Source organism: Arvicola amphibius, chromosome 1 (assembly GCF_903992535.2).
Source record: "Arvicola amphibius chromosome 1, mArvAmp1.2, whole genome shotgun sequence".
Classification (NCBI taxonomy): Eukaryota; Metazoa; Chordata; class Mammalia; order Rodentia; family Cricetidae; genus Arvicola; species Arvicola amphibius.
Genome location: NC_052047.1, coordinates 151,597,858 through 151,669,946, shown reverse-complemented (window position 1 = coordinate 151,669,946; position 72,089 = coordinate 151,597,858). Strand labels below are relative to the sequence as shown.

Below are 72,089 nucleotides of genomic sequence, written 5' to 3'. Positions count from 1 at the left end.
GAGGACACTTCATTTCAGATGAAGTGTTAGGGTTAGGTTGGGTGTGTGGGAGAAGTTGGAGATTATAGGAGAGAATCCTGTTTCAAGTGTCAGGTTCTCTCTTTCTCTCTGTTTTTATTTTGACTATATTCTCACCATGTCACCCGGGCTACCCTCAAACCAGAGATCTCCCACCCAGCCTGTCCAGTCCTAGGACTATTACATTTTAAGTTACTTTTTTGGAGACAGGGTTTTGGAACTTGCCATGTGGATGAGGCTGACCCCAGACTCCCAGAGATCTGCCTGCTTCTGCCTCTGTCTCTCCAGTGTGAGATGCTTTTAAACTGTTGAGAACGAACTCGGTGGGAGCTCCCTGGCAGCTCTGCTTGTGCATGTTTCCTGTAACACCCAGGAAAGATGCAGTGCTGACTTTTTCTGGAAGTCTTGTTGGTTTTCATGGGGTTGAGCCCAAGAAACTCTGTTGATCTGAGCATTTACTGCAGGCAGCGGATGAAAGGTTGGGGGGTCTGGTCAGAAGATGACTCCGAAGCAGGTCGGAAGCCGGCTCAGCCTGCTCTTGGAGACAATTTTCTCTTCATTAGGCAGTAATCAGTTTTAAGTTCCAAAATGTTGAGAAGCACACTGTTTTGGTCCTGTATGGAGAGACTAAGAAAATAACTGTCGATCCCTTGTGTATAGTAAAAGACATTGTTGTAGGGTAAAAGGGACGACTGGATCGGGAAACCAACCAATCACTGAGCACCCTGACTCTGAACCCAGAGCCAGTGAAAGAAACACATCCTAGCTTGAGACCTGAGACAGGGAAAGAAAGATCTTTATTCCTGAACCCAGGACCAAAGAAACATGCCCTGACTCTCAAACCAGTGCCCAAGAAACACACTTTGTCCCTAGAATCAGAGCCAGTGAAAGAAATGTGCCCTGGTCCTAAGATTAGAGCCAACAGGCTAAAAAGGACCAGTGAAAGAAACAAAGTTTGGCTCCAAAATCAGAGCCATCTCTGCCCCTGACCAACTAAACTAACCGATCCCTGAGCATGGAAAACTAACTAATCCCTTTTCTCCCTGGGAAAACTCTACCTCTAAGAAGCTCTATATAAGCCTGTCTGCCTGTTCAGTTAGAGGCAGCCATTTACCCATCCCTGGCAGAGGCAGCCACTCTCCTGGGCTCCTCCTTCCAATAAATCTTTCTCAAGAGTCTTGGGTGATGATCTTCATTCACTGGTGCAGAATAGAAGAAACTTGCTGGAATGTCCCTTAGGGGAAAGACCTGAAAAGCCTTGCTGAGACAATTTAGGGGGCTGAGCAAGGTGGAGCAGAACAGAAGAACAGAACCTTGCTGGCACGCTCCCTAAGGGGAACTGAGCAAGGCTGAACAGAAAAAGTAGCAGCTTTTTGCTGGAGTCAGAGGAGATTGCCACAATCCTGCAGAGTGTTAGCAAAAGAAGTAACATCTTGGGGCTGGAGAGAAGTAGAGAGCTCTGCCAGGACATTCCCTTAAGGGACCAGAGCAGAGCTCAGCTCTAGCGGCTCTCCAGGAGAGGAATAGGATTACTATATCCTGCTGGGAGACCATTCCCCACCGCAGCTCAGCTTCAGGTAGCCTGGCTTCTTGATAAGTCAGGCCACCTTTCCTCTAGGGCTGAGCTGTCCTGTTGTTGCTCCAGCCTCCAGAACTGTCCTATTGTGTAGATGGAGGCTGCTTGTTTATTTCCTGGCTGCCCAGGCCTGAAATAATCACACAGAAACTATATTAATTGCAATACTGTTTTGCTAATTGGCTTATGTATATTTCTAGCTAACTCTTACATCTTAAATGAACCCATTTCTATTATTTTATATTTTACCATGAGGCTCGTGGTTTGCCAGTATTCTCCTCTTTGCTACATGGCGTCTCTTTGACTCCGCCTACTCTCCTCTCCTCTTATCTGCTTGAAATTTCCACCTTGCCCTATTCAGTGCTGCAATAGGCCCAAGCAGCTTCTTTATTAATCAATGGTATTCACAGCATACAGAGGGGAATCCCATATCCCTATTGTGGCTCTATCCTCTAGGGCTGTGCTGTCCTATTGCGGCTCCAGCCTCCAGAGCTGTCCTATTGTGTCTAAGTATAGCCTGGTTTCCTGATAATTCAGGGTGTCTTTGCAGTGCCACAGCTGTAACACATTCCTCTAAAATTGTTGTGTGGCAAAACACAACCGCACAGCACAACAAAGCACAATTGCTTCCCTCAGCACTGGAAGCTGCGCACATCTGGCACCTGTTTATCAGTCAGCCTTCATGTTCTGATGTTTTGAGGTAATTATTCATTTCAAAAGTTAGTACTGAACTCTGGGCTTCATTATGGCATTCTCTCACACACATTACTTTATTCTTATTTGTCTCATTTTGGCTCTGTTCTACTCCATGTTTTGATATATTCCTTATTTGTTATTGCTATACCATCCCTTCATCTTGCTCTTCCTCCCTCATTATAACTATTCTTTTTGAGAGTAAAGACTTGGTCTGGATCTCAGTGTCAGATTCCTGGCTGGTGTCTGTGGATACATAGTCAAGAGATTTGCAATGCTGAGCTGGGGAGGTAGCTCAGAGGTAGGATGCTTGCCTAGCAAAAAACGAGGTTTTGGGTTTGAGCTGAGCACCACATGACCTGTGATCCCAGCATGTTGGGGGTGGAGTCAGAAGGATCAAGAGTTCAGGGCCAGCCTGGTAGCAAGTTGGAAGTCCCCCTGGGCCAACAAACATGTTTACAATACAAATTATGTATACAGAAATTTAGACAAGGAACTGGTGCCTTTCTGTACTCAGTTCTCTACTGACTTTCAGTTCTTTTTACTAAGGAATGGTGAGAGGCTCTAGCGGGGAGGAAAGACTGAGATTTTGCCTTTTTTAGGCTTCGCATTGTTGTTTCATGCTGACGCCCTCTGGTGGCCCTTTTCACACATGACTGTCTAGCTGATGATGTTCCCAATGAACAAACTGCAGATGATTCCACCAGAGGGCAGTAGAGCACAGTGTTCAGAGTTTGGGAACTCGGCCTGCAGCCGAGCTTTCTCTTGACCCCTTCAAGTTGTCTTCTGACCTCCACATGTGCTCCAAGATATGTATAGATATGTATGCATGTGTCGTGTGTGCGCGTACATGTACAACCAAGCAAATAAAAGTGTTTAGGGGCTGGAGACATGGCTCAGCTGTTAAGAGTACTTGTTGCTTTTCAGATCCCAGCCACACACATCTGGAAGCTCGCTACTGTCTGTAACTCCAGTTCCAGGGAACCTGGTGTCCTCTGCTGCACTCTGCAGGCATTGGACTCACATGCATACCCACACCCAAGTACATAAATAATTAAAAATAAAAACAATTAGATCTATGTAAGACTCTCTTAGGGTCCTCATTGTTGTCTAAGTTCTCTGGGATTGTGATTTGTGGGCTGATTTTTTTTTTTTTTTGCTTTATGTTTAAAAACCACTTATGACTGAGTACATGTGATAATTGTCTTTCTGTGTCTGGGTTACCTCACTCAAAATGATGTTTTCTAGCTCCATCCATTTTCCTACAAAATTCAAGATGTTGTTATTTTTTCTGCTGTGTAGTACTCCATTGTGTAAAGGTACCACATTTTCCTTATCCATTCTTTGGTCGAGGGGCATTTAGGTTGTTTCTGGGTTCTGCCTATGACAAACAAAGCTGCTATGAACATAGTTGAGCACATGTCCTTGTGGCATGATTGAGCATCCTTTGGATATATACCCAACAGTGGTATTTCTGGGTCTTGAGGAAGGTTGTTTTCTAATTTTCTGAGAGATTGCCACACTGACATCCAAAGGGGCAGAGGACTTAGACAACAATGAGGTCCCTAAGAGAGACATACACAGATCTAATCTACATGGGAAGTAGAAAAAGACAAGATCTCCTGAGTGAACTGGGAGCATGGGGACCTTGGAGGAGGGTTGAAGGGGAGGGGAGAGGCAGGGAAGGGAGCAGAGAAAAATGTAGAGCTTAATAAAAATCAATAAAAAACCCCAAAATCTTAAAAGTATGAGGAGCTGGAGAGATGACTCAGCAGTTAAGAGCATTGGCTACTCTTCCAGAGGACCTGGGTTCAATTCCCCATGGCAGCTCACAACTGTTTGTAACTCCAGGTCCAGGGGATCTGGACACCCTCACATGGACACCAATGCACATAAAATAAAAATAAAATCTGGGAGAAAAAGAGAGCAAAGTCTGGGATCTGAGCGTTTGCATCTTCTCTTTCAGGAGAGTGGAGTGGAGGCTGAAGGTGAATCATTTTGGACCACAATGAGAGACGACAGAACAAACTGAATCAATGTGCCTTGATGGTTAAGAACTTTCCACTGGGGCTCAAAAGGAGAAGGGCCAGGGTGCACACAATACCTATGCTAACCCTTCATTGTCCAGAAAACACTGGTGCCGAGAAACCTTAGGCCATGCTCTTCTGCAAGACAGGCTGAGAGCTGCACCATGCCCCAGTCCCCCTCACCCTACATGGCCAAAAATCTGCTACAGAAGATTGAAAACTGGATACTGGAAATTACTTGGCAGCTCCTGTCACAAATCATCAAAGCAGCTGGGGTTAAATAGTCTGACTTATAAATGGAATGATTTTTTTTTATTTAGTGAAGGCAAGAACTTCAAAGGCGATCCAGACTCAAGCCACTAGCCAGTACCCTTACATCCCTTGTCTATAATTAAACTTAATTGGTGACATCAATGTTTGGAGCTGGCAGCTCAATGTCTGCCCTGATGACATTATCTTAGCTTCGTCTCTGGCTGATGTCCTATCAGTAGGCTTATGCTGAATTTGTCTGTTGCGTTATTAGAAGTCTTTGTTTGCCTGATTATCATCTCATTATATTTAGCAGGGCCATCTGGAGGTGTCATCTGCTAGGAGATGAAGGATGAAGTCTGCGTGGTAGCTGTCTTCTTATTACATATGGCTGGTGAGTCACTCACTTGGAAGGCACTGCTGACTTCTACCCCTTCTCCTTGGTGGCTTTATGAAGCTACCATTGCCAGTTCACTGTCAGAGCTCTGTATTTTCTATTTCTCATATCCTCTCTGCTTTCCAGGCTAGGAAGCTCATGCTCCTTATATCCACACACGGAAGCAAACCTAGTACTTATGAACTGGTATGTCCTTAACAAATGGAACAAGAGCTTAAATACATATTTGTTTAAAATGAACTAAAATTGTCAGTCATGGTGGCACGCACTTTTAATCCCAGTGCTCAGAGGACAGAGGCAGGAGGATCTCTGTGAGTTTGATGACAGCCTGGTCTACATAGTGAGATCATACCTCAAAAACAAAAACAAAAAAACGAACAAAAGCCCCCAAATCAACTAAGATCAATCCTTCACATTTTTGTGTGTTTAATACTCATTTTTGCATACTTTGTTTTAACTTTTCGTTTGTGATTATGAATTATTGGAAGATTTTTATACTCAACTGTCTTGAAGGTTAAAAATTATTTATTTTGTGTGTGTGGGTATTTTGTCTACATGTATGTCTGTACATCATGTGCATGCCTGGTGCCCAGGGAGGCCAGACAAACAGGTCAGCTCTTGTGTGCTACCCACGTGCTGTAGCCGGTGTGGGGCAGAGCCTGTTCTCCTGTGTGCTGTAGCTGCTGTGGGGTAGGGCTAATCCTCTCTCTTGTGACTCTGGGGCCAGCTCTCTCACCTGCTGTAAGTAGCAAGGGGCAGAAGGGGAGGACATCTTTCCCTCACCCATGCCACCGCATGGCAGATGAGGCGTGCAGGGTCTGCTCTGTTGTTCTCATGCCCTCAGGGCTGGGTCACCCGCATCCCCGACCACAGGGTCAGCTCTAGTATGCTTCCCAGGTGAGGTGCACTCCTATGGTGTGTGGTGAGGCCATCTTTCCTGAGCGTAGGAGCAAGCTCTCCCCTGAGAGGTAGGACCAACTTGTCTGCTGTACTATCCAGTAAAGTGCAGGACCAGCAACCCCAGGGCCAGTGAAGGCAGGGCCAGCTCAGCACAGCATAGTTCCAATGACTCCCGTGTTAACACAGGCCATGGACTGCCGGTGACCAGCCTCAGCAGAGAAGTGGGTCTCAAGTATGGGGTGTCTGGAAGGTGAAGTGAGTACACACACACAGGGTTCTGATGCAAGATGACAGGCTGTCAGCTGCAGGGCAACTTCTTCTTCTTCTTCTTCTTCTTCTTCTTCTTCTTCTTCTTCTTCTTCTTCTTCCTCTTCCTCTTCCTCTTCCTCTTCCTCTTCCTCTCCCTCCTCCTCTTCCTCTCCCTCTTCCTCTTCCTCCTCCTCCTTCTACTCTGAGCTTCAAACCTCAGTCTTTTATTGTAAATTTTACACAAGGAAAATAATTATTTCTTCTTGCCACAGGTTAATCATTACATGGGCAAAGCAGTTCACAGGAAGTATAAAGATTCTTTTAAATCAGAGCATCATCATTCATTATGACATCTTCCCAGTTCCCAAGCCCCATGCCAGCCACTATATTCTTAATTCTTAGCTGAGTTAATCATAAAACAGCTTCTGAGGCTTTCACCTCAGAGGCTAACTATCTGTAAGATAAGTTTTACAGAAGCAGAGTTCAGTGGGTTTTACTCCAATGTTGGACCCTTCCCGTTGTTGTTCCTCAAATTCCAGTTTTGATTTATAAGGCCATAGGCAGGCAACCCTAAAGCCCTAGGTTCTTCAGAAACTTTATTCATCATAGCCAAGTTCTTTTCTGTTTCAGTATAATTCTTTTGCCATGTTTTATAATCAGGCAAAGAACAATTTCTGCATTTCCCCCAAATTTCTTCAATTCTTTCATCAGTCAGGTTTTTTTCTCATAACCTGCTTTACAACTTTAATGCCTGCCCATTCTATCAGACCAGGAAGACTCATATTATCATATAGCACATCCATATTTTCAGAAGCCACTGGTGTGGAAGGAGAAAAAGAACATGAAGGACAAGTACACTAGTAGAATTGCTATAACCAGAATCATCTGTAACATTGCCAAATGCGTATGCAGATGCCATAGAAATGGTCCTCGGGTCACATAGGAGTTTTCTGCTTGGCCCCGAAGTATCACACTCATTTAGCTGCCACTGGGTTGCCTGGAGGGGACTGCTTCCTGCATCTCAGGAACCGCACGTGTCTGGCAATGGACACCATCACAGACCCAGTTGTAGCAGGACCATGGGCCCCATCATTGCCCTCAGTAGCAACTCAGGACCAGATGCCACCATAGTCCCAGTGACAGCACAGGCCACTCAGATCAGCACAAAGGTATGTAATATTTTAACCTTCAGAGCAGATCCGAATGTTATATCCCCACCCATCCAGTCCAGAGGTAGAAGCTGTATTCTATTCTTTTAATTAGAAGGAAACAACTCTCCTTTACTGGGATTTAGTGAAATACAAGTTCATGTACCTCTTTATATACTAATTTAATTCCTAAAGAGGGGCGTTTTTTTTTTTTTTTTTTTTTTTATGTTATCAGGTAAACAGGAAATGAGGTCCAAAGTCAACCATGAAAGAGGGGGTCAATCCTCAGTGGCCACCGGGACTGGTAATTTTTGTATCTGAATGGGAAAGAATGAGGACATGACTGCTCCAAGGTAAGGTTGAGAAGGTTTATTGTAGACACGAGGGAAAAAACCACCCAGAGGCATCGGGAAGTGTCCAGACTGAACCAGGCCAGGAGACTAAACTAAGCTGTGAGAGGGCAGGGCAAGAGAGGAAGAGAGATACCAGGAGCAAGAGGCCAGGAGCAAGTCAGGAAACCAAGAGACCATGCAGCCAAAATGACTGAGGTTGTGTTATGGTCTGAGGCTCCAAATCAACCCAAGTGGACACAAGAGGTTTCTGCAAAGCAAGATTTAATACAGGGCAGCACACACACAAAATGATTGATCAGAGTGGCAGAACAGACTCAGGAGCTGACCTGAGGCCAGGAATGCCAATTGAAGCAAATATTTAAGCACAAAAATCGCAAACATCTGTGCCAAGCTACAGCTACAATTTTTTCACCAATCAGAATTCAAAGATTATGGACTTTTGAGTGTTCCATTAAAGTCAACATGTTCCAACATTGTCAACAATGAAAGATTTTTAGTCCAGCCAATCAGATTCTTCTGCTCTTCCTGTTCTTAGGAACAACCATACTGTTTCTAGAGGACTAAAGATGTAGTGACTTATGTTCCCATGGTTTAGGGAGGAGGTGCGCCACCTGCTGGACGGTTTCCAGCTCCCCTAGGGCTTGGGAACCTGAACTTTGTTTTACCATACAGGTAAAATGGAATCTGAAGTCAAAATGGCAACACTTAGGACAAGGTGCTTTTTGCCTGTTCCCAACAGAAGATTGGAGGCTGGGGGAAGGGAAGTGAAGCTCAGGGGTATCGGAGTCCAGAGCCAGTCCGGACCCTAGATTATTTCTACGGACCAGAGGGGAGGCATGGGAATAAAGACATAACTCACAGGGCTTTATTGGGAGGGAGATTCTCAGTGATCCCTCATGAAATCCAGACTTCACATCCTGAAAATTCCTCCGTTTATTCTCTAAACAGCCTTATATACCAAAACATAAACTGACGGGGAAATTCATTAGCATTCTGTGTCCTAGGTAACCAGGCGAATGTCTCTGGTCATGTCCACACCTTTCTATGCTCGTTTTGTCCTGTCTTCCTATCATCTTGCTCTGTATGCCAACTCTGTCACTTAGGCCGAATTAACATCTCTATCCCAGGCATCCTCCAAATTACAAAGAAGGAGCAGAACAACATCCTGACCCTTTGACCCGTGTGGCAGGTGCAAACTATGGCTTGGGATTCTGGTTGCCATACCATGTATGGGCCTACAATCCACTCTTTCTTATTAATTTTAATGAAACCTGTGCTTCTGCAGCAGGACAGATGATCACATCTACCTTAACCCAAACTTACCCATCCTTGGAATAAGCATCCCATTTTATGCAAGCTCCTGTCTTAGGCATCTGGGGAGAAGAAACTTTAAACCCATCACCAACTGCTGATCTCTGTGAAGAAAAGAGACCAATGGAGAGAGATGCCTTTGGGCTCTGTGTTGGAGCCATACTTTTTTTGTCAGTATAAATTATAATGCTTTATGTATAATCGTGTTCCTAAAGGCCATAGTCTCCCACTTAAAGGAGAAAGGATCCCCCAATTTGAAAATGTTTCTTCAGCTGGTCTAGAGCGAGAGCACATCTTAAATTTTTTACATTGTATCAAAATCTAAAATTCTTAACATATGCATTAAACCCAAACATTTACAGGGTGTGTCAAACTTTTCTCAACATCTTATAAGCAGTTATAAACATTATCAGGTAAATACCATAATTAACAATAAATCCACATTTAAACATGTCACAATTTTCTTAAATCCACATTAATCAAAAGACAAGAAAAGCTCTTCTGAGGGGCGAGAGTCCAATAACATTGCTGTATCGAATACCAGTTCCAGTCTCTGAGCAGCTGCTAAACCCCTAGGCTGCCCCCTTCTTGAGTGAAGAGGGACTTCAGTCGTTCCTTATTTTTGAGTCTTTCTTTCCCTAAGGGGAAAGCTTAGGTCTTAGTTCTCAGGTCCAATATTTTAATGAAAATGAGTTCTGTGTCTCAAAGATTAAAACAGTCAGATGTTCAGTCTGCATTTCAGCTCCAAAGCAAACAGGACTCAAACTGCAGAAAATTGTAGTCATCGTGGACAGGTCGTCTCAGCGGGGCTCTGGGTCTGTGTGTGTGTGTCTCAAGCTCAGAACCCTGTTCCTCAGTGCAGCATGGCCCCCTGCAGTGCAGAGCGGTGGTCCCACCATCAAGCGCTCCTCTCCAACCCCTCTATGGGGCGTTTGCAGCTATGATGTCATCAGGTCGGCCACTCCTTTACTGTATATGCAGTCATCTCATTCAGATTTATTTTTTAATGTGGAAAAAAAGCACAAACACATCCTTGACCCCGAATTAATATAGGTGGGGTCTTTTTTATAATTCATTGCAAGGGCTATTTTCACCTTGTCTTAGCAAAGGTCACCTTGGTGTCACCATGCCAGATCTGTCTGCAACTTTCATCCTCTTAAGTTGTTTTTAAGAAGCCTTATCATGCTCCACAATTCCTTTTCATTATTAACCATATATTCAATTCTTCCATTGGAAGAGCCATTTGTAAAATTCAGTGTAACATCCTTTAAGGGATCTTTAGCTATAACATTAGCAAAATATAGTTCTGTGAATTACAGCAACAATCATCTGGGAAAAGACCATTACTCTGGCCTTTGAATTGAGCAAACACAATTGTCCAATAATCACTATCTTAAAATTATCAATTAATCTATTGCTTAGTATAAGAAACATTGATCATAATCAATTCTCTGCTAAACTGTCTCCTAGATTTCATCCCGCTCTTTTGTATAGACAAGCTACTGCTTTAAATTAAGAGTTTAATATCCTAACTAGTAAAAATGGGAAGGTACAGCCATAAAAAGCATTCTGTTTTTTCATAAAACTGCTGTAGAATAAGTTTTGTATTTAATACACACGCTTGCCATAGCTAAATCATAGTTAACATGCTGTATTTGCTGGTTATTGTATTCTCTATACTCCACCTGCTTGAGTACCTGTCTGGCAGCTTCTATAAGCTCTCTATTGGAAATTGGCTCATTGTTCTCTTTAAGAATTTTACTTAGTGGCTGAAGATCTCCCAATAAGAATATTATAACTAAGGCTTTAACCATTGTATATCTAATTAAAAGTTTGTAAACTATCCTCCTCTTAAGTTGCAAGTCTGCCTAGGTGATAGGAAAATGAAAAAAGAAAGCATATTCAACCAATGGTGCTGGCCATGTAGACAATCAACATGTAGAAGAATAAAAACAGATCCATATTCATCTCTATGCACAAAACTCGTTTAAATGAATCAAAGACCTCAGCATAAAACCAACCATATTGAACCTCACAGAAAAAGTTAGAAGTGCACTTTGGCACATCTCAATTCCAGCCTCGGTGGCACAGACATTGAGAGAAACAACAAATGAGATCTCCTGAACTGAAAAGCTTCTGTATAGCAAAGAACATGGTCAACAAGACACAATATCAGCCTATAGAATGGGAAAAGATCTTTATTTATCACTAATCCACTCCACAAACATATGAAGAACTCAGGAAATTAGTAATCAAAAGAACAAATCATCTAATGAAAATATATAAACTCTCAACAGATGAACTTAAAATGACTGAAAGACACTTAAGAAAGCTCAAGCATAACACCCTTCACCATTAGAGAGATGCAAATCAAACTCTGAGATTCCATCTTATCCCTGTAAGAATGGCCAAGACTAAAAACACTTACGACAATTTATGCTGAAGAGAATGTGGGGTAAAGAAGAAACTCCTCCATTGCTGGTGGAAGTGCAAACTGGTACAGCCACTTTGGATGCTAGTACGGTGATTTCTCAGAAAATTAGGAAACAATCTACTTTAAAACTCAGCAATACCAGTTTTGGGCCTATATAAAAAAGATGTTCAACCATACCATAAGGACATGTGCTCAACTATGTTCACAGCAGAATTATTTTGTCATAGACAGAATCTGAAAACAACCCAAAAGGCAACTCTTCTACACATATGATAAATGAAAGACATCATCCTTTACAATAGCCATAAGTACCATGAAATATCTTGGTGTAACTTTAACCAATCAAGTAGAAAAACCTGTATGATAAGAACACTGAATCTTTGAAGAAAGAAATTGAAGACATCAGAAAATGGAAAGATCTTCTATTCTCTTGGGAAGATAGAATTAACATAGCAAAAATGACAATCTTACCGAAATCTACAGATTCAATGCAATGCTCCCTGAAATTATAGAAAATTCTTCACAGACCTCAAAAGAACAATTTTCAACTTTATAAGAAAAAAATAAAAATTCAGGATAGCTTAAACAATCTGAAAATCCTGTACAATCAAGGAACTTTTGAATGCCTCACAATCTCAGACTTTAAACTTCACTACAGAGCCACAGTACTGAAAACAGCTTGAAAACGGATATGAGGATCAAAGGAACTGATATCAATCCACACACCTACAAACTACAGATTTTTGACAAAGAAGCAAAATTGTGAAATGGAAAAAGAAGCGTATTTAACCTGCTTGTTTATTTTTAATTGTCCTGAAGCTGCAGCTCTCTGAGGCTTACCTTTTTGCAAACCTGCCTTTCAGCTCCCTGCTAGAGCCAGGCCCGGCAGTGGGGGAACAAGAAAAAAGGCTCCCTCCATCTGCCAGCCTGGCAAGTGTAGCCACACCGATTTTTAACTATCTTTTTTATTTTAACTTGTAATCATAAAATTATGAGAATTCCTGAATCCTGTCCTCTGGTCTATTGACTGACTCACGGCTGCTGACTGTGTGGTAAAATCTGCTCTCTAAACTTACTCTTGCTTTCCTTTCTGGATCCGTGCAGGCGGATTAGATTCAGCCGGCAACTGCTTGCCGCCTGTGCCTTGTGCCTCAATTTCAGCGGTAATTTAGGCGATTCTTGGGCCAAAAGCCGTATTCCCTTTACTTTTCCTACCCATTTAGCGAGCGATAAAAGTTGCATTTCTGCGACTATCACACTTACAGATTCTAAATATCTCTGCCTCTGTTTCTGCTCCATTTTAACTTCCTTCAGCTATCAACATACATATCGGAATACTGTTTCCTTATTCCATATATATAATTTATTATTTACAAATTTTTACTCCCGATTTAAATTTTCCGCTTCTCTACACTTCTTTCTATTCTCTGTTTCTGAGCGCTCATTAATCACTATCCACCCCTGGGCAGCTTTCTCTCTATCCACCCCTGGGGCAGCTTTCTCTCTGTCCACCCCGGGGCAGCTTTCTCTCATGGGTTTTCACTTTCTCCTCCACACTTCTGGTCACTTCTTCCATGTTTTTGGGGGTTTGTGGATCAGTCCCATGTCCGAGCACCATCACGTTGGGGTCCAGAGTCAGCCCGGACCCTAAATTATTTTTCTGGACCAGAGAGGAGGCGTTGGAATAAAGACATAACTCACAGGGCTTTATCTGGAGGGAGATTCTCAGTTAATTCCTCATGAAATCCAGACTTCACATCTGGAAAATTCCTCCGTTTGTTCTCCAAACAGCCTTATATACCAAAACATAATCTGAGGGGGAAATTCATTAGCATTCCGTTTCCTAGGTAACCAGGCGAATGTCTCTGGTCATGTCCACACCTTTCTAGGCCCATTTTGTCACGTCTCCCTATCTTCCTGCTCTGTATGCCAGCTCTGTCACATCAGTCGAATTAACATCTCTATCCTAGGCGTCCTCCGAATTACAAAGCAGGAGCAGAACAGCATCCTGACCCTTTGTTAGGGATCTGACCACCTCCTGTGTGGCAGGGTGCAAACTATGGTCTGGGATTCTGATAGCCATACCGTGTAGAATACCGGCCTACACGGGGGCTGGAGAGATACAGGGTGGGGACAGGGTCAGAAGTGTTGTGAGGAGTTATATATGGCAGAGTCAAGAGGCGCCATGTAGCTGCTGAAGGAGAAAGATGACAGAACATTACCAGTAAGCCACAGCTTCGTGGTGATACATGAATTAATAGAAATTGGTTAATGTAAGACTTAAGACATAGCTAGGAATATGCCTAAGCCATTGGCCAAGCAGCATTGCAACAAATACAGTTTCCATGTGATTATTTGGGTCTGGGCACCTGGGAAGTGAAAGCACAAACTCCTTTTATATAATGGCACCCAACGCTTGGCAATGTACATCCACATAAAACCTAAGAAGGCTTATTAAAAAAAGTTTTTAGACTCAAAAACAGAAGTCAATTAGAACTTCTTGGTTGCTGCATTTTTTTCAGATAGGTTCTGTTTGGGGGCACAAGCAGAGGCATGAGTTCTTTAAGCGATGGCTTCCTGGTCAGTACTGGTGGCATGAACAGATCATCCTTTCAGGAGGTACGGCTACCAAACACTTAGATGGTGTTTATGAGCTTCCAGCATCAAGCTTCTTGGTGATGGCATGGACCTAGAAACTCCACAGAGCTGTGACAATAAACGTGGCTCCCACCAGTACCTCCACCGTGACACTAGACTCTCAGGAAGCTAAGGAATAGGGCAGAAGCAGCCACCAAAGCCTCAGCTTTAATCCTAGCCATGCTGTTTAGCAGATTAAAGACTCATATGGTCAGAAAAAGAGATACACAGTAAAGACAGATTCAGATGGGAAAAAACTCCTCTAAATGGTTTGCAGTGTGCTTAAGATATACGTAGGCTTGGCAGAGGAAAGAAAAAGGATAAAGTCCTTAAAGAAAGGAAATAGAGTAGCCAGGTGTGATAGCACACACCTTTAATCTCAGCACTTGGGAGGCAGAAGCAGGTGGATCTCTGTGAGTTCAAGGCCAGCCTGGTCTACAGAGTGAGTTCCAGGACAACCAAAGACACACATAGAAACCCTGTCTCAAAAAACCAAAAATTAAAAATAAAATTAAATAAACAGAGTAAAAAAGCCACATAAATATGGAAAACATATGGACAGTTTGGTTTTCTCTGAATTTTTTGACTGTGAATGACTAACTACAGAGAGACATTTCATTGTACAAGCTGCTTAGATAAATCAACATATATATTTTAAAGGTATCTTGACTTTAAAATTTAAAGGACATGCTTGTTCCTTGCCAGTCCAGCTGGAGTTGGTGAGCTCCCATTAGCTCAGGTAAACTGTTTCAGTGGATGAACCCTTCATTGTCTTGATCTCTGCTCATATTCTCATTCCTTCTAATCTTCAACTGGACCTTGGGAGCTCCATCCAATGCTCCGATGTGGGTTTCTGCCTCTGTTTCCATCTGTTTGGACAAAGGTTCTATGGTGATATTTAGGATAATCATCAGTCTGACTACAGGGCAAGGCCAGTTCAGACACCCTCTCCTCTATTGCTTAGGGTCTTAGCTGGGGTCATCCTTCTGGATTCCTGGGCATTTCTCTAGTGCCAGGTTTCTTGCTAGCCCCATAATGGCTCCCTCAATCAAGATATCTCTTTCCTTGCTCTCATAACTGTCCTTCCTCCATCTCGACTATCTCATTCCCTCAAGTTCTCCACAGCCTTCCCCATCTCCTCTCCTCTTCACCTTCTCCCCTTCCTTTCCCCTCTGCCCCCATGCTCCCAATTTTGTCAGGCAATCTTGTCTGCTTCCAATTTCTAGGTGGGTTTATATATGTTTTTCTTTGGGTTCACCTTTTTACTTAGCTTTTCTAGGATCATGAACTATAGGCTCAATGCCCTTTGTTTATAGCTAGTATTCACTTATGAGTGAATAATACCATATTCATCTTCTTGGGTCTGGATTACCTCACTCAGGATAGTGTTTTCTAATTCCATCCATTTGCATGCAAAATTCAAGATGCCATTTTTTCCCCACTGAGTCGTATTCTAATGTGTAAATGAGCCACACTTTCTTTATCCATTCTTCCATTGAGGGGCATCTAGGTTGTTTCCAGGTTCTGGCTATTACAAATAATGCTGCTATGAACATAGTTGAACAAATGCTTTTGTAGTATGATTGAGCATCTTTTGGGTACATTCCCAAGAGTAGTATTGCTGGATCCTGAGGTAGGTTGATTCCCAATTTTCTGAGAAACCATCACACTGATTTCCAAAGTAGTTGTACAAGTTTGCATTCCCACCAGCAATGGATGAGTGTTCCCCCTACTCTACGTCCTCTCCAGCATAAGCTATCATTAGTGTTTTTTATCTTAGCCATTCTGACAGGTGTAAGATGGTATCTCAAAATTGTTTTTATTTGCATTTCCTTGATAGCTAAGGAAGATGAACATTTCCTTAAGTATCTTTTGACCATTTGAGATTCTTCTGTTGAGAATTCTCTGTTTAGTTCAGTACCCCATTTTTTTTATTAGAGTTATTTAGAATTTTACTGTCTAATTTCTTGAGTTCTTTATATATTTTGGAGATCAGTCTTTTATCTGATGTGGGGTTGGTGAAGATCTTCTCCCATTCAGTAGGCTGCCTTTTTGTCTTAATGACTGTGTCCTTTGCTTTATGGAAGCGTCTCAGCTTCAGGAGGTTCCACTTATTTATCGTTGCTCACAGTATCTGTGCTACTGGAGTTATATTTAGGAAGTTGTTTCCTGTGCCCATGCGTTGAAGACTACTTCCCACTTTCTCTACTGTCAGGTTCAGTGTGGTAAGATTTATATTGAAGTCTTTAATCCATTTGGACTTGAGTTTTGTGCATGGGGATAGATATGGATCTATTTTCATTCTTCTACATGTTGACATCTAGTTATGCCAGCACCATTTGTTGAAGATGCTTTCTCTTTTCCACTGTATAATTTTAGCTTCTTAGTAAAAAAAAAACAGGTGTTCATAGGTGTATGGATTAATATCTGGGTCTTTGATTCGATTCCATTGGTCAACTTCTCTGTTTTTATGCCAATACCAACCTGGTTTTCATTACTGTAGCTCTGTAATAGAGCTTGATGTCAGGGATGGTGATCCCTCTGGAAGTTCCTTTATTGTGCAAGATTGTTTTGGCTATCCTGGGTGTTTTGTTTTTTCAAATGAAGTTGATTATTGTTCTTTTAAGGTCTGTGAAGAATTGTGTTGGGATTTTGATGGGGATTGCATTGAATCTATAGATTGATTTTGGTAGAATTGCCATTTTTACTATGTTGATCCTACCTATCCAAGAGCATGGGAGATCTTTCCATTTTGTGATATCTTCTACAATTTCTTTCTTCAAAGACTTAAAGTTCTCATCAAATAGGTCTTTTGCTTCCTTGGTTAGTGTTACCTAAAGATATTTTATGTTATTTGTAGCTATTGTGAAAGGTGATGTTTTTCTGATTTCTCTCTCTGCTTCTTTATCATTTGTGTATAAGAGGGCTACTGATTTTTTTGTGTTGATCTTGTATCCTGCCACATCACTGAAGGTATTTATTATCTGTAGGAGTTCTCTGGTAGAGTTTTTAGGGTTACTTATGTACACTATCATATCATATGCAAATAATGAAATTTTGACTTCTTCCTTTCCAATTTGTATCCCCTTGATCTCTTTTTGTTGTTTTATTGCTATTGCTAAAACTTCAAGAACTATGTTGAAGAGATATGGAGAGAGCGGACAGCCTTGTCTTGTTCCCGATTTTAGTGGAATCTTTTTGAGATTCTCTCCATTTAATTTGATGTTAGCTTGCTGTATATTGATTTTATTATATTTAGATATGATCCTTGTATCCCTGATCTCTCCAAGACCTTTATCATGAAGGGGTGTTGAATTTTGTCAAATGCTTTTTCAGCATCTAATGATTTTTTTCTTTCAGTTTATTTATATGATGGATTATATTGATAGATTTTTATATGTTGGAACAGCCCTACATCTCTGGGATGAAGCCTACTTGACCATGATGGATGATTTTTTTGGATGTGTTCTTGGATTCGGTTTGCCAGTATTTTACTGAAAATTTTTGCATCTATGTTCATGAGTGAGATTGGTCTGTAATTCACTTTCTTGGTTGAGTCATTTTGTGTCATTTTGGTATCAGGGTAACTGTAGCCTCATAAAAAGAGTTTGGCAATGTCCCTTCTGTTTCTATTATGTGGAACACTTTGAAGAGCATAGGTATTAGTTCTTCTTGGAAGTTCTGGTGAATTCTGTACTAAAACCATCTGGCCCTGGACTTTTTTTGGTTTGGACATTTTTGATGACATCTTCTGTTTCCTCACAGCTTTTAGGTCTATTTAAATTGCTCACCTGGTCTTGATTTAATTTGGTATATAGTATCCATCTAAAAAATTGTTCATTTCTTTTACATTTTCCAATTTTGTGGAGTACAGGCTTTTGTAGTAAGACTAATGATTCTCTGAATTTCTTCAGTGTCTGTTGTTATGTCCCCCTTTTTATTTCTGATTTTGTTAATTTGGATATTCTCTCTCTACCTTTTAATTAATTTGGATAAGGGTTTGTCAATCTTGTTGATTTTCTCAAAGAACCAGCTCTTTTTTTAAAAACAATTTTATTTATTTATTTATTTATTTATTTATTTATTTATTTATTTATTTATTTATTATGTATACAATATTCTGTCTGTGTATGCCTGCAGGCCAGAAGAGAGCACCAGACCCCATTACAGATGGTTGTGAGCCACCATGTGGTTGCTGGGAATTGAACTCAGGACCTTTGGAAGAGCAGGCAATGCTCTTAACCTCTGAGCCATCTCTCCAGCCCCAAAGAACCAGCTCTTTATTTCATTGATTCTTTGTATTGTTTCTATTTTGTTGATTTCAGCCCTCAATTTGATTATTTTCTGTTTTCTACTCCTCTTGGCTGAGTCTGCTTCCTTTAGTTCTAGAGCTTTCAGGTGTGCTGTTAAAAGTCTCTAATGTAAGCTTTCTCTGTTTTCTTAATGTAGGCACTTAGTGCTATGAACTTTCCTCTCAGCACTGCTTTCATAGTGTCCCATAGGTTTGGAATGTTATGCCTTCATTTTCATTGAATTCAAGAAAGACTTTAATTTCTTTCTTTATTTCTTCCTGACCCAGGGATGGCTCAGTAGTTGACTGTTCAATTTCCATGAGTTTATAGGCTTTCTGAGAGTAGTATTGTTGTTAAATTCTAATTTTAAACCCTCTTAGGTCCCCGCAGTATTGGAGCAAGCTGTGTTTCAGAGATTTACCGAGATTGCAGAAAACCTTCCTTTTTCATTAGACAGAAAAGGGGAAAAGATGTGGGATGTTTTCTGTATATGTGTTGCTTTTCTTGGTTGGTGAATAAAGCTATTTTAGCTAATGACTTAGCAAAGTAAAGCCAGGAAGGAAATCAGAACAGAGATATACAGAGAGAGTAGGCAGAGACAAGGAGATGCCATGTAGCTGTTGAAGGAGAAAGATAAGAGAACATTACCAGTAAGCCACAGTCTCATGGCAATACATAGATGAATAGAAATGGGTTAATTTAAGATGTAACAGCTAGCTAAGAATATGCTTAAGCCATTGGTCAAACTGTTGTAATTACTATAGTTTCTGTGTGAATATTCAGGTCTGGGCAGCTGGAAACTAAAGTACAGATTCCTTTACAGGAGTCTCCTGGAGAAAACGGAAAGACCTAATGTAAATGGCAGTTTCTCTTCCACCTGCCAGTTTCCAAATAACCACTTTGAGACTTAAAATTAATTGCAAACTGTTTGGCCTATTAGCTCAAGCTTATTATTAACATCTTAATTAACCAATTTCTATTAATCTATGTATTTCCATGTGGTCATGGCATTTCTTCACATCTTGCTTTTCTAGTGACTGCTGGAATCTCCCAGACTCTGCCTTCCTTTTTCCTTTATCTTTGCTTGGATTTCCTGCCTGGCCCTATTCTGCCTGGCTATTGGCCAAATCAGCTTCTTTATTAACAAATGGTAATAAAACATATTCACAGTATACAGAAGGGCATCCCATATCAATCTAATTTTTTATAGCATTTCCCTAGGAGGTAGGTGATCTAACATAGTATATGATCTAGCTACCAACCATATCACTCAGGGGCTCTGGGAGATTGGCTGACACTCAGACAGGGACTCTGGACATGGGGGAAGTTGCTTTCTCTTCCCCTTTCATTCTTGTTGTCTGTTGGGGATTCGGGCAGTGGGAGGGGCTGAATTGTTCTTCCTGTGGAGGCCTGGATATGGCTTTATTCTTCCTGCAGGTGTAAGAGAGAGAGGGTCCTCCAATTCTCCAGGCTATGAGATCCAAACTCAAAGAGACAGGCCTAAGACCTGACAATAATTACACATATATTTTCTTCTAGTGATGAAGAGGACATCACCCCAATTACAGTCTATGGCAGAGTGGCACTGCTTTGATCCTACAGTACAGGGTAGATGTTCCTGACAGAGCTAGCTTTTTATGCTCAAAAATGGTACACACTGCAACTGATTGCATTTCTATCATTGCTTGTCATCTTCATGCCCTTGTTCTTGAAGACAGGTTCCATGCTCTCGACCTGCAATGCAAGCTATGGTGAAGATAAGGTGGCCAACCCTGACACTTGGGGTCTGTGCCATCCCTGGCCTTTCCTAAACCATAATATCCATTTAGCATCCATTATAAACTCCAATTTGCAAGGCTCAGACTTACAAGGGATAAAGCTGTAAACCCTAATCTTATAAAGGATACTAACTTTTTGTAAATTGATAAAGATAATTAAGACATGCAAGTTAATGCTCAGTTATCTTATAAAAAGTCTAATTCTTTAATGTACCAGAACTATGCTCACAGTTATGCCAAGTACAAATGTATATCATTTACAGTGACAAGCTCTATTTAGCTTTCTATACATATTTTCAAGGGTAAGCTTAAAGCAAGTAACTAAAAACAAGTAAAGTTTATTTAACTCAGGTATACTTAATAGTTTTCAAACTCCTCAGAGATCTGTTGCATATAGTATTTAAAGTTTATAATGAATAACCTTTCCATAATAGAAATACCAGCTGCTAGTGGTGATCTTAAGGTCTCCAAAGGAGATAATGGGACACAGATGACTTTACCTGAATTTTGGTAGTACTGACTACGGGGCAAAGAACTGCCCTGTGTTTTGTCTGTCACTAGTACTCTGCTCAAACTGTGGACACTGTTGGATTGACTTCTCTATTCTGCCTTATCAAAATCATGTCAGTTTTATCAAATTTCTTCTCCACAGGAAAATCTCTCAGACCTTCTGGATCTGGCAGCTGAAGGCCAATGCTGTCCCATGTGGCAGCCAAAGCTTTCTGCCCTCAGTGAAGCCATTAAGACCACAGGAGCCTAGCATAACTTTGCAGGTAGCACCTTATCTCTGTCATTTTAATTGATAATAAACAATTTGGATTATACTCTCTGCTATAATTTATCCTTCTCAGATCTCTGATGATATTGATGGCTAACTGTAACTTGATGTTAACAACAAGCTAACCAGCTCCTTTCCCAAGGCTTCAGCTGCCAAGTCAGTTCATTTCATATGGAAAAATAAGGCCTTGCCTTTCCTTTCCTAGAGCTACTACTAGGTCTCTCTTGCTAAGAAAATCAGACAGAGACACAGTTTACTTCATTGGCAGACTTCACACTCAAGGGAATAACAGATTTCAATGTAACTTCTTACTATTCCTTTATTTAAAGCTGTAAAAGCTGATTAGATGGAAAAATGTTTAAAGTTATGAGGGTCTATAAAAGTAAATGCAAGTTGTAAATGTCTAAGAAAGTGATTTCAGGTATGTAGAAATTGAAAAATGTTTCATATGCCTTTCCCTCTCTATGCTATTATTAGATTAAGACTTCTATAATTCACAGTTCTAATATTAATCAATGGAGTTCTGAGAATCTATTCTTCTAAGCCCTGGTAAAGCACAGAGAAATCAGAGATAAAAAATTCTGAAGTATGAAAGTAGAGACTTTTGGTGGAGTGGCATTTCACTTGTATTTTAATGACTGAAGCTTGCCTGGGGATTGGAAAAGTGAAACACCCACACTGGCCAGCCTTACAGACCAGCCAGCAATGACACACACCTCTAATCCCAGTAACCACAATGACACACACCTTTAATCTTAATGGACACACTTGCCATAGAAACCAGGCAATAGTGGCACACACCTTTAATCCCAGAACTAGAGAGAATTATAAAATGGGAGGCGACAGCTCTCAGACATAGTCTCATTCCGAGATTCCTGGAGGCAGGATGGCTATTTTCGAATTGAGGTTGAAGTAAGAGTCAGTGGCTGGCTGTTTTGCTTTCCAGATCTTCAGGCTGAACCCCAATTTCTCTCTCTGAGTTTTTATTAATTGTGCTTTATTTTGGAACCTGACTTTTGAGGCATAAATTTACTAAAAAATCATTTGCCTGAGACTTTTTAACTACCAACCCAGGCCAGAGCTGAGATTGGAATTCCAGCTCTAGGAGCTGGACCCAAACCTAGCCACCTGGGTTTGGGAGAAAATCTAGAGCTCCCAGCTCCCATCCGCCCCAGCTTAGCTTCCACATAAAGATGGAAAACACACAGAGAATCTGGGTACTGTATGTTATTGTGTTGCCTTTGAATTGTTTGATGGCTGAGGAAGGAGCAACAGCTGCTAAAAAACATTTGATTATAAGTGCTGCTGGATTAATTCAATTTATCTATTTTGAAAATGCTTTGACTTCAAAATTTAAATCGAAAGATATGTTACTCTGGAGAAGAGGTTTTGCTTTTGTTTCCACAGGAAATGAGAGTCTGTTGATTCATTCTTGCTTAAGAAAAATAATATTTGATTAGCTGTGGATTAATTAAGAAAAATAAGGTTTGATTGAAGAAGACCCCCTGAACAATCTCCAGTGGGAACAGATGGCCCAGATGATCCAACATCTCAGAGAACCTCTGTTGTCATTTTCTCTGAGCTCTATATCCAGAACAACTTCAAGACTGCTGGCTGAGATGATCCAGGCTCACAGAATACTCCAGTAAGGACTTGATCATAATCCTAAATTTTCTTTGGGTCCCCATAAGATTATCAGTGCCCCCTATCAGCAGGAAGTAGCCTAGAAAACTATGCCCACATTCCCAAAAAATGGATTATGGATGTTTGTCTTTATTTAATGTGTTGGTTACAAGTTGTTATGGACAATGGTCAGAAAAAAAGCTAACAAAGGAAATTAGATTTAAGGTTTTTTGTTTTAAAAAGAGAAAAAGAAGGCTATAGATAAATAGGATAGGATAAAAGGGTAGATTGTTGAATCTACTCTGAAAAGAAAAAAGTGAAGCTATAGATATAATCTTGATTTGAAAAGAAAAAAAAAGGCCAAGCGGTGGCAGCACACGCCTTTAATCCCAGTACTCAGGAGGCAGAGGCAGGTGGATCTCTGTGAGTTTGAGGTCTGGTCTACAGAGCAAATTCCAGTACTGACTCCATGGTTACTGAGAAACCCTGTGTCAAAAAACCAAAAAAATAAAAAATAAAGGAAAGAAAAAAAAGGGGGGCTAGAGATGTGATAGGATAAAAGGGTAGATTATTGAATCTACTCTGAAAAGAAAAAGGAAGAATAGATATGATAAGATAAAAAAGTAGATTATTGAACCTACTTTTAAAAAGCAACTATTTATTTTAAGTGTTTTACATTGGATTGGACTTTTATATATTGTATACAAATTTTGAGATTAATTTTGTTAAAAAAATGCTGTACATACATTTCTAATCTTATTCAAGGTATTGTACCTATACAGCTCATTTAACAATATAATGTAAATTTCTAGTTCTTGAAAACTATTATTACCAACTGTTTAGAATAAGGAACCATAGGTTAGTAGTTTATCACTTAGTATAAACAAACTTGTAGTCACATTAGGTATGTTTTCAAGGTCAAACAAAGATATATATTAGATAGGTCATCTTCAAACACTTCAGGAATCTACAGAATATGACATTTAAGATGTTTTAATAATCTAGGTTCTTCTTTATTTTTATGACAGTGAGACATGTCTGCTCCTGGCAGCACCAATCTACTTCAGAGAAATAATGGACATCAAAGAAAGACCACATGGAGTTTACTTTCTTTGTGGCAAAAGTAAGTCACTGTGCAAGAAAATGCCCCTGCCTCGACTACTGACAGTATGCTGTCCTAATTAGACAAGCAGGACACAAAATATTCTGCTTCACAGAAAAGTCTGTCAGATATGCTAGGCCTGTAGGCTGAAGATGGGTGCCCCATCATTGCATTGGGTGACTGTCCAGGCAGCCAGCTGTTTCTGTCATTACTCACATTTTTTGGAAGTCGCTTGCTTGTACTTCCTACTTACTCAGTTAATATTATTTACTTCTTGGGTCTCTGAGGGAGTTGAAGATTAGATAGTTATAGTTTATCAGGCACAGAAAAGCAAGTTATAATAGGAAGTAAATTAAGTACAAAGACTTTGGACTCAATAGGATAGACATGGAGTATTTTATCTGAATTTGTCAAATGCAAATGGACTAGACATTGTTGATGTATTTATTGCCTGTATATAGTGCATATAGTTATTGTATTTATTGTATATAGTTTTTCTCATATTAGTTATAGCCTTCTTTTTTATTTTAGACAAAAAGGGGAAATGTAGTGGCATTTCACTTGTATTTTAACAAATAAAACTTGCCTGGGAATCAGAGAACTAAACAAGTCACACTGTCCAGCCAGCAATGACATATGCCTTTAATTCCCATAGCCACAATGACATACACTTTTAATCCCAGTAGACACACTAGTTTGCCATAGAAACCAGGCGGTAGTGGTGCATGCCTTTAATTCCAGAACTAGAGAAGATTATAAAATGGGAGGAGACAGCTCTCAGGTTCAGTATCATTCTGAGATTTCTGGGGGCAGGATCACCATTTTCAGATTGAGGTTGAGGTAAGAGTCAGTGGCTGACTGCTTTGCTTTTTGGCTCTTTAGGCTGAACCCCAATTTCAGTCTCTGAGTTTTTATTAGTAGTGCTTCATTTTTTCGTAGAACAGAGAAAGTTTAGATACAAGAGAGTTTGTGCAAGGGCAGAAGTTGTACCATTGAGAGCGTTGGAAAATCAAGTGTGCCAACTTTTGGCCATTGATTGGACTGTTTTGAGGCCCAGCTATTTTCACTAAGACAGCGAGGCTTTGAGTCTGAGGAGAAAGAGTTGCAAAACAAACTCCACTGGAGGAAGGGTTTCTCTGAGCTCCGAGAGGGAGCTGAGAGACAGAACAGTGTAGCCGTAAGGGACAAGGGTTGAAAATAGGCTCTCCACCCAAGGGAGGATTCTCATATCGTAGGATTCCAGAAAGATTTAAGGAAGCTGTGGGACTACAGCTCCTGTGGGAGGCAAGGAAGTTCCAGGAAGGAGCGAGAACAAGGGGAGCAAAGGAGATAAGTGTTGTGGTAACAAGAGTTTCAATCCAGGGCATCCCCAAGTGGACGGAGAAACTCATGAGAGAGAAACGTCTCGAGTCACACAGAAGAGATGCCCCCTTCCACGTGACAGAGACTTAGTAGGGCAAGAGGAGTGTCCTGGCACATGAGTGTGACTTTTGTAGTAATAGTAGACAAGGTCGGCAGCTCCAGGGTGACACTTATCCAGCAGAGGAGAATTGGAGAAAGCAACTGTAAAGTAGACTTGGAGAAGCTTTGGGGGAAAGTGAGGGTGCTAATGAAGGGAGACGGGTAAGTGTCTTAGCTGGTTTCTCATGTGGCATAGCCCCAGAGAGCATAGAGGACTTGAGATGAATGTGTGGTAGGTGCTCCAGAGGGAGCCAGAGAGAGGATCTTTCCACAGTGGTTGAGGACAGGTGAATGGTTAAAGCAGGTGGTTGGAAGGAACAACTGAAGTGGGCTCTAGTGTTTGGAGCCAAATATGGTAGGTGGCAGAAGCCAGAAAAAAATGATTCATGCATACCTGTCTTAGTGTTTCTTTTGCTGGGAAGAGACACCATAACCATGGTAACTCTTAGAAAACATTTAATTGTGTGGCCTACAGTTCAGAGGTCCAGTCCATTATCATCAAGGTGGAACATGGTGGCGTGTAGGCAGACGTGGTGCTGGAGCAGGAGCTGAGTTTTATATCTTGATAGTGACACTTCCTTAGGGGACCATTTTCTTTCAATCCACCATAATACCTTAGGGGAATTAAACCAGCAGCTTGGTTCAGAGAGGCTGAGTTCCTTGAAAGGGAGTTCATTTATGCTACTCCTGTAGTTTGGGCATCAGATGAATGAAAAAATGAGGGAGGGCAGGACTGCTCCAAGGTATGGCAGAGGAGAAGGGTTGACTGTAGATGTGAGGGAGAGTGCAGCTGGAGGCACCTGCAAAGAGTTCAGACTGAACCAGGCCATGAGAGGAGAGAGGAGGACAGCAAAAGAGAAGAGAGCGGGGCAAAGAGAACACTTGGGAACCAAGAGACTGAGATGGCTGAGTTGTGTAGGTATCAAAAGCTGGGGGAAGGGAAGTGGAAGCCCAGCCCCTGCAAGGAAGAGGTTTAGGGTAGGGGCAGGGTGGTGAATGCTGGGAGGAGCCACATGTACTGAGGGAGATTTGTTCTAGGTTCCCTTGAGACCTAACACCTTGCCCTTGCTTACCCACCTACCATCTGAGCATATATTTACAGTGGGAATTCATGGGCATTGGACCTGACACAGGTCAGGTGGCAAAGGCCAAGAACTGTTTCGTACTTCCTTTGTTTGTATTAACTTAGCTTCCAAATATTTTCATTAATGATATTAGCCAAGCTGACTATTGAACAGGTCAGGAAAGTGACAAACACCTAACTTCAGAGTCTGGAAGATGCACATTCTGTAAAGGACTGCATGTTGTATAACAGGTTAGCTCTCATTTGTTTTCACAGCATTTGTAGATCAATGTCTACAGGCAATCATGGGGCAACACACAAAGTAAATCTTTAACAGATTCATTACAGAAAGCAACTTAGCAGAATGTTTCTCTTGGTGACTTTAGAGGAAGCAGCTCCCCACCTAACACCGAACTCATTAGGGGATAGCTGTCCTATGCCTCAGTGCAAAAGGGAAGAGGGGTATACTGAAAGAAGAGGTCGGGTTCTATTCTATAGCGAAACAGAACTCGTTAGAACCTTTGGATTCACCTAGGATCTGTTGTTTTGGCCTTCCCTTGAACATAGTCATTTGTCTTCGATGGCCTTTCAGGATCTCCTGGATCAAGTTGGCAGCCTGGGGAGATTCCAGATCCTTCAGATGATTTTCATTTTGATCGGCAATATCATGATTGCTCCCCATTCTGTACTGGAGAACTTCACGGCAGCTATACCCAGTCATCGATGCTGGGTCCCTATCCTTGACAATGACACTGTCTCTGATAATGAAAGTGGGATCCTGAGCAAAGAAGACCTCCTAAGGGTCTCCATTCCCCTGGACTCCAACCTGAGGCCAGACAAGTGTCATCGTTTTGTGCAACCACAGTGGCATCTCCTTTATTTGAATGGCACTGTCTCCAATGTGACAGAGACAGACATAGAGCCCTGTGTGGATGGCTGGGTGTATGACCAAAGCACCTCCCTCACCATTGTGACTGAGGTAAGTGACTTCATTTCCTGTCATAAGTTCATGATACATGTTTAGTAATAGTATGAATAGTGCACATGTTTTGAGCTTAGATTTCATCTTTTAGCCAATATGTGAAATACGTATTCAATAATCCTAATAACTTCAAAAAATGAAAAAGACTTATTCTCCTGGTTATTTCCCTAGACGGGATGACTACAGTTTAAGGAATAATTCTTATGTGCCAAATAAGTCTAAGCAAATAATTCATGTGTTCTTTTATAAATCTTACAAGTCAGTATTTATTTTTCAGCTTTGATTTCAAATAAGAAATATTTAGGATGTTGAACAAAACCATAATGGACTGTCTGGGAGTATGGCTCACTGGCAAAATGCTTGTGCGGCATGTATGAGCCCAAGTTTCAGTCCCTAGCACTCTAAATACTAAATACTCTAAACAGTCTCAATACTTTACCTTCTGTGATAGGGTAGAATGGGGGCTACGCACAAGGCTGTGTTCCAACTTTGGTACTGTCAATATATCTAATGCATATCTGTATCTATATATCATCTCTGTCCATCTGTTATCCATCTATCCATCCATCCATCCATCCATTCAGCCATCCATCTATTTTTCTATCTAATAGTCAGTGCCCAAGCTCTGCTCTCAGAGTGATGAGAAGCTGTGCTCAGGTATAGGATCCAGCACATTTTAAAGGCTCATTGCACTATATGACCAAGCTTGAAAATTTCTTAGCATGGGTTACAAGTCAGTAGTACAACCAACTAGGTCCTCGTTACTAGGTGAAGATTCCTGGAGCCAGGTGTGTTTGAGAGCAGGCTTGTAGAAGTCAGGTGGTATTAAAATGGGAGAGGAGTTTAGGGGGTGCTAGAATGAAACTTGAGGGTCATACTGAAGCATTTTGATATAGTCAGAGTGACAGGTTATAAATCTTACTTTGCTGGTTTCCATATCTTTCAGTGGAACCTGGTTTGTGAATCACAGTCACTGGACTCAGTAGCTAAATTTTCATTCTTGAGTGGTACGTTATTAGGAAATATCCTATGTGGCCACCTAACAGACAGGTGAGTGTCTCTGGTTTATGGCTTTCTCTGTGTATGAGTATTTTAGTCGCCTGTGAGTCATTCATGCATTATGAAGTAGCCATTGCACATTAAATTCTCCTAGCTGTACCCTTTATCCTAGAGAACCACAAACACAAATGGGAATTTCAGTCAGTGTGACGAGCGCTGTTTGAATAGAAGTCTATGTGTTGTGTGGATACAGGCATAGCCTCTCCATGAGATATGGAGATGTTTCAGGATGGGGGGTGGAGAGAAAGTGTCACAGCATGGTTGAGGGATATGAGAAAGGGTCAACTATGGGAACGAGGCAAAGATGTTCAACACATTGTTTTTGTCCTATCTGAATATTCAGATATGGAAAACAGTATTGGACAAAAATTTTCCTTGCCAGGGAACTGTGCTTTCTCCTTCCTGGACAGTGCATTGGACATCCATGGTTCACAGAGAAGGGACATTATATCTTCATTTCTCAAACGCAGTGGTGGAATGTCCTTTGATACCTGTAGTGCCATTGGTGTGTTGGAAAGCTACGTCTGTCACTTCTGTTTTTGCTTTTGCTAAAGATTATTTCTAATATTTCAGACATATGAAGTATGTCACACTTTCAGACATATGAAGTAAGTCATCTAATGACAACTATCATCACGGTTTATGGCATGACTTAGATCTGGTGCCTGAAAAACACTTCTTTTTAAACAGATGACCACTTCCGCCAAGCATGTTGCTGCCTTTTTCTGTGACAGAAATGTCATACACTGGGCCCTCAGTAGAGAAGGCACGTAGCTCCCTGTGCCTCTTTTAACTTGAAACGTTTTAGCATCACTGTGCTGCACATAGTATGTGTGTGCAAGCATGCACATAGTATGTGTGTGTAAGCATGCACATAGTATGTGTGTGTAAGCATGCCACTTGCAATGTGGAGATGAGAGGACAACCTTACGGAGTCAGTTTTCTCCTTCATCTTTGCATGGCAGCTGGAGAGCATACTGAGGTTCCAGGCATGGGCTGCGAGTGTCTTTAGCCACCAAACCCTCTCACTGGCTCTGCACCTCTTTTATGAGGTCACCAATCCCATTCATGAGGGCCCCATTCTCTTATTTTTTTAAAAAGAGTCTCTTTTAATTGTTCTTTGGCAGTTTCACAGTTGTCAGCTTTCTGCCTTTATACCCACCTCCACAAATCCTTCTCTCCCTTCATGTAATCTTCTTAAAAGGAATCATCATAGTGCTGGATACTATTAAGACATTTTTATATATGTGCGTGTTTTGCCTGTATGTATGTCTGTGCTCTGTGTGTGTGCCTGGTGCCATTGGAGGCCAGAAGATGGTGTCAGATGCCATCAAACTGGAGTTATAGATGGTTGTAAACTGCCATGTGGGTTGCTGGGGATATAACCTGAGTCCTCTGGAAGAACAGCTAATGCTCTTACCCATGAGTCATCTACTCAGTTCCACATCATATTTCAAACAACATGTGTTTGTGTGGTTCTTCTCCTCTCCCTCCCCCCTCAGTCTCAATCTCCCCCCTTGCTGCTCCCTAGATTCTTTTCCTTTTTGTGTTCCATTGTCTTTTTCCTACTCTCATACTTCCCCATCACCAAGTATTTGACCTCTTTTTTTCTGTTTTTTTTTTTTTCCAGGCTTTACCCACACTTACACCTGTTTACATATATGCATTATAGGCTATGATCCTTATATATGGGAGAAGGTACAGTTTGTTCTTTCTGGGACTGGGTGACCTCACTTAATATTATACTTTTTAAATCTACCCTTTTCCTGCAAATCTCATGATTTCTTTACAGCTGAAGAATATTCATTGTGTGCATGTATCACGTCTCATTATTGATTCATCTGTTGATGGACAACTAGGCTGGTTCTTTGTCCTTGCTATCACAAATATTGCAACAATAAAATGAAGAGCAGTGTCTCTTTGGCACAGCACAGAGTCCTTTGGGTATATGCCCGGGAGTTATATGATTGGGTCATAGGGTACTTTTAATTTTTTGAAGAGCCTTGCCACCAATTTTCATATTGGTGGTACTAATGTGTACCCTTCCCAGCAGTGGATAAATGTTCCTCCCTCCCCGCATCATCTTCAACACTTATTTTCATGTTTCCTGAGGATAACCATTCTGCCTAGGGCATCCCTGCTCACAGTGAACAAAATCTGAAAGGTCCCTCTTAGTACTCCCAGACCAGATAGTAATTTCCCAAGCAGGAATGCTGGAGGCACAGAACTCTGGAGCAGGTTTGTTTGCTGCTCTTCATGGAACAGTGCTGTGTAAATGCCAAACAAGTAATTTTGGTTGGAAGCAATACTCACTCATATGTCTCAGGTCTTGTGGTATATTCCTTGCTTTTTTTGTTAATTATTGAGAGTAATATTAAAATCTCTCACTCCACTGAACTATTTTTCCCTTTAACTTTGTCTTTTTGAAAATAATATTTACATAAATGTAAATTTGAGATTCAGCATTATAATTTGTACTTTTATTTATTTATATATTTATTTCCATTAAAAAATTTACACTTCCTCCCCTCCTCCCATTTCCCTCCCGCTCCTCCCACTCACCCTTCTTCCTCCCCCTCCCTCCTTAAGAGAGGGCAGGAAATGCTGCCCTGTGGGAAGTCCAAGGCCCTCCCTGCTATATCCAGGCCTAGGAAGCTGTGCATCCAAATAGACTAGGATCCCAAAAAGCCAGTACTTGCAGTAGAAACAAGTCCCTGTGCCTTTATCAATGGCTTCTTAGTCAGTCCCCATTGTTAGCCACATTCAGAGAGTCTGGTTTGATCACATGCTTTCTTTTCTCAATGAAGACTCATTAAAATATTCACCTTATTATTTGTGGACTGTTTTATTTTATTTATTTTTAAAGAAGGTGTCTCACTGTGTAGCACATGCTGGCCACAAACTGTGTATTCCAGGGTGGCCTTGAAATCACATCCTCATGCTTCAGGTTTCCCAACCTAAAATTATTAGGACTAAAACAAATTTTGGGGTTAATACACTGTTCCCAACACCAGGAACTCTGAGGAGATTAGTGAGAAGACTGGCATGTGGGTATGAGGTAATCAGACAAGAGGGAGAAGAGGGATCAAGGAAAAAAACAAAGTTGGTTTCAGCAGGTTCTAGCTGGCTCCCACAGCGCTTCTCCCTGAGGAACATTCAAGAGTCACCTTTGCCTTTCCTTAGTCAACTTTGTGAGTCCTTACACCTTTATACATATTTGTGCGTTTAACTGTAAAAGATTGAATTGTGGGTCAAGACAGCTTCCAAAAAAACATCTTGCCAGGAAGGAAGACACCCAAAGACCACCCTAGGGGAGAGAGAAGGAACGTGGTAATTAAGACTACTAAGTTCAGATAGCAGAGGTAAACTTTCACACTTCTGCTCTTTTGAACTATGCTCCAGAGAATCTTTGACTTCTGAACACAGTGTGAATTAGTCTTTCTTAGAAAACAACAGCCAAGATTGTTGGCAGTGGAGGGAACTTGGGAGGATAGATGTCCTCACAGTCTCTCACTACATAGCCCACTTTAGCAAACTCTCTGTGTGTTCCAAAAAATAGTCTTCAAATAATAATAATGCTAGTGCCTCAAGACTCGTCGTGTCTATGTACTACCACACCCGGACAAACATCTGTTCTAAAATCTATTTTTGTCTACTATTAACACAGCCTCTCCTGCCATCATAGTCTTGTAGGAATATATTTTTTACTAGTTTTTGGGAATTTCACATATGCATATGACGTATTTTTACCATATCCATGTCACCTCCCCAACTCCTTCCAAATGCAGTCTCCAGCCCACACTCCTAACATTTTGTTCTCCCCATCCCCTTTGTAAAACAAGATGTTGGTTCCAATTTGTGCTGCCCTAGGTGTGGGGCCATTCACTGTGGAATGGTCCTCCTGCTGGATGGAGTCCCTACCATAAAGAAAATCGAGTCTCCTTTCTTTAGAAGTCACCAGTTGCTAATAGCTTCTCAGTTAGGGGTAGGGACTTATGAGCTCGTGCTGACTTGATTCGTGCAGGTCTTTTGTAGTCAGTCGCAGCTGCTGAGAGCTGATGAGTGCCTTGTCCTGTCAAGTCTAGAAGACTCTGTTTGGCTCCAATCTTTCTCCTGTCAAGTCTAGAAGACTCTGTTTGGCTCCAATCTTTCTCCTGTCAAGTCTAGAAGACTCTGTTTGGCTCCAATCTTTCTCCTGTCAAGTCTAGAAGACTCTGTTTGGCTCCAATCTTTCTCCTGTCAAGTCTAGAAGACTCTGTTTGGCTCCAATCTTTCTCCTGTCAAGTCTAGAAGACTGTTTGGCTCCAATCTTTCTCCTGTCAAGTCTAGAAGACTGTTTGGCTCCAATCTTTCTGACCTTTGGCTCTTAGCAGTCTCTTTGCTCTGTCTTCCTCAATGGTCCCTGAGCCTTTTGGGTAGCTGTTTTATTTTCACAGTTCACATGGAATATGTTAATTGATCATTTTTCTTCTGTTTAGCCAAAGAACTAATTAAATTTAGATCTTTGTTTTAAATCGATTCTCATTATCTTGGCCTTTTTTTCATTAGAATTGTTAGTCTTTGATTAGAGTTATTTACTAGTCAAATGTCACAGTGTAAAGCCAATCTTCAAAACAAAGAAGGGGGGAAGAGATACCCTGACATTTCAGGGTTACACAAAGAAGCCCTGTCTTGAAACACCAAAAAAAAAAAAAAAAAAAACCTCAAAAATTCCCCAAACCAAAACCCTAACCAACCAACCAAACACATAAACAAACAAATAGAAAAAAAATCAACCAAAAACCCCAAACCAAAACAAACAGACAAGCGCCCCACCCCCAAACAAAAACAAAAATAAAGAGAATCTGAAATGAGGGAAGAAGTGCTTTTATATATATAATGATCCTTTTAAATATCGAACATCTAATATCTCCCTATTAATAAGAGATCAATCAGGTGTGTTCCATATTAGTGGTTTTCCTAATCTCTGTTAACAAACTCCTGACAAGAGAAGATTAAGAAAAGATTTTTTTCAATTTAAAAGTTTTTCTCTCTTTGAGAGTTTTATTTGTGAGTACTGTATTTATGTCACTTCTTTACTTCCTCCTCTAGCTTCTCCTGTGTTCCTCAAACTATTTCTCAAATTCATGACCTCTTTTATTATTTTACATATGTATATACCCACATATAAATATAACCTATTGAGTCCTTTTAATTTTGCTTGTTGTGTGTATTTAGGGCTGATCACTTGGTATTGGATAATCTATCAGGGGGCTCATCCCTGAGGAAGGCGGATTCTCCCCTCTCTCAGCAGCCATTAATTGGTTATAGATCTTCAGCTGGGGTGGGGTCTTATGAGATTTCCTGTGTTGGCATGTCAACTGGTGCTGTCATTGTGCTAGTCTTATTTAGATGACCATATTCTTCAGATTTTATGGGTACAGCTCCTGTTGTCTATAGAAGATACTCTCTCAGAGAAAACATTCTGGTCCTCTGGCTTTTTTTTTTTCGAGACAGGGTTTCCCTGTAGTTTCTAGAGCCTGTCCTGGAACTAGCTCTTATAGACCAGGCTGGCCTCGAACTCCGCCTGCCTCTGCCTCCCGAGTGCTGGGATTAAAGGCGTGCGCCACCACCGCCTGGCTTCCTCTGGCTTTTATAATCATTCTGTTCCCTCTTCTGTGGTGGTTTCTGAGCCTTAAGTATAGTGGTTGCATTGTAGATGCATTGGTTGGGGTTGAGCCCCCCACAGCCAGTTGTTCTCTGAAGAAGGACGCTAAGAAGAAATCCCACAGTAGCTCAGAATTGAGTATAATAAAGGGTTATTTATTTAGGGGTAGACTCACAGACCACAATCCTCTGCAGGAATGGGGAACAGGAACTGAATCACGCCTCCCGAAGAGAGGCTGGATATGTACTTTACATCAGCATATATAGTATAAGAGGCCACACCCAAGTGGGCGAGTAACTTAAAGGATACTGGTTATAGGAATTCCTACAACAGTTCTCTGCAGTTTGCTTTTGCACATGCTTGAGGGTACAACCATCATGATGGAAAGACATGATGGAATGAAGGGTTGGGATACTGTGACAAGGGATGGAGGCTACCAGCAAATCACTGGTGTCAGGCTCTCTACTTAGTCTTCAGACAAGCACTTCCTCCAATGAAGCCCCGTGTTCCAATGAGGTTCTAGAACAGTGTCACCAGCTAGGGACCATGTGCTTCAACACTCTTTTTCTGTTTGTTGGGAAACCTCTATATCTCTGTTTGTACTTTCAGTTCAGTTTTCTAATTGCTACCTGGTGTTTCACAGTGGGAATGCATGAAGACTGTCTTCTGGGAATGGACAACCAGGTTACCACCAAAGACTTGCCATTGAAGAAATAGAACATTTACCAGTTTTATAGATGACTCTTTCCTATGAGAATACATATGATTTACATGATATACCTATGTATTGTTTGACTGACCAAGTTTTACCAAAACTGTCATTTTATCTAACACATTTTTTATTCATTCCTTGCTCTAAAGTGAAGTACAAACTTAAGAATTATGAATATGATGTATAAATATGTTTATAATAGAATGTAAAGCTAATATCACAATGTAAATATGCCGTTGAGAAGAGCAGATATAACAGAGAGGTTCAGCAGTTACTACACTTATGTGAAATCAGCACACATGCTTTTGTTCAACTGGTCAGAAAGGATTCCTCTTTTAGGTGACAATAAAACTCTGAATTTTGACTTTTTGAATCTTTCTGTTTTGTACTTATTTGTTTTTCATCTGGCTTAATTATTTCTTTAGACCTTTGTACTAGTTCTTATGCCTGCCTTGTGACTTTTAAATAATCTGCACAAGAAAGTGCAATGTTGTTCCAGGTCATTAAACCCAAACTCAGCAGAGAGGAGCTTTGATGCAGTCCACCATCAAATAGTCACCGATGCCCAGCACAGGAGCCCTGAATCCCAAAGTGCCGACTTTGATGGCAACTATGGAATACTATGTGCAATCTATACTTCTCTGGTCTGAATGTGAAGTATCACCCACAGAATTCTTTACCCCCTAAATGATGGAAGTGTTTGGGGAAGTTATGGAACCTTTGGTTGTGGGGCTGACTGGTAGAGTTAATTTTTCCCCAGTAGATCCTGATAGAGATACCTAAACTTCAGGGTCAAGTCTGAACTCTGCTGCCTCAATCAGTCACCCTGTGAGTAACTCTTTACATTCTCCTGCCACCATGGAACCAGCACACCATGCCTTCTCTGCCAAATGTGTGCTATGTGGAACTCTGCCAAACCCAAACCCCTTTTTCCATGATTTTACCAAGTATTTTGTCATAGTAGTGGAACAAGTTACTAATACATGCTAAACGAATAATTTAGTAATAGGTATTTATATTATGTTAAACTCCAATGTTCTACTCTCTCTCATGGCTTGAATTAGTAGGAAAAATACTGGTAACAAAGTGGAGACGAAGCTTTGGTTCATGCTGTTCACAAGCACAGAAAGTAGCTTTGTAGGATATTAAAGGGTATTCAATTTGTATGTCACCGGCATCGTTCCCATAATCTAATCCTTCCTTTCCCTCAGGTTTGGGAGGAGGTTAGTCTTCATATGTGTTATACTGCAAATGGCCGTCTCTGAAACCTGTGCAGCGTTTGCTCCCACCTTCCTCATCTACTGCTCACTGCGTTTCCTGGCAGGGATTTCCTCCTCAGGTTTTATGACAAATAGTGCCTTGCTCAGTAAGTCAAAGCTTTTGATGGACAGTTTCCAAGCTTTGGTTTTGACCTGGATGTCCTTCCCAGCTTATTGGAAGTCAAGATTCATTTTCTTTTCTTCCAGTGATTGAATGGACAAAACCTGAATTCCAAGCCATGACGACAACACTGTTAGTATGTGCTGCAGGGATTGGACAGATGACATTATCAGGCCTGGCTTTTACTGTTCAAAACTGGCACCACCTCCAACTGATGATGTCTCTACCAATATTTTTTTTACTTGTGCCCACAAGGTAAGAATTCCTTTTCTCTTCTGTCCTATGGAATTCTGGGATGACGATGCACAAGGAGTCACAAGGAATCAGGACAAAGAAATGCAGTTGCCCTTGGTCTGCACCTGACAGTGTGCGCTCCTCTTTGTATTGTGTGCCCTGAGGACAGCAGGACTCTCAGATGAACCAAGAAGACTCGATTAATCTTTAATTCAAGGTCACAAGTATTTTATAAAATTTTATACATGTATGACAAGAGATGTAGTTATACTTAGGAGGACTCATTATTTATATGAAGATTCTAATGGTGGCTTTTGACTTTTTATTGATAGCTGGATAAAGTATATCACCTCATATTTGTACTATGGATAAATAACAAGTAACTTCTGAGAAAGTATACTCAATATATATATACATCTAATCACTCTAAGATATGGTATACTTAATAAAAATGTCTACTATTTGATATTTAAATTTTATTATACATAGGTTAATTTTATTTATTAGGAAAAAACTACCGTAAAAAAGAGAGAGTAGCAATGCATCCTTACTAAAATATTCTTGATCTTTCTGTGTGTCTTTGCTATCAAGCCTTATTTACTCAGGTTATAATAGAGTTTTTGCAAAAATATTTCATATGCATACAGGAAAATCTTTAAAGATTAGATTGCGCCTACTGTAGTTTGTATTTGTATGAGTGACTTTATTTTTTTTTCTTTTTTTTTAAAATTTATTTATTTATTATGTATACAACATTCTGCCTCTGTGTATGCCCGCACGCCAGAGGAGGGCACCAAATCTCAGTACAGATGGTTGTGAGCCACCATGTGGTTGCTGGGAATTGAACTCAGGACCTCTGGAAGAGCAGCCAGTGCTCTTAACCTCTGAGCCATCTTTCCAGCCCTGTATGAGTGACTTTAAAGAGAAAAACATTTTGGAAACTTTTGTGATATTTATCTTTGCAGGTGATATGGATAAAAGACAGGAAATAAATTTATCCCAGTGTTTAATGAAGGAAGAACAAACATGGTTTCTTTAGTTTAAAACTGTAGGCAGGGACCTGGAGAAATGGCTCAGCAGTTAAGAGTTCTGGATACTCTTCCAGAGGACCCAGGTTTGATTCTTAGCACCTACATAGTGCCTCAAAACCACTTACTAACTCCAGTTCTAGGGAATCCGATTCCCTCTTCTGGCCCTCAAGGGCACCAGGCATGCATGTGGTACCCAGAAATACATTCAGACAGGACACCCTTTCACACTGAAGTAAAACAAATAAAAATAAAATCTTAAAAACAACTGTAGGCAGAATGACCCACTCATCTCATTTGTTCTTTTTTTTTTTTTTTTTTTTTTTTTTTTTTTCCTCATGGTTTATTTTTTTTTATATTTAAAAATTTCCATCTCCTTCCCTCCTCCTCCCCCCTCCCTCCCCTCCTTCTCCCCTTTCTCTCCCCTCCTTCTCCCCCTTCCCTCCCCTCCCCTCCACCCATACCTCCCCTCCCTCCCTCTCAAGGCCAAGGAGCCATCAGGGTTCCCCACTCTATGCTAAGACCAAGGTCCTCCCAACTCCCCTTATGTCCCCTTTCTTTCTTTTTCATGTTCTTACTTTTAAATTTTAATTTAATTAAAAAAATTTCAGACAGAGTCTCAGTGAACAGCCTCAACTGTTCTAGGACTTGCTTTGCAAATCAGCCTGGCCTTGAACTAATAGAGTGTGCTACCACTGTGTGCTACCAAATCTCTTTCATTTTTTTTTTTGGTTTGAAAGTTTAAAATTTTATTAGACATCAAAATAGAATGTATGTATCTCATTTTCAAAAAGTTTATTCTTTGAAGTTTTCATATATACATTGTGTACATGAATAGAATAGTTTGATCACATCCATCCTCACTATCTCCTTCCCACTCCCACCAGGACACCAATCATATCTTCACAACTTTATGTACTATTTATTTACTTACATATTTATTCTTCCGAGTCCAGTTAGAACTGCCCGTGTGCTCATGGGTATAGAGTCTTTCACTGGGTTCTGGGGATCCTAACAGTATCTACACTCCTAAAGTGACTTTCTCTTTTCCAATAGCCATCAACTGCCAATAAATCCTTAGCTAGCTGTGGAACCTGGGGTGCCCATTCCCTTTCCTGCTAGAATTTTTAACTGGCTCGATCGTGTGTGCTGTAAGTGTGTATAAGGGAGAGAGAGCAAAGCATTTCGTAGCCTCCCTTTCCACTCTCCATTCTCTCCGTGTCCTCTTTCACCACCTTCCCTGAACCTTGGATGGGGGAGGTGTGCTGATAGAGATGTCCCCTCTATGGCTGAGAAATCAGTTACTTATTCTCAGCATTCAGAACAGTTATGATGTTCTATATTAACCACTGCCCTCTGTAATAAGAAGCTTGTCTAACTAAGGTTGAGATCAGCACAAAAGTATGGATAGCAACGTGAGTTTGACAGTCTGAGCGCACAGCAAACTAACATCAATACTGCTTCATAAGAAGAGTCTGGAAGTGCTCCTTCCATAACTATTCTATCAAATAATTTGAGAAGTATTGGTGTTATTTCTTTGAGATTCTGGTAGAATTGTGCACTGAATGCATCTGGCCATAGAGTTCTTTAGGTCAGAATAATTTTTATTTATTCTTTAATTTCATTGCTGACTATGGATCTGTTTAAATTATTTATTTCATCTTGGTTTGTTTTGTTATGTTTCATGCATATAGATACTAGTCCATTTCTTTAGATTTTCCCATTCAATGGACAAGAGATTTAAAAATATTTTCTTATGATTTTTGAACATCATTTGTATTTTTTTTTTTTTTTTGGTTTTTCGAGACAGGGTTTCCCTGTAGTTTCTAGAGCCTTTCCTGGAACTAGCGCTTGTAGACCAGGCTGGCCTCGAACTCAGAGATCTGCCTGCCTCTGCCTCCCGAGTGCTGGGATTAAAGGCGTGTGCCACTGCTGCCCGGCTCATTGGTATTTTTTATAATGTTTCTCCTTTTATTTCTAATTTTCCTTATTTGGGTCCCTTCTCTCTTTTGGTTAATTCAGCCAAGAGTTTGTCAACCTTGTTTGTCTTTCAAAGTTTTTTGTTTCATTTTCTTAATTTTGGTCCTGATTTTGGCTGTCTATTTGGGATTGGTCTGTTCTTGTTTTTCCAAGGCCTTAAGATATACCATTAAGTTATTAACTTGAAATCTTTCAAATGTTTTGATACAGGTACTTAGTACTATAAAGTCTCCTCTTAGGACTGCCTCTATTGAGTCCCATAGATTTTGATATGCTGTGCTTTTATTTTCATGCAATCTTAGGAATTACAAAATTTCCTTCTTAATTTCTTCCCAGTCATCATTTAAGTTCCATGAGTTTGTGTACTCTTTGATACCCAGCATTTCTTTGTGTTCAGATAGAATAAAGGATGCTTATTAAAGTTTTCCTATACTTGTTGAGGTTTGCTTTGTGTCCTAATAGGAAGTTGATTTTGGAGAAAGTTCCATGGGCTGCCATTACAAAGAATATATCTGTTTATTGTTGGAGTGGAATGTTCTATAGGTGTTTATTATGCTCATTCAATTTTACAGTATTTAATGCTATTTTTATTTAGGTTTTTACATATAAGTAAAACATTTAAAAACATTGGAGGTGCAACATATATATTAGCACTTAACATTTATAACATGCTTCTATTTTAAAGAGTGCATGAATATATTAAACATAAAAGAAAAAACTTAGTTCATTAGCAACAATTATCTTAGTGAAATTAAGAACAATTTTAATGTATTTTTCCTAAAAATAAAATAAAAATTAAGAGATTCTTTTGTCTACCTTTGGTATTCTGCTGGTGATGCTTGTGTCTGTAACTCTTGTTTGCTTACCTAGGTTTTTTATTTCTAGAATCCCTCAGTTTGTGTTTTCTTTATTGTTTATATTTTCATTTTGAGGTCTTGAACAGTTTTGTTTCTTTCAACTGTTTGGTCTTTTTTTCTTGTGGTTTACTAACATCCTCCAAGTTTTTAATTGTCTTTACCTTGATTTTCTTAAGGGATTTATTCACTTCTCTTTTAAATGACCTATATCATCTTCATAAAGTTGGTTTTAAGGTCTTTTTCTTGTGCTTCAGTTGTGTTAGAATATTCAGGGCTTACTGGTGGTGACATATTGCCTTGGCTGTTGTTGATTGTGTTCTTATGATAATGCCCAGGAGTCTGGGTTTGGAGTGACTGTAGGTCTAGGTGCCTATTTCTGGGTTTGTGTCTTTTGGATTGGTGTGCTGTTCCTTGGTTTCTGTTTCCTCTCTGGTTCTCTGGCCTGTATGGCCTGTGGTCGAGTGGGGAGGAGTGGGGAGGGGAGGTCTCGGCTAGAGTTGGGGGCTGGATTTCTGGTGGCCCTCTGGTCAGGTAGGGGTTCTCTACTTGATTTGGGGTCTGGAACATGGTGACAAGGCAGAGATGGAGAATTGTGGAGAGAGTAGGAGGGCATTGAGAGAGTGGGAGAGGTCTGCAGGTGGGTGATTGGGGTGGCCTCTTATTCTTTTACTTTTTTTTTTTTTTTAAGAATCATTTTATTTTTTGCCTTGATCTATCTACTGGTGTGAGTGGGATACTCACTATCACTTTGGGATTTTAGATTTAATAGTGTTTCTTCTATAAAATTGAGTGCATCTGTTTTTGGTACATGTATGTTTAGAATTGTAATAGCCTGTGGTAGATTGCTATCTTTTTTATTATTATTATTATTGATTTTTATTGAGCTCTACATTTTTCTCTGCTCCCCTCCTTGTCTCTCCCCTCCTCACTTCAAAGTGTCTTCTGTAGAGCTGGTTTGGTGGCCAGATATTCCTTAGATCTGTTTTTATCATGAAAAGTTTTAATTTTTAAAAATTTTTAGTAGCTAGTTTTGCTGGTTATAATATTCTTGGTAAATAATAATTGTCTTTCAGAAGTTGGAAGACATCTTTCCAGTCTCCTTTGGGTCAAAAAGTTTCTGTGAGATAATCAGGAATTATTCTGATGGACTTGCTTTATAAGTTACATGATTTCTCTCTTGTAGCTTTTAATATTCTTTAGTCTATGTTTTAACTACAATGTGTTGCGAGGCCTTCCTCTTCCTGATCCTGTTTATTTGGAGTTCCATAGGCCTCTTGTACCTGGATGACCATTTTTTTCTCTAGGTTTAAGAAATTTCTGATATGATCTTTATTGAAAATATTCTTCATGCCTTTACTGTTATTCTTCTTCTGTGCCCATAATCTGAAGATTAGGTCTTTTCATGGTCTTGCAGAACCTTTCCACTTTCTGTTCTTTCTTCTTTTTAAATTTATTTACTATTGACCTTTACTGAGCGATTCCATTCCTCCCACTGTCTTCCATTTCTGACAGTGTTTGTCACATGCTCATTTGACCAACGAGCACTGCCACTGGGTTTTTATTTGGCTTATTGAGTTTTCAGACCTAGCCTTATTTCAACTTTGGTTTCCTTCAGTAATCCCTATCTCTATTTTCATTCCTCGGATTGATTTCTGTAGTAGCTCCTTTTCTGCTGCTGTGATAAACACCATGACCCATGACAGAAGGAAGGGTTTATGGTTCTAGAAGGATAAGTCCATCATAGCTGCAGGTGCCAGGCATGGGGGCTTCTAGCAAAAAAATTGAAGGCTCACATCTTAAATTACAAACAGGAAGCCAAGCGAGTGAACTAGAAATGATCCGAATCTTTAAACTGTCAGTCCACCCCCAACGACATACTTCCTTCTTTTTTTCTTTTCTTTTTTTGATTAATTAAATTTATTTTTTAAACAATCTTTTCTCATTTTATATACCCATCCCAGTTCCCACTCCCTCCCCTCCCCCCACTCCCCCACCTTCCCCCCACCCCAGCTCCCATCCATTCCTCATAGAGGGTAAGGCCTCCCAAGTAGAGTCAACAAAATCTGACACATCACTTTGAAGCCTACATCTAGGCTGAGCAAAGTATCCCTCTGAAAAGAATGAGCTCCAAAACACCAGTTCAAGCTCCAAAACACCAGTTCTCCTGCTATCAGTTCAGAGTCAGTGAGCTCTCACTAGCTCAGGTCATCCACTGTCCTCCATTTCATATCAGAAAAGAACAGGCCTCTCAGTGATATCAACTGAACATGGCATAATAAGATGCAGTAAGACTAGGTATAAGTCCTCATATCAAGGCTGGATGAGACAACCTAGTAGGAGAAAAAAGGTCCCACATGCAGGCAAAAGAATTAGAGGCACCCCCACCACTCCCATTGTTAGGAGTCCAACTAAAAATTTAAGCTGGACAGCCTCTTGTGGTGGCACACGCCAATGGGATTTGCTGAAGGAGGCAGAGGCAGGAGGATCATGAGTTTGATGCCAGCCTGGACTCCACTGAGGTTTCTCTTTGAATTAATTAATGAGTTTTTCATTTTCAACATCATTTCAGCTTGTTTTTTTCCCAGTAATCTTACCTCTTCACTGAATTCTGTTACTCCTTATTTTATTTCTCTCTTTGTTTTTGTTCTCTTGGAGTATATTCACATATTATTTGAAGTGCTAAATATGGTTATAAGCATGTTGAATTATTTGTCTGGGATTTTTTTCTGGTCATTTTATTCTGGTCATTATTATGGGATTAGCAGTTTTTGGAAGAATCATGTTTTGGATTATCCTGTTGTTTCTGAGTGGGGACTGAAGCAACTGGAGAACTTGGTTGGTTGAGTGTTTCTTTATTTCTTCCTTTTTTTGTTCATATTGCCTTTTTTCTTTTACTAGAGTCACAATGTTCAGGAGAGGTTTAAGTCTTAGTATGGTCGAGATGTAATTTTCTTCTCCAGATTAGTGCAGTGAGCTTCTTGGGCTGCCAGAATGGGCCTGAGCAGGGGAAGCTGGGGTCCCCTACTTAGTGCAAGAGGCTATGTGGGCTTAGCTCCCAAAGCAAAACCATACCCTTTCCTCCTTTAAAATTACTTAAAAAGTGCTACAATATTGGATCAGCAGAGACGGCATACTTGGTTAGAAATGACTCTAAGAGGTGCTGACAGGTTTGATACAGTGAGAGGAGTTCATACAGACAAAGGAGAAAATCTCTGTCAGACCCATTCATACAACTTAAATCTTCACAACACATCAATCACCACCACGACACTGATTCTCCCAGTATATAAATGAGAAACTGAATCAGATTCACCTGTAATGAGTGGTTAGATGCCATCAGGTGCTTGGTGTAGGAATGAACACACTTCAAATGGTATAATTACTGTGTACAATTTTTCCAGAGGTCCTTAATTTAGGAAAACATATTATGAATAAATGCTCCCTACCTTCTAACAGGGAATCTGGCAAAATACTATATAGGCGTCCCTTATGTTCCATTTCGGTGAACCGCATGTAAATTTGCATCCAGGTCATGGTAGGGAGACCAACATGACTCCAGTTCTGCAGTCCAGAAGTACAGGTGTGCTACACGGGTAAATTGTTTTCTAGTTCCAGACAACATAGGATTATATTTACTTCTATAACCATTATATTTATTATATAACCATTATATTTACTGCTATAACTGTTAAGCTAATAATAAAACTATCCAGGGACAAATGTGGTACAAAAAATGACCACATGAAAATTAATTTTACTTTCAACATCATCATGTGTAGGTGGATGTCAGAGTCAGCTCGGTGGCTGATTGCGACCAACAAACTTCAAAGGAGCTTAAAGGAACTTAGAAAAGTTGCACACATAAATGGAATGAAGAGTTCTGGAGACATCTTAACCATTGAGGTGAGCATAATGGTAGCTTGTTATGACACAAAGAAAACATGAGCCTGATACATATATGTCTAGGTGTCAAGATGCAATATGCCACTATTAAATACATTGCATACATATATTTCATTCAAAAGGGACTTTTGCTTATTGAATTTAACTTGTAAAAACTTATCCACAGGATTTTATTCATTTTAAAACTTTTCTTAGCTTATATTAATTATACATAATGATGAGCATTATAACATTTTTATATGTGTGTTACATATTTTATCATATTTATTACTAATTGTTCTTATTCTTCTCTCATCCCTACTCATCCCATTCCTCTTCTTACACAATCCGTTTATACTTTCATGTGTTTTTTTGTGTGGGCGTGAACCAAGAAGTTAAATTAGGGTTAGCTATCGAAGCAGGGATGATATATTATTTACAGGACAGTGAGCGACTTCTAGTGGCTATTCCATTGAAGAAAATGTCTTTTCTCTCCCAGACATCATTAACTTGACTATCAGTCTTGAGGATGAGTAGGCCTTAATGATCCCTTTCATCTAGCAATGGCCAATGAGTCCTGAAAAAGGAGAATAGCCTTACAAGCCTCTCTACTGTCTACGATAGAAGGTTGCCTGAACCGTCTGGGTTGAGCAAGGTATTCCTCCACAGGGCATGGGCTCCAAAGAGACAGTTACCGAGATTTGGGCAAGGGGCAGGAGGTTAAAATACACAAAGACTCACACACAGAGAGACAACGACACGGGTCATCCTTGAATTTCCCCAAGAATGCCCCCTTTATTGTGTTCAGGGGCAGATTATATAGAGATAGCCACGCCCCAGCCAAACCCACCAGAAACCACTCTGCCATCAGGAACTCCTGAAGGTCTCGTGCTCAGAGCAGCTGTAGGCACTCAGATCAGGGGATTACAAGAAATTCAGGATCTGGGGTCTCACTGCTCCCAACATCTCCCCCCTAAATTTTTTTATAAAACAGAAGACCCTCCTGACCACACAGCCTTTTGGTCACTTTGATTGAACCTGTAACTCAGGAGAGAGTGACAGCATCTCCTCAGGAGAATACTGACTTTTAGGGAACACAAGAGCAATTTCACTGCCTTCTCCTTGTCCCGCTGCTGCATTCTCGGGCAGCCCAGTGGGGTCTGTGCTCCAGTTTGTCTCAGCTCCAGCACTTGTTGTGCGCTGCTGTGGCATCCACCAGGCTAGGCACCAACTGGGCTGAGGCAATGTGCATTCCACCAGAGCCACCTAGCAAAGCTCTGCTCCAGCTGCCTTCTAGCCCCAGCTGCATTTGTTCTGGGTCCAAACTGGTGCATGAAGTTGAGCAGAACTCAGGGAAGCAGGCTTGCTGCTCTGCAACCACTGAAGGGGCCCCACTTAGGGAATTTGGGCATTGTCAATCTGTCTGGCTACTTCCAGCTGAGCGGGGACGCTGCATTTTTAGGGGTATTTACTGCAATTCACTGCCATTTTCCAGTTGAGCTCAGACACCCGCCACACTGTGCTTCTGCGCCCTGAGGCCCACGCTGGAAGTGGGCCTAACATTCTTGCCTTGTTGGCCCTAGAGGCAGGTCCCGGGGTTTGGCGTTGCAGCCCCTCAGCCCTTGGCCTTGGCCTTGGAGCCACCTTTGCAGCCCCTCAGCGCTTGGCCTTGGAGCCACCACTGCTCACACTCCACTGCAACATTTCAGGAGGTCTCGGGGATTCAAACCACATGAATATCGAATAAATCCTTAGGCTCTCATTGTCTGTGGAGACAAAAACAGAACCTCCTTTCCAAAACATCAAATTCTTAAGCCCATATTTTAAAGTCAAGATACCTTTCTTAGCAGTTCCTAGAATCAAATGTCTTTCTCCAGTCCAGAACACAAAAGACAACACAATCAACATATCATACATCTGTACACATTTATCTTTTTTTTTTAAAGCTATATACATTCTATCTTTTCCCAATATATGCATTCCCTCTGGCCAGGGACAACCCTGTTCGTTTACCCCTCTTTCTCGGTTGGAGTTCCACTTGCTGCCAAACCAAGCGAAGTCAGGATTAACACATATACCCCAATCCACCCTCACTTTCTGAGGGTGACCTCTCAGCATTCCCTAGTTCCCGATATCTCGGCTGGGACCTCCAATTGCCGTGCACCGCGCCCAAGTCTGTGTTCAGTGTGCTGGCACCCAGTTTGCGAGATTCAGGCAAGGGGCAGGAGGTTAAAATACACAAACACAGACAGAAAGACAGTGACACGGGTCATCCTTGAATTCCCCAATTATGCCCCCTTTATTGTGTTCAGGGGCAGATTATATAGAGATAGCCACGCCCCAGCCAAACCCACCAGAAACCACTCTGCCATCAGGAACTCCTGAAGGTCTCGTGCTCAGAGCAGCTGTAGGCACTCAGATCAGGGGATTACAAGAAATTCAGGATCTGGGGTCTCACTGCTCCCAACACCTTTCATCTAGCAATGGCCAATGAGTCCTGAAAAAGGAGAATGGCCTTACAAGCCTCTCTACTGTCTATGATAGAAGGTTGCCTGGGCCGTCTGGGCTGAGCAAGGTATTCCTCCACAGAGAATGGGCTCCAAAGAGACAGTCCATGCACTAGGGATAAATGTTGGTTTCATGGCTAGTGGCCCCATAAACAGCCCAGGTCACACAACTGTCACCTACATTCAAAGGGTCTAGTATGGTCTTATGCAGCTTCCCCTGCTCTCAGTTCCATTACCTTGGGTCAGCCATTTCTGTGGGTTTCCTCATCATGATCTTGGGCCCTTTGCTAGCAATATCACTCCTCTGTCTCTATGGCTGAACTCCAGGAGTTCAGCCCAATGCTTAGCTGTGGATCTCTGCATCTGCTTCCATCAGTTACTGGATGAAGCCTCTGTGATGACATTTAAGGTAGTCATTAATCTGCTTACAGGGAAAGGGCATTTTAGGTACCCTCTCCACTACTGCTTAGATTCTTAGCTGGGGTCATTCTTGTGGATTCCTGGGAATTTCCTTAGTGCTTGGTTTCTCGCTAACCCCACAAGGGTGCCGATATCTCGGTGGGAACCTCCAATGGCCGATATCTTGGTGGAACCACCAATTGCCGAAACCTCGGTGGAGACCTCCAATTGCAGCGCACTGCGCCCCGGTGTCTACATTCGGTGCGCTGGCACCCAGTTCGTGAGATTCAGGCAAGGGGCAGGAGGTTAAAATAGACACACACACACAGACAGTGAGACAGAGACACGGGTCATCCTTGAATTCCCCAAGAATGCCCCCTTTATTGTGTTCAGGGCTCTTTCTTTCAAGGTATCTCTTTCCTTGCTCTCCCTCTCTGTCCTTCACCCAGCTCGATTTTCCTGATTCTTCATATTCCCTTCCCCGTTCCTTTACCACTCTCTCTTGTTGCCCCACACTGTCGCATTACTAAGGAGATCTTGTGTTACTTCCCCTTCCCAGGAGATCCATGTCTCTCTTAGGGTTCTCGTTTTCTGTCTTCTTGGGGGTTGTGAACTGTAGGCTGGTTATCCTTTGCTTTATGTCTAATATCCACTTATGGTGAGTGAGTAAATACTGTGTTTTTCTTTCTGGGTCTGGGTTACCTCACTGAGAATATTTTTTTCTAGTTCCATCCATTTGCATGCAAATTTCAAGAATGTCATATTTTTTTTTAACCACTGAGTAGTACTCCATTGTGTAAATGTACCACATTTTCTTTATCCATTCTTCAGCTGAGGGGCATCTAAGTTGTTTCCAGGTTCTGGCTATTATGAATAATGCTGCTATGAAAATAGCCGAGCAAATGTCCTTGTGGTATGAATCTTCATCCTTTGGCTATATCCCCAAGAGTGGTATTGCTGGGTCTTTAAGTGGATTGATTCCTAATTTTCTGAGAAACCACCATGTTGATTTCCAAGGTGGCTGTACAAGTCTGCTCTCCCACCAGCTGTGGAGGAGTCTTCCCGTAACTCTACATTCCTCCAGCATAAGCTATTATTGGTGTTTTTGATCTTAGCCAATGTGACTGGTGTAAGATAGTATCTCAGAGTTGTTGATATTTTTTGATGTGTTCTTGGATTTGGTTTGCCAGTAGTTTATTGAGTATTTTTGTATCAATGTTTATGAGGGAGATTGGTCTGTAATTCTCTTTCTTAGTTACATCTTTCTGTGGTTTGGGTACCAAGACAACTGTTGCTTTGTAAAAAGAATTTGGCAATGTCTCTTCTGATTCTATTGTGTGGAACAATTTGAAGAGTATCAGCATTAGCTCTTCTTTCAAATTCTGGTAGAATCCTGTGTTGGAATCATCTGGCCATGGACGTTTGTTGGTTGGGAGACTTTCGATGACTTTCTATTTCCTTAGGGGCTATAGGCCTATTGAAACTGTTTATCTGTTTTTTATTTAATTTTGGTATGTGGTGTGGTACCTATCCAGAAAATTGTCCATTTCCCTTTCATTTTCTTATTTTGTGGAGTACAGGGTTTTGAAGTATGACCTAATGATCCTCTGTCTCTCCTCCATGTCTGTTGTTATGTCCCTTTTTTCATTTCTGATTTTGTTAATTTGGATATTCTCTCTCTCTCTCTCTCTCTCTCTCTCTCTCTCTCTCTCTCTCTCTCTCTGCCTTTTGGTTAGTTTTGATAAAGGTTTGTCTATTTTGTTGATTTTCTCAAAGAACCAACTCTTTGTCTCATTGATTCTTTGTATTGTTTTCTTTGTTTCTATTTTGTTGATTTCAACCCTTAATTTGATTATTTTTTGTCTTCTACTCCTCCTGTGTGAGTTTGCTTCTTGTTCTAGAACTTTCAGGTGTGCTGTTAAATCGCTAGTATGAGATTTCTGCAGGTTCTTTATGTAGGCACTTAGTGTTGTGAACTTCTTTTTTAGGACTTCCTTGAAAAGGTTCCATAAGTTTGGGTATGTTGTGCCTTCATTTTTATTGAATTCTAGGAAGTCTTTAACTTCTTTCTTTTTTTTCTTTTTTGACCAAGAGGTGATTCAGTTGAGCACTGTTCAATTTTCACTCTTTTGTGTGCTTTCTGCAATTAGTCTTGTTGAATTCTAACTTTAAATCATGGTGATCTGGTAAGACAGAGGGTGTTACTCAATTTTTCTGTATCTGTTTAGGTTTGCTTTGTTACCAACTGTGTGGTATATGTGGGGAGATTGCTCTCAGGTCTCTGTTGTAACACTGGGTAGGGTGGGTCGTGGGATGTCCTCTGGACACTATGGCCTAGAGAGTTGGGCTCTCTAGGTGGGGACAGGGCCAAGGTTCCCATGGTTGAAGATACCCCGTAGTGTGGTTGGGAGTGTGGGGAGGCTGTTCTCAGGTCTCTGGGGCTCTTGTGGGTGGGGGTGGGGCAAAGGATATGCCTCTGGGGACTATGGCATACAGAATAGGGCTCTCCAGCAAGGGAACCAGATACTCCCTGTTTCTCTTAGACAGATTCAATCTTGTGTAGCCCTGGGTGGCCTTGAGGTAACAGAGATGCCTCTGCCTCTGCCTCCTGAGTCCTGGGATTAAAGGTGTGTGCCACCAGTCCCTGGCCTCTGTGGCTTAGCTCTGCACTCTGATCTTTAAACAAACTTCATTTATTAAAATATAAACAAAATATCACCGCAGAAACCTCAAAGCCCACCCTTAGTGACAACATCTTCTCCAACAAGACCATGCCTCCTAATCCTTCCCAAATAGTTCCACCAAGTGAGGACCAAGCATTCAAATACATGCGTCTATGGAGGCCATTCTTAATGGGGTTCTCAAGAGTCCAGCTTTTAAGAATCCCTCGCAGGGTTCAATTAAAGACATCACAATAAGTAAAGGGACCTAAAATCTGAGGGTTATGAAATTTACTCACAACACAGGATCTGTCTGTTCCCCCCTCTTCTTCTCCTCCTCCTCCTTAGAAATATTCCCAGTGATATATACCTTTATTACCAACAATTCCCCAGCCCTAGCAGTTTCCAGGGCTGGAATTCTTTGGCCCCATAAAAATCAGATAAGAGTTTTCATACACACACACACACACACACACACACACACACACACACACAGAGAGAGAGAGAGAGAGAGAGAGAGAGAGAGAGAGAGAGAGAGAGAGAGAGAGAGAGAGGGAGAGAGAGATAGATCCGTGGCTGTCAGCTCAAAGGTGAAAGGGGCTTAGTACATGATCAGTGAACTCTTTAGTGGAGAAAGTTAGTTAAGAAAAAAATTAAATCATCAGGGAATTCTAGAGGGGAAGGTTAGTGTACTACACTACATTTTTAGTGGTTAAATAAAGAGCTAAAATATTTATTTTCAGTAAAATTATGAATAGGTCATGGATTTTTTAAAAAAATTATTTTATTTTTTAAAAAGAACACAAACTATCTTTTTCTTTTTAATTTTACAAAACCAATTGCAGTTCCCACTCCCTCTTCTCCTCCCATTTCTTCCACCTTCCTTCCCACCCCCCTAGTCATTCCTCAGATAGGGCAAAGCACATGGCTCCAAGGAAGGACCAAGGCTCTCCCCACTTTCTCCAGGCTGAGTAAGGTTTCCAACCAAAGAGAATGGGTTTCAGAAAGCCAGTACAAGCAGCAGGCACAAATCCTGGTGCCACTGCCAGTGGCCTCACAGTCGTACAACTGTCAGCCCCATTCAGGGGGTCTAGTTTGGTCTTCTGCTGGTTCCTTCCCTGTCCATGCGGAGTTGATGAGTTCCCATTAGCTCAGCTGTTTCAATGAGTGTCTCCATCATGGTCTTGACCCCTTCACTCACCTTCTCTTTCTTCTCACTCTTCAGCTGGACTTCGGGGGCTCAGCCCAGTGCTCCTCTGTGGGTCTCTGCCTCTCTTTCCATCAGTTGCTGGATGAAGGTTCTATGGTGACATTTAAGATAGTTGTCAATCTGACTACAGGACAAGGCCAGTTTGGGGACCCTCTCCACTGTTCCTTAGGTTCTTAGTTGGGGTCATCCATGTGTATCCCTGGGAATTTCTCTAGTGCCAGGTTTCTTGCTAGCCCCATAATGTCTCCCTCAATTAAAATATCTCTTTTCTTGCTTTCTGTCTCTGTCCTTTCCCCATCTCGACTATCCCATTCCCTCAAGTTCTCTTCCCCTTCCCTTTCTCTCCTCCTCCTCTCCTTCTGCCCTCCTTTCTTCCTTCACACACATGGTCCCAATTTTGTCAGGAGACCTCATCTATTTCCCCTTCCCAAGGGATCTATATATGTTCCCCTTGTTACTTAGCTTCTCTAGGGTTGTGGACAATAGGCTCAATATCCTTTGCTTTATAGCTACTAACCACTTATAAGTGAGTACATACCATGTTCATCTTTCTGGGTCTGGGTTACCTCACTCCGGATGGTTTTTTCTAGTTCCATCCATTTGCATGCAAATTTCAAGAATGTCATTGTTTTTTACTGCTGAGTAGTACTCCATTGTGTAAATGTACCACATTTTCTTTATCCATTCTTCAGGTGAGGGACAATTTAGGTTGTTTCCAGGTTCTGGCTATTATAAATAATGCTATGAACATAGTGAAACAAATGTCTTTGTAGTATGATTGAGCATCCTTTGGGTACAGGCCCAAGAATAGTATTACAGGGTCTTGAGGTAGGTTGATTCCACTGATTTCCAGAGTGATTGTACAAGTTTGATTTCCCACCAGCAATGAAGGAGTGTTTACCTTACTACTCATCCTCTCCAGCATAAGCTGTCATTGGTGTTTTTGATCTTAGTCATTCTGACTGGTGTAAGATGGCATCTCAGAGTTGTTTTGATTTGCATTTCTCTAATGGCTAAGGATGTTGAACATTTCCATAAGTGTCTTTTGGTCATTTGTGATTTTTCTATTGAGAATTCTCTGTTTAGATCTGTATCCCATTTTTAAAAAAGATTTATTTATTTATTTATTGTATATACAGTATTCTGCCTACATGCATGCCTGCAAGCCAGAAGAGGGCACCAGACCTCATTACAGATGGTTGTAAGCCACCATGTGGTTGCTGGGAATTGAACTCAGGACCTTTAGACGAACAGGTGGTGCTCTTAACCACTGAGCCACCTCTCCAGCCCCTGTATCCCATTTTTAATTGGATTATTTGATATTTTTATGTCTAATTTCTTGAGTTCTTTATATATTCTGGATATCAGTCCTTTGTCTGATGTAGGGTTGGTGAAGATCTCTTCCCATTCAGTAGGCTGCCTTTTTGTCCTTTTGACTGTGTCCTTTGCTTTACAGAAATTCCTCAGTTTTAGGAGGTTCCACTTATTTATTGTTGCTCTCAGTGTCTGTGCTACTGGGGTTATATTTAGGAAGTGGTCTCCTGTGCCCATACATTAAAGGCTGCTTACCACTTTCTATTCTGCCAGGTTCAATGTGGTCAGATTTATATTAAGGTCTTTAATGTATTTAGACTTGAGTTTTGTGCATGGGGATAGATATGGACCTATTTTCATTCTTCTACATGTTGAAGTTATGCCAGCATTATTTGTTGAAGATGCTTTTTTTCCCCCACTGTATAATTTTAGCTTCTTTTTCAAAAATCAGCTGTTCATAGGTGTGTGTATTAATTTCCAGGTCTTTGATTTGATTCCATTGGTCAACCTGTCTGTTTTTATGCCAATACCAAGCTGTTTTCATTACTATAGGTGTATAATAGAGCTTGGTATCAGGGATGGTGATCCCTCTGGAAGTTCCTTTATTGTATGGGATTGTTTTGGCTATCCTGGGTTTTTGTTTTGTTTTGTTTTTACACATGAAGTTGAGTATTTTTCTTTCAAGGTCTGTAAAGAATTACATTGGAATTTTTGATGAGGATTGCATTCAGTGTATAGATTGCTTTTGGTATTATGTTGATCTTACCTATCCAAGAGCATGAGAGATCTTTCCATTTTCTGGTATTTTCTTCAATTTCTTTCTTCAAAGACTTAAAGATATTGTTGAACAGGTCTCTCACTTTTTTGGTTAGAGTTAGTCTAATTATTTTGTTATTTGTAGCTATTGTGAAGAGTAATATTTCGCTGATTTCTTTCTCAACTTCTTTATCATTTGTACATAGGAGGGCTACTGATTTTTTTGAGTTGATCTGGTGTCCTGCCTCATTACTGAAGGTATTTATCAATTGTAGGAGTAGTTTTTATGGTTACTAATGCATATTATCAGCAAATAATGAAAGTTTGACTTCTTCCTTTCCAATCTGTATTCCCTTGATCTCCTTTTGTAGTCTTATTGCTACAGCCAGAACTTCAAGAACTATGTTGAATACATATGGAGAGAGTGGACAACTTTGTCTTGTTTCTGATTTTGTAGAATCATTTTGAGTTTTCCTCCATGTAATTTGACAGTGGCTGTCAGCTTGCTGTATATTGTTTTTATTATGTTTAGATGTGTTCCTTATAATCCTGGTCTTTCTAAGACCTTTATCATGAAGGGGTGTTGGATTTTGTTGAATGCTTTTTTTAGGATCTAATGAGATGATCATATGTTTTTTTCTTTCAGTTTATTTATATGGTGGATTACATTGCTAGATATTCGTATGTTGAACCAGCCCTGCATCTCTGGGATGAAGCTGACTTGATCATAGTGGATGATTTTTTTTGATGTGTTCTTGAATTTGGTTTGTCAGTATTTTATTGAGTATATTTACATCAATGTTAATGAGGGAGATTGGTCCGTAATTCTCTTTCTTGGTTGAGTCTTTGTGTGGTTTTGGTATCATGGTAACTATAGCCTCAAAAAAAGAGAGTTTGGCAATATTCCTTCTGTTTCTGTTCTATAGAACACTTTGAGGAATATAGGTATTAGCTCTTCTTTGAAGTTTTAGTAGAATTCTTCACTGAAGCCATCTAGTCCTTGGCTGTCTTTGGTTGGGAGGCCTTTGATGGCTGCTTCTATTTCCTTGCTGGATATAGGTAGGTCTATAAATTGTTCACTTGGTCTTGATTTAATTTTGATATGTGGTAACTATCCAGAGAATAGTCCATTTTTTTTACATTTTCCAATTTTGTGGAGTACAGGCTTTTGTAGTATGACCTAATGATTCTCTGGATTTCCTCAGTGTCTGTTGTTATGTTCCCTTTTTCATTTCTGATTTTGTTAACTTGGATGTTCTCTCTCTGTTTTTTGATTAGTTTGGATAAGGGTTTGTCTGTTTTGTTTTCTCAAAGAACATGCTCTTTGTTTTATTGATTTTTTTGTATTGTTTTCTTGTTTCTATTTTATTTATTTCAGACATCAATTTGATTATTTCATGTTGTCTACTCTTCCTGGGTGAGTCTGCTTCTTTTGGTTCTAGAACTTTCAGGTGTGCTGTTAAGTCACTAGTGTGAGATTTCTCTACTTTTTTTTATGTAGACACTTACTGCTAAGAACTTTCCTCTTAGCATTGCTTTCATAGATTCCCATGTTTGGGTACTTTGTGCCTTCATTTTTGTTGAATTCAAGAAAAGTCTTTAATTTCTTTCTTTATTTCTTCCTTGACCCAGGGGTGGTTCAACTGAGCACTGTTCAATTTCCTTGAATTTGTAGGCTTTCTTCAATTAGTGTTATTGTTAAATTCTAACTTTAAACCTTGGTGTTCTGATAAGATACAGGGGTTATTCCAATTTTTTTTGTATCTGTTGAGGTTTACTTTGTAACTGAGTATGTGGTCAGTTTTAGAGAAGATTCCATGATGTGATGAGAAGATATATTCTTTTGTGTTTGAGTGGAATGTTCTATAGATGTCTGTTAATTCCATTTGAGTCATGACATCTGTTAGTTCTCTTATTTCTGCGTTAAGTTTCTGTCTGGTTGACCTGTCCATTGTGATGAGTGGGGTGTTGAAGTCTCCTACTATTAGTGTGTGGGGTTTGATGTGCAATATAAGCTTTAGCAATGTTTCTTTTACATATGTGGGTGCTCTTGTATTTGGGACATAGATGCTCAGTATTGAGAGTTCATCTTGATGGATTGTTCCTGTTATAAGTGTTCTTCTCCATCTCTTCTGAATGACTGTAGTTTGAAGTCTATTTTGTTAGGTATTAGGAACCTAAGTGCTTGTTTCTTAGGTCCATTTGTTTGGAAAATCTTTTACCAACCTGTTACTCTGATGCAATGTCTGTCTTTGAAGTTGATGCATGTTTCTTATATACAGTAGAAGAATGTATCCTGATTTCATATCTATTCTCTTAGCTTGTGTCTTTTTATAGGTGAATTGGAGCCATTGATATTAAGAGATTTTAATGAACAGTGATTGTTAATCCCTTATATTTTTGATTTTAGTGTTTGTGTGTTTCCCTTCTTTGGGTTTTGGTGGTATGAAGTTATCTGTTGTCTGTGTTTTTGTGGATTTAGTTAGCTTCCTCAAGCTGGAGTTTTTCTTCTAGTACTTTCTGTAGGGCTGGATTTGTGGAGAGTTATTATTTAAATTTGGTTTTGTCATGGAATATCTTGTTTTCTCCAATAATAGTGATTGAATGCTTTGCTGGGTATAGTGGTCTGAGTTTGTATCCATGGTCTCTTAGTGTCTGTAGTACATCTGTCCAGAACTTTCTGGTTTTCCTGGTTTCCACTGAGAAATTGGGTGTAATTATGATAGGTCTGCCTTTATATGATACTTGTCCTTTTTCCTTTGCAGCTCTTAATATTCTTTCTTTATTCTGTATGTTTTGTATTTTGATGTAGGGCCATATATTATACAGGCCCATAGGTCTACATCGTAAGACTCTCAGTCCATAGTTTGCACCTGCCCACCCAGAAGGGGGTCACCTAGCCTTTACAGATAAACTGTTGCTATCCCTAACAAAGGGACAAGATATGCTAATATTGTTCTGCTCCTTCTTTGTAATTTGGAGGATGCCTGGAATAGAGATGTTAATTCAGCCTACATGACAGAGATGGCATACAGAGCTGGAAGATAGGAAGATGTGGCAGAGCAGGCATAGATAGGTGTGGATGTGACCTTAGACTTTCACCTGGTTACCTAGGAAACAGAATGCTAATGAATTTCCCCCTCAGTTTTTGTTTTGGTATAAAAGCTGTTTGGAGAATAAATGCTGGGAAAAATTTTCAGGATTTTATTAGGGATCACTGAGAAACTCCCTCCTGATAAAGCCATGTGAGTTGTGTCTTTATTCTCAGGCCTCCCTGCTGGTCTAAGAGATAATTTATGTTGGGGATGGACCCCAATATTTTGATTATTGAATGAGGGGACTTTTTTTTATTCTGTCTATTTGGTGTTCTTTGAGATTCTTGTATCTTCATAGGGATACCTTCTTTAGCTTGGGAAAGTTTTCTTTTATGGTTTTATTGAATGTATTTTCTATGACTTTGAGCTGGATTCCTTCTTCTTCTTCTTCTTCTTCTTCTTCTTCTTCTTCTTCTTCTTCTTCTTCTTCTTCTTCTTCTTCTTCTTCTTCTTCTTCTTCTTCTTCTCCTCCTCCTCCTCCTCCTCCTCCTCCTCCTCCTCCTCCTCCTCCTCCTCCTCCTTCTTTTCTTCTATCCCTATTATTCTTAGGTTTAGGTTTGGTCTTTTCAGGCTGTTCCAGATTTGCTAGATGTTCTGTGTTAAGAATTTGTTGGATTTAATGTTTTCTTTGACCAATGAATCTATTTCCTCTATAGTATATCCAACACCTGAGATTTTCTCTTCTATCTCTTGTATTCTGCTGGTTACACTTGCCTCTGTAGTTTCTATTCATTTATCAAGGTTTTCCATTTCCAAAATTCCCCTGGTTTATATTTTCTTTATTGTCTCTATTTCAGTCTTCAACTATTGAACTATTTAAACTGTTTGCTTCACCCGTTTGTTTTTTTCTTGGATTTTTCTTTTTAGAAATTTATTGATTTCTTCCAATTTTTGTTTTTCTTTTCCTCTATTTCTTTAAGGGAATTTTTCATTTTCTCTTTAAAAGTCCCCATCATCAAAAAAAAAAAAAAATAAAAATAAATAAATAAAAAATAAAAAAGGTCCCCATCATTCTCATAAAGTTATTCAAAATTGTTTTCTTCTTCTGGGTTAGGATGATCAAGTCTTCCTGTTGTGTGACCACTAGGTTCTGGTGTCACCATGTTGCTTTTTAGGTTGTTGAATGAATTCTTGCATTAGAGCCTATCCATCTCTTCCTCTAGTTGGTGCATGCAGTGTTCTTGCCTCTCGGTCTAATCCTGCAGTTTCTGTCTGTATCTTTGGGAAATGTTCTTGGTCTGCCCTGTACTGTTGCTGTCTTTGTCTCAGGGAGCTCCTGGAGTTTCCTTTGGCCTGCTCTCTTGTCCTTCTCTCGTAGTTCACTCTCTTGGTCCACTCTGTGTCATCACAGCCTGTGCTTCAGTTCCTCTCTTGGTCCTCTTTGTTTAGTTGCAGTCTGTGTTACAGAGTTCCTCTGAGGTCTCAGGGAATAGGAAGGTTTGGGGATGGAGTGGGTCTTGTAGCTTACAAGGTCTACAATTGAATGGGGGTGTTGGAGCAGCCTACCTGCAGGAAGCTTGCCTGCTGGCTCACTAGAGAAGCTGAGATATGCAGGGTTTTTTCCCCTGGTATGGAGAACCTAGAAAGTGGAGTGCCCCACTTGGTGAGTGGTCATTCACCTTTTGGTCATCTCTGCGTAGTTGCAGCCTGTGTTTCTATGGATTGACTTTTAACTCACCATGCAGCTTTTTTTCCCCCAGCATGCACAGAGGATATCAGGTAACTAGGCAACCTGTGTAAACAGTCAGGGAGAAGTTAATGGCTCTTGATCTGATAGTACATTCACCAGACACTGCGATTTTTATGGGCCTAGGTCTGGAGTTTATACTTATTGCTCTAAGGGTAGAAACAAAGAGGAGACCCAGGTCTCTAAATTATCAGTTCCAGGGTATGCTGTTATCAGTTGTTCTTCTTGTGGGCATTGTGGGTCTTTATCTGGGTTGCAGCTAATTATCCCTTCTGCTGTCCTTGAGAGTAAAACCAAGTAGTAAGTTTCCTGAACTAAAATTACCAGTAAACTGAGGTAAAGGTGAGTGTAAGGAGTTAGGATTTTTTTTAAGTGAGGTAAAACCAGGGCATGCTTATTCTTTTATCTTAGCAGCTATGAATCAGCAGCTTTGGGCAGGTAGTAATTCTATGTCCTTGGATATCTGAGAAAATCTTAAATGGGATGCTCTTTCCTGGACCCTAAATACTGACCAAATGCCTGCTGATTGCAATAATTGCAGGAAGGCAGATCTCTGTGTTTACCTAGTAGAGAGAAACAAAAGTCTGACAATGGGAAACTGTTTTCACATATAGCTAGAGAAATGTGAGCAGTAAGCCCCCAAAGCATAGGGAATCAGTTCTTAACTGTGGTAATTAATTAATGTAGCAGAAGGGGAGTCAGCTACAGTGAAAATCTACAGCAAAACCAAGCCACTTTATTCATAAAACAATAATGCCAAAAACCTTGCCTTTTGGTTTAAAACCTTCACCAAAAGCCCCTGGTTCTGATGAGTCCTTGTGAAGAGAAGACTGATCAATTTCTGTATCATGTTGTGGCTTGTAGTACATTCTCATTCAGATTACCACACTTCCCCTCTAAGGTCTATAATGTGCACAGCTATGGTGTTCACTAAGGTTTGATGTACCAGATAAGAGTTCTCTCCTGTGGTACAGGCCTTAACTCCATTCAGATTGGTTGTTGGCAGAGATACCAACATTGCACAATCAGACACACCCTCCCTGGCATGTTATAGTATGGCGCAAGTATTTACAGCTGAGTAAATTGTTGATGAAAGTTGTGCAAAGACTTGCATAGCACTTTCCAGTCTTGTGAAAGCTCTCCTTTGGGGAGAGAGTTTCAAGCTTGACTTTAGCTTGATTTATCTATATCCTGGTGGCAAAGCATGTGGTCTATTTAGTAATATATTCTAACTGGTAGTTCTGGTAGGAAACTATAAGCAATGGTATGGTCAACTTGACAAGATCTAGAATCACCTAGGATACAAGTCTTCAGGCATACCTGTGAGGGTGTTTATGTTAGTTTAGTTTCTGAACACAGCTCTGAAGGATCATCTCTATTAGAATGAACAAGGAAGACCACCTTTAAAAGGGCATCATCATCCTGTGGGCTTGTGCTCTGGACAAGATAAAAAGAAGGAAGCTAGTAAAGTATATAGAAACATTTATCTAGTTATTCTTTATCAATAAAAAACCAGGAGTCAGGTATTGGGGTAAGGATCTAAATGATAAGAGAAGCGGCGGAGAATACACTAGTGATCTCCTATCTCTTCTGTTCCTCCATTTAAAAAGCCTGAGATCTTTTCTCAGCCCTGCTTCACTCACTACTTCCTGTCTCCTATCTGTCCTCAGTCCTCCAGAACATCTATGGTTAATTTTGATCAGCTAGTGGATAGCTCTGTCCTCTGACTCAAAGCAAACTTTATTGTCAGAATGAAATCAAAATATCACAAATAGTATATTAGTTACTTTCTGTTGCTGTGATAAAATAGTTTATTTCATTTATGGTTCCAGAGGTATAGTCCATAATGATGGGGCAGGCACGGCAGCAAACACGCATAGCAGCAGGAAGCAGAGAGTGAATTGGAAGTGGGGTGAGGTTATAAACTTCTAAAACCTACCCTCAGTGATATACTTCCTCCAGCAAGAATCTACCTCCCAAACATTCCATATCATCCCCAAATAGCATCAGGGGACCAAGTATTCAGCTATATTAGTCTATCGTGGACTTTCTCTTTGAAATAACTATAGTCTACTCTCTGAACTCCATGGGTTCATGGCCATATCATAATGTAAAATTTATGTAGCCTAACTTGAAAAGTCCCCTTAGTCATTCACAGTCTTGAAAACTGTTTGAAAGTCTAAAGGACAAACTCAAGAAAATCTCTTTTCTATGACCTCCTATTAAAAAAATTAGATCAAGTCACATAGTTCTAAATGACCCATAATGTACATTCCCATTTCAAATGGGAGAAATGGGAGCATAGCAAAGAAACATTGGATCAAAGCGAGACCAGCATCCAGCAGGACAAACGCCAAATCCTGTCCACGTCCAATGTCTAGATATTTAATTTCAAAGGATATAGATTGACTTTATGATTTTAGACTTGCCACCTGCACCATCTGCAACATACATCTCTTTTAGGTTTGTTTAACTCCCTGTGTTCAGCTCTCCTCGGCAGATGTCTCACGGTCCTGGCACTGGCCATATCTTGGGGTTTGCACTGAAACCCATGCTTTCTTTTCACAGCTTCATGCAAAGGACTCTGAAGGCCTCCCACACTCTAAGAAACTTCTTATGGTGACTCCAGAACTGACACACATTGCTGGCCCCACTGGCTTTCTGAACACAGAGGAAGAATCTATGACCTCCTCATTCTTGCATTTTTAGTGCCCCCAAAGCCAGCTCTGTGTGTATAATATTGCCAAATTCGGCTGTGCCAGCTTGGGATGTACCCTGGCCTGCTTGGACTACAGCAGCTTTTTATGTTAAAACAAGTGCTGTTTCTCTTAGTCCTTCTCCATTCACAGCTGGAAGCTTAACGGTGGGGTCTTGCTCTTCAGCACATTTCCCACTGTTCAAGAAGAGCAAGAAGAGGTTCTTAAATGGCTCTAATCTTCTTAACAATTACAGCCTTTCTTTAAACACATGCTTTGGTTGCAAAACATCCTAGTGATCTTTTATTTTTTTCTCTGCAAACTTTACATTTTGCATTTCTTTCTGCTCCACTTGCTCTTTTTCACTGTGGACCTGCATAAGAGTTTTCAGTAATAAAAACCACATGGCAGACTCAATATTCTGTTTTGAAACATTCTCTGCTAAAGAAATTAGTCTATTGCTTGTTAATTTAATTCAGTGGTTCTCAACTTTCCTAATTGTGCAGTCTTTTATTACAGTTTTATTCATGTTGTGGTGAGCATAAGAGTATTTTTGTTGATATTTCATAACTGCAATTTTGCTACTGTTATGAATCAAATGTAAATATTTGATGGTCTTAGATGACCCCAATGAAAAGATCATTTGAATTTCAAAGGGGCCATGACCCACTTGTTGAGAACCAGTGATTTAGTGTCATGCAAATTCTTAGGATATGGTCAGAAAACAGCCATATTTTTTGCCAAAATTTCATATCAGAGGTCTGTAGCTCAGCTGCTAATATTGTTCTCCTCTGAAACTTCGTGAGTTGGTCTCCAGCCATCTGCTCTGCTCTCAGCACTGATGTCTTCCAGACTCCTGTTAGGACGGCCTGGTAAGAGCTCTGTTTACAGTGGTAGTAGCTTTTGTGGTCCAGAGCTCCAAAGTCTTTAACATTCCTCCAAAGAACAACATGGTTAGATTTCTTAATGCAACAGCCTACTCTCTGGTCTCTTTTGTACTAGTTACTTTTCTGTTGTTGTGATAAAAATATCATGACAAAAGAAGCTTATAGAAGTTTACCCGAGCTTACAGATCCAGAGGAGAATGCATAGTGGTAGAGGAGGCATGACAGCAGAGAGCTGGAGCAGGAAGCTGAGAGACTATATCTTTAACTGCAAGCAAAAATCAGAGTGTGCCAACTGGAAGAAGGGTGAGGCTGTGAGTTCTTAAAGCCCTTCCACCTTCTGAACAGTGCCACTGACTGGGTATCAAGTGTTCAAATACTTGAGCCTATGGGGAACATTTCTCTTTCAAAACACTATAGACCATAATCTACATGAGTCTTCACTAGTTTTTTTCTTCCTGATCTGTGTCTCTGATGTACACCCTACCTTCAGTGTTCCGAATCTATCTACACTTCCTTGCTTAATATACCTTACTGCAGAAGTCACTTGAATTTCTTTTAGATGTCTTGGGTTCACATTTCTTACAACTTTTATAGCTGACCCTGCTTCTTTGATGTTTGTATTTGTCACTAGACAGAAACAATAACTATTGATCTAGTTCCCTGCAGGTGCCCAGGATACCCACAGTGTTCATCATTTTGTGACAACTAAACAGTTCATTCATGTTGTTGTTGAAGGTTGTGAGAAACACTATGAAGGAGGAGCTGGAGGCCTCACAGACAAAATCTTCTCTGTGGGACTTGTTCCGTACACCCATCCTACGCAAGCGAATGTGTCTCCTGTCCTTTGTGAGGTAGGCTTTATGTAGTTAGGTGCCTATTAAACTAGTTTGAAGATAAATTTCTCACTTATATATTTGGAGATAAAGATGAGGAATTTCTGGAGCTGGAGGTAGTCAAAGCATTTTGAACAGGAACATGGACTAATTGTGCAGTGAGGAGTGTGTTCATCTAACGACCTATTGAATTTAGCACTAGAGATTGATGCTGAGAACTTTAGTCATGGTACAAACTTGGTCCCTGAGTATGTTGATTTGTCTGTTTTAATTTCAAAATAGATAAAATCTCAAAATTAAGGTGCATACATGTAAACATCTCAGTGAATATATACAGTTATATAACCCTCAACCAGCTGAAGATATAATGAAAATTCTAAAACTTTGGAAGGACTCATTATGTATCCCACAGACTCTACTACACCTATCATCATACAATGATTTTATTATGAGTATAAAATTATATTGATTTCTGGATAGAATTTGCCAGTTGGGTAGAAATCTGCTGGGATAGGTAGAAACTATGGATAGAAGATAAAACTAGGGCGCTGATAGGAATCTTAGACATATATTTGAAAGTTTAAGTTCTGTCACATAGTCTTGGTGGTTGGGAATGTGAGAAGGAACCTCAAGACCAGAGGAAGGAAAGGACCCACCCCCAGCGGCAGGTGGTAGGCAGGAGAGCTGAAGATGCCAGGCGTACTTATCAGACGAGGGATCTGGAGCAAGTTTGAGCTGTGGCAGATGGAGCAAGTCATGATTCCCTGAAGCTTACATGAGTGTTGATGAGAAGAGGTCATCAGTACCACTGCCTGTTTTCTCCTGCACTGGAATCCTTGCTGTGAGAAAGTGGTTAGTATGTGTCTGCAAACAGCTTAAGCAGGTGCGCTCCTTTGAGTTATAGCAAAAATAAAGCCTGGAAAATCACCAACATAAACATGAATGTTCATCTGTAATAAGACAAAATCTTCCTGACAGAAAAGAGAACAAATGTGACAATATTTCAATATCACCCAAACCCAAAAGACATTTGAGTACCTGTAAGGTTGAATCCAGTGCTCAGAAGGAGGAACAACTACAGAGAGCACAGACAATGGCTTAGAGATAAGGGATTTTCTAGAGTGGAGAATAACAAAAGCATTTAAGGCATTTGCTCCTGTGGTGGCAGAACTTGTTACAATCTGTGTGAATTTGGAAGCTTGATGCACTATCTTTCTGGCCATTGAGATAGATTTTCTAGTTTTTAATAAAATAAGGTAGTAAGGCCTAATGAAATTTGAAGTCTGGAGAGAGAAGGAGATTTGAGAAAGTATGCAGGAGGAGTGGTAGCATCTGGCCTAGAGTGGGAGGATTCTATGGTTGAGATGATGGAGAGAGAAAGGGATGAAGAAAGGGATGGCAGAAAAAGGAATTCTACCATCAAGAGCTAAAAGTAGATAGAAAATGGTTAGGAAAAGCCTTTTCTTCCAAGTCCATATACTGGCAACTTTAACTAGAAGATGTGTTAGAAACAAGTGCAAAGATTTAAGGATTACAGTTCATAAGGATGCAGAAGAAGGGAACAGTAGGGGTAGGGTGGGGGTAGGGTGGGATGGGGTAAGTCCCTCTAGATGGAAGCTCAATCCAGAGGTTGTCCCCTAGTAAATTGGAGTTTTCAAGTGAATTTGCAGATTTTGAGAGATGGTTGTCCCCATCCAAGTGTAAGATTCTGGGGGGGGGGAGGGGAGAATGAGAGACTGCCTGTGGACAGCAAGATATTTTGTAACAGGCTTCAGTGAGTGTGATAGAACATTTGAAACTGTCTGAGAGAAGGGCACTTGCTCAAGTCTGTGAGAAGAAGCAGATAGGAATCCAAGAGAAACGAGGAGAGAGACGCTAGTCAAATATGATGCATGACACGGGCAAATGGTCTGTACCATGGAAGAGCCCAGTGGCAGGGTTTGGTTTGGCTAAAGGAGGGACTGTTTCCCCAAAGATGGATACAGGTGTCTCTTTTGGATTTTAACACCAAATGTAAGCAAGAATAATGAGAAACAACCAAACACAGTCATTTTTGGTAGATAGAAAGAACCATTTAATTAAAAAAAGTGTCAAACTGCCCCAGACTCTTGAGGACAGCAGTAGCTGCAGAAGCTTGTTATGTTTTATGTGGGTGCGTGGAAAAGGATGATGCTCAGAAGACGGAACAGTCAGGTGGTTAAAATGGGAACTCTGTCAGACAGATGAGATGCTAACAGCTACAGTTAGGAGCATTCAGCCAGACTTTAAGGGCTTCTGAGAAATGCTTTAGGTTTCTGTTTTCTAGCAAAACCCAGCTCAGTTTCCCAGGTGGAAACTGAACCATTGCCACCATCACTGACACTTTGGGGACCTAATAAAGCTATCCCTTTATATTTTAACAACTAAAGCTGACATCAACTTTGCTTTGGCATAAATTCCAAACTCATGATGTAACTTTCTTTGCTCTTCACAGATTTTTGACATGGATGTCTGTGATTGGCCTTCTGGTCAACCTCCAGCACCTAAGGACTAATGTCTTCCTATTGCAGTGTCTTTTTGGTGTAGTCTCCATTCCAGCCAATTTAATTGGAATGGTTTTGCTGAATCACATGGGCCGTAGAATAAGTCAACTGTTAATCCTATCCCTGTTTGGAGTTTCCATTTTGGCCACAAAATTTGTGCCTGAAGGTGAGGAAAGAACACAGGGTGAGCAAAGAAATTATCTCCTCCTGTTTCCTTAGGACTTTTAGGCCCACCTATGAAATGAAAACAAAATACAGTCTAAGGATTTGTTGTGACCAATCTGGGCATTTAGGACATACTATTCCTTTAAGATTCCCAGAGAAGAGCCAATAGTCAGTCATGTTTGGTTTTAATAGATGAATGTTTATTATATTCAAGTTATATGTGGAAACTGGTGCCAATCATTTCCAAGTTCTGTTAGTTCACGCAGGACCTTATGTCCTGATGAAATGACCACAGTACACTGTTTCCTCATCTGTCTAGCTCTGCCTTGTTACTTCAGCCTTAAGAACAAGTTATTTTCTGAACTCTGTAGAGTTAGAACTTATGAGCCTAATAATATGAGATCACAAGTACCACCTTCATCTGGAAATTCTATCAAGAAAATAAACATCACTTGTATTGAAGTACATGGAAGTATGAATGAATTCACCATCAAGACTGTTAGGACCGACTCTATTGAATGAAATGGACTTATGTAATAAGTGCTGCACAGGTGCTATAACTCTCGAATTTAGCAATGCTGTCTTTTTTTGCCTCACTTTTTTTGCTCTATGTAAAGTTTGACTATTATGCGACATTGACCTGAGTAGAAAATGACTTTCTGAAACTTTCCTTGAGTGATTTTCAAAGTCTGACATGTTTCCTAGTGGCAGTCCTTATTCTCGAGTCTTGAGACATTATTTCAAACCGAACCAATCTCCAGCTTGCATTCTACTGTAGGACTTCCGTCTTTCCATGACATGATTCTACAGTATTGCACATAATTGTGGACTTAAATTTCCCGAGACTCTGAATGAGTGTATAGGCCTTAGTCCTTTCTCCATGTTGTCCCTACCTTCTGCATGAGTAATTGCTGAGAAACTGGGTAGAGAAGATGAAAGTGAGCTCCTTTTGAATTCACCCAGTTTTCTACTTCTTGAGCAAATATCAAGAGATTTAAGGCATATGAAGCTTTAATTCTCCATAAACTAATATATGTTGTAGATAAGCCACCTTTTCCAATTTATTAGCTACTGAGGGAATTCTGCCTCTATACATTTTCTCTACACCATTTTACATCCCTAGTAAGGATGTTTTCCATTTGACATCTGGGAAATACAAATCTCCAGAGCTCCGATTTCATGATGGTTCTTGGTCTTCTTCTCTCTAGAAATGCAGATCGCACGTTTGGTTTTGGCAACTTTGGGAGGCACATTTTCTTTTGTCACTGCTGGCAGTATTCTTGTGCATGCAAATGAACTACTCCCCACCACAATCAGGTACAAGACTCAAGGTTCCCTGTCAGGGTTAGAACAAACTTTTCTTAGCTCATCCACTCTTAAATATTTTTGACATTTACCTTTAACTAATTAAATTAAATTAATTAATTGACCGTGTGTGCATGTCTGTGTACGATAGGTGTTTATGCAGGTATATGCTTGCTACCATCTGTCCATAGAGATCAGAAGATAACTTTCAGGAATTGATTCACTTCTGGTTTCAGGAACTGAAATAAAGTCATCAGGCTTTATTTAAGGCTTTTAAGGTCCAACCTTAAAAGTCTTTGCTCAGGGTTCAAGAGACACTACAATAAATGAAGGAACTAGTATCTGAGGGCTAAAGCAAACAGCCTGCTCACCACATGTAGATAAGTCATGTACCCTTTATTGTTCTCTCTTTATTCTTCTGCCTCTATTCTAATTCTTCTGTCTTAATTGTCTATATTTTTTCAGTTCTAATTCTCTGTCTCAATTCTAATTCTATTTCTCAGATACATTCTTCTTCTTCTTCTTCTTCTTCTTCTTCTTCTTCTTCTTCTTCTTCTTCTTCTTCTTCTTCTCCTTCTCCTTCTTTTTCTCCTCCTCCTCCTCTTCCTTCTCTTCTTCCATTCTTATTTTTCTACATTCCTTATTCTTTTACATTTTTGCAAATTTATGCCAGCTTCTACTCCAGCTTCTGCTTCAGAATCTGCTAACTCTCTTTGTTCTACCTAGCTTATATAAGACCCACAAAATCTTGAAGGCATCTATCTGAAGGTCACATATTTCTTCTTCAATAAATGATAAGAAACAGAGTTATCCCAACAACTCATAGTGCAATAGATCCAGATAGGAAGAAAAGAGCACTTTCTTTCAGTTTATTCCTTAACTAGTGGGCTGCAAACTGCGGCTGTAAAGGGAGAAGTCTTTTTTTGCTATCTTATCTATAGAGGTAGGCTTATAGAACTAAACTAATAAGAAACATAAGGAAATGGTGTGTTTTAACCTACACTTTGGAGTATAAAATGCATCTTAAAAACATTTTGTGATTGGTGGTCATAAGGCCAGGCTTTCTTGGAAGGGAGACTTGTTTGTTTACAAATGGGTCTTCAGAGAGAATGCAGCAGGCCAATCTGCAGGAGCAAGGGGCAGAGGAGCCCATTCAGCACTTGCCAAAGCACAATGACTTTAAAAATATTTTGAATCTTAAGATATATTTTTTTTCTGTCCATGTAACCCTAGACCATAGAAAAGCAGACTTGTAACTCTATTTTGGGGCAATGAAGTTTTCATTTTGTAGCTAGCCCTGGCCAGTCAGGGACTCCTGTCCTGTGGTATCTGAACAAAGATCATAAAACTGAGGTTAGGAATCCATGCAGAGAGTTAATTATTGTCCCTGGTATTGAAATTAGGTTACTTGGCACTATTTACCTTGACTCAGCAAATCATACAGCTGTCTACATGTCCTAGTAAATAAGATTGCATTCTTTTGATAATAGTTTATCTTAAAATCCAATTAGCAAAACACCTGGGGTGATCTAGAAGCTACTTTAAAGTTTTATATCAGTTGATAGTGTGCAGTTATCTGGGCTGCTGGGGAAATTACAGCTGTTTTACTAAGCTGTGCGCTAGAACAGCTTTTAATGGAAACTTAAAAGTGCTGAGCCGGACAGCTTCTCTTTGTATTTGTTTTATGTATCAGAACTCCATGTAGGCTAACATTATTCACACCAATTAGACAACACAGCTAAGGAAAAGCCCTCTTCTTGACAATCCACAGATAAAAATGCCCAGTAGATTAGGAATGTATTTATGAGATACACATGTATACAGGTTATGGAAAGAATGTAATTAGCACACAGACAATTACAGGCAGAAGCAACAACTATTCTGGAGTCTGTATTTCTAGCAGGCCTTGTGAGGCAAGTTCCCTCCATCAGACATTAATTTTGGTGAGTGTCACAGAGTCACGTTGTTGGCTTTTTAGTTTATTCAGTCTCATTGACAGAATAGTCTCATTGACAGAATAGTTATCTTAAATAATTGATTGTGACAATAACAACAAAATATGTCCAAAGTCTCCTCAAGTCACTTTTTTTTGCTAGTTACTGCTAAGTCTACTGATGTACCACTAATTAAATCTAAGATAATATTTGGAACCCAGAAAAGGCAAATATATATACTTTAATTTTTCTTTTTACTTTTAAAAAATCAGTTTTAAAAAGCTGGCGTGAAGAATAATAGGTTTATTATACATTTTCACAGCCACCCTATTTTGGTTACTTGGCTACTTTTGTCCCTCAAATCCCTTTCTGCTAGTTACTTCTATTCCTGTCATTACTGCCCTCCTCCTTCTGTGTCACATGTATGCCATTAACCTCTTTCTCACTTAAGATATTTTTCTTTTCCCTCATTGTCCCCACTCTAGTTTCTTAGCTTCTACCCTATACTTCCACCCCATGTACACATATACACAAAAGCTAGCATCTAGGATCAGCATAGTAGAGAAAACATGTAGTATTTATTTCTCTGTGTATGGTTTTATAAGTGATAAATGGGTGTTTTAATATTATGATCTTGAGAAAAGACACTATCAAATGAAACAGAAATGGGAAAAACAAGATTAAAATTATCAACATTTTTATGTCAAAATACACTGCTGATTTTTATAAGTAATGCAAGATTCTAAATCAAATTTCAAATGTGCATCCTCATGCAGTTATTTCTGCATTCTGTTTTGTGCTCAAGGGCAACTGCTTTAGGAATCATTGGAATTTTTGGAAGTATTGGGTCAACCCTGTCTCCTCTGTTTATGATCCTCAAGACATACTTTGACTACCTACCGTGGATCATCTATGGGGTCTCTCCCATCCTCGGTGGCCTTGTTGTCCTTCTTCTTCCTGAGACCAAGAATCAGCCTCTGCCTGACTCTATCCAAGATATAGAGAAGGAGTGAGTAGAACCCTGCTGCGAAACAGCCTTGTCTCCCAAGTCACTCTGTTCCAGGCAGGCTGGTAACTAGGTCGATTCTTTTTCTGTTTACACATGGAAATTGTATTTGGTAAGGAACCCTTTGCATATCCATTCATACAATGGTTTCATATGTGTCTGGAAAGTCACGAGATACCAAAGACCAGTTCTATCTAGACTGTATTGGGAGATTCAGATATAAATAGGACAAGAGTATGTGTCTTTTGTCCTCTCTGACCTTGTATGAAACATATATCCTTGATGATATTTCACAAGCATGCTCAAATACAAACATCATTTCATCTCTCATATCTAGTAAGTGCTGGAAGCTGTCTAAAACTGACAGTGTCTGTATGCTTGAGTGTGAAATGGTCACTAAATTATTTAAAGGAAATTACACATAGGTCTAAAGGACCTGCCACAGATGACATATATCAGAGAGAAGGACTCTTGTTTTTTTCTATGAAATTCAGATTATCTGTTTCATTAGGAATGAAAGAGTTCATGAGAGAGAAGAAGGGACTGGTTAATAAAGGGAACACAGAATGTGAAAAAATGGGCAAGATTTCAAAACTGTTAGTGTGTTTCCATTACTTTCCCCCAACTAAACCTCGGAGAATTCCATAATAACCAAGGTAGAAAGTGTCCTAGTTTGCTTCTCTGTGACCACGATAAAACATGGACTAAATGCAGCTGAAGAAAAAAAAGGATTTATTTTAGTTCATAAGTTAGTGTCCATCACTGAGGGAAGCCAAGACAGGATCTTGAAGAAGAAACTAACCAAGGAATGTCACTTACTAGTTTGCTTCCTCTGGCTTGCTCAGATACCTTTCATATAAAGTGCAGGTTATCTGTGTAAGGATGGTACCACCCACAGTGGGCTGGGCCCTCTTCTATTAATTAGCAATCAAGAAAATGCTCCAAAGGCATGCCACAGGCTAATCTGATGATGAGTCAATTCTTCAACCAAAGTTCTTTCTTCTCAGGTATGTCAAGTTGACAACCAGAACTGGAGAGGCTGCCAGGGTGGTTTGGCCTTTTATGCACAAGGTGTATTTAAGTCATTTGTCAGAAATAATGGATGTTTTAAGGAGAAGTTGGGTGAAGGATGAGTTTGCTCTAAATAGTGCAGGGGATGTCAGTCTTCTATGTCCTCTCAGTTTCACTGTTATATGATTTGTTCTGTATATGTTACAGAAGGAGAATCTCCGGACAAGCAAAGCAGAAAGATGCTTTCATCAAAGTGACACAGTTTTAAGGAACTGGAATCTGAACAAGAAGCAAGATAAGAAAACTATCACTCGGATTTATGATGATCCAGGATCACTCTGATATAGCAAACATTTTCAGCAAATAGCAATATAGTGGAAAATTTGTATAAAATTTAAAATTGCCATTTTCAATCGATACATATATTATCCAATAGCAAAATTAAAGAAACTATAACACAGTGAAATAAACCTTCAGAGATATTTTTATTTTTATGTATTTTTAAATTAAATTTATTTTTTAAAAACAATCTTTTCTCATTTTACATGCCTCTTCCAGTTCCCACTCCCTCCTCTCTTTCTGCTTCCCTGTCCTTCTGCCCACCCCAGCCCCCTATCCATTCCTCAGAGAGAGTAATGCTTCCCAAGTGGAGTCAAGTCTGACATATCACTTTGAGGCAGGACCAAGTTCCTCCCCTCTATATCTAGGCTGAGCAAGGTATCCCTCCAAAAAGAATGGGTTCAAAAATGCAAGTTCAAGCACTAGGGATAAATCCTGGTCCCACTACCAGTGGTCTCACAGACTTCCCAAGCCACACAACTGTCTTCCACATTCACTGGGCCTAGTTTGGTCCTGTGTAGGTTTCCCCATTATCAGTCCAGAGTCAGTGGGCTCTCACTAGCTCGGGTCAGCTGTTTCTGTGGGTATCCTCATTATGGACATGACATTTTTTGCTCATATTATTACTTTAACCTCTCTTGGACTGGTCTACAGAAGCTCAGTCCAGTGCTTAGCTGTGGATCTCTGCATCTGCTTCTGTCAGTTGCTGGATGAAGGTTCTATGATGACAAGGTAGTCACCACTCTGATAACAGGGGAAGGCCAGTTCAGGTACCCTCTCCACTATTCTTTAGGGCCTTAGCTGGGGTCATCCTATTGGATTCCTGAGAATTTCACTAGTGCCAGGTTTCTTGCTAGCCCTATCGTGGTTTCCTCAATCAAGTTATCTCTTTCCTTCCTCTCCCTCTCTGTCCTTCCCCATCTCAACCATACTTCTTCCTTATGTTCTTCTTCTCCCCCCGCTTCTCCCCTCCCCATCATTTTCCAGCCTCCCTTCTCCCCCCTCTAATCGAATTTTCTCAGGATATCTTGTCTAATTACCTTTCCCAAGGGTATACATGTATGTTTCTCTTAGGGTTTTTCTTGTTACTTAGTTTCACTGAGGTCATGGATTATAGGCCGGTTATCCTTTGCTTTACATCTAATATCCACTTATGAGTGAGCACATACTATGTTTGTTTCTCTGATCTGGGTTACCTCACTCAGGGTATGTTTTTCTAGTTACATCAATTTGTATGTAAATTTCAAGATGTAATTTTTTTTACGGTTGAGTAGTACTCCATTTTGTAAATGTACCATATTTTCTTTACCCATTCTTTAATTGAGGAACATCTAGGTTGTTTCCAGGTTCTAGCGCTTACAAATAATGCTTCTATTAACACAGCTGAGCAAATGTCCTTGTGGTATTAGTGTTCATATTTTGGGTATATGCCCAAGAGTGGTATTGTTGGTTCTTTTGGTAGATTGATTCCCGATTTTCTGAGAAACCACTATACTGATTTCCAAAGTGACTGTACAAGTTTGTACTCTCATCAGCAACGGAGGAGTGTTCCCTTACTCTGTATCCTCTCTAGCGTAAGCTATCATCAGTGTTTTTTTTAAATCTTAGACATTCTGATAGGTGTAAGATGGTATCTCAGAGTTGTTTTGAGTTGCATTTCCCTCATGACTAGGATGCTGAGCAGTTCCTTAAGTGTCTTTCAGTCATTTGAGATTCTTCTGTTGAGAATTCTCTGTTTAGATCTGTACCCATTTTTTTTTTATTATTGGATCATTTGTTCTGTTGATGTCAAGTTTCTTGAGTTCCTTGTATATTTTGGAAATCAGTCCTCTGTCTGATGTGGGTTAGTGAAGATCTTTTCCCAATCTGTAGGCTGCCATTTTATCTTGTTGATCATGTCCTTTGCTTTACAG

At 40.3% G+C, this 72,089-nt stretch overlaps 1 protein-coding gene across 1 annotated transcript; it reads left to right on the top strand.

Moving 5' to 3' along the window:
• Positions 1-26,442: 26,442 nt before the first annotated feature.
• LOC119807106 (solute carrier family 22 member 19-like) lies at positions 26,443-70,325 on the top strand. The gene is made up of 10 exons (XM_038319257.2): positions 26,443-27,068; positions 28,018-28,121; positions 35,701-35,855; positions 35,956-36,124; positions 43,748-43,871; positions 61,797-61,912; positions 64,368-64,582; positions 65,790-65,898; positions 68,626-68,829; positions 70,045-70,325. Exons 1-10 carry the CDS (start codon positions 26,670-26,672, stop codon positions 70,103-70,105), a joined length of 1,656 nt encoding a protein of 551 aa, XP_038175185.1. The 5' UTR covers positions 26,443-26,669; the 3' UTR covers positions 70,106-70,325.
• The last annotated feature ends 1,764 nt before the right edge of the window (positions 70,326-72,089 follow it).

What these genes read in the sequence shown, in the direction of transcription:
- LOC119807106 (XM_038319257.2), top strand. Translation starts at nt 26,670, where the DNA reads ATGGCCTTTCAGGATCTCCTGGATCAAGTTGGCAGCCTGGGGAGATTC. An exon ending in TGTGGCCACCTAACAGACAG is followed by an intron (nt 28,122 to 35,700) that starts GTGAGTGTCTCT and finishes CCTTTCCCTCAG; the next exon opens with GTTTGGGAGGAGGTTAGTCT. An exon ending in TGTCTCCTGTCCTTTGTGAG is followed by an intron (nt 61,913 to 64,367) that starts GTAGGCTTTATG and finishes TGCTCTTCACAG; the next exon opens with ATTTTTGACATGGATGTCTG.